The sequence below is a fragment of the Nelumbo nucifera genome, chromosome 1 (assembly GCF_055504915.1).
Source record: "Nelumbo nucifera cultivar China Antique chromosome 1, China Antique-T2T, whole genome shotgun sequence".
Taxonomy (NCBI): domain Eukaryota; kingdom Viridiplantae; phylum Streptophyta; class Magnoliopsida; order Proteales; family Nelumbonaceae; genus Nelumbo; species Nelumbo nucifera.
This window is the reverse complement of record NC_142649.1, coordinates 13,799,583-13,860,530: the sequence shown is the minus strand read 5'-3', so window position 1 is coordinate 13,860,530 and position 60,948 is coordinate 13,799,583. Positions and strand designations below refer to the sequence as shown.

Sequence of the window (60,948 nt, the reverse complement as noted above, 5' to 3'; positions counted from 1 at the left end):
CATACTCTTAGCCCTTGCACATTTCACGTTTCTCAATAAGTACAATTGTACAAATTTCACATGCTCTAATTTATGAAACAGCAATATAAAGCAACTTATTCTTGTCAATATTTTCATAATACTTATTATACTTCCTTTACTCTCTACCTTCTTTAAAACTTAACAACCAAACAAATTTAACCGTGTGGTTACCCAATACCATGAACCACTCCAACAAGTGCGAGGAAATTATATTGAACAGAAACTAAATAACACACAACCTATCCCAGTTTAGAGATAAGAGACCCTTTGAATGAAACATTCATTTTAAAACTTTAAATAGAATGAACGGAAGTAATATATATATATAGAGAGAGAGAGAGAGAGATAGATAGATAGAGAGAGAGAGAGATGGATGTTAGTAATAACAAATAACGAAGGATAAAGAATAACTTAGTTCTTCCTATTTACCCAAAAGTGCAAACAACTTAGAGATTCCAAACTGACGGGATGAATACAATCAAACCCAGCTTCCCAAATTCTTTATTTTCTACTTCCTATCTAAATATTGAATAAGATTAATTATCATGTAAAGCGAGTTACCAATTGGAACTTCAAGTCTTGATAACTTCAAAATCAGCACCAATGGGCAAATGATCACTTGGATGCTGGTAGTTGGGCAATCCACCAACTACATCAGCAGAGTCCAATCCCGGAAGTTGAAGTAAACTGACTGGCTTCAGACACCCTGAAGGGGAAAAGAATATGTAATCAAGAGTATTCGTAAAATCAGGTGTGCAATTCGTGAATGGTGGTTCTCCTCCAGCATATGCATAAACACTACAAAGGGGAATTGGAAGCTCTTCCAAATTATCCAGAGGTCGCATGGCCGAATTGTTCCCAGAGATGAGATATTGGTATACCTGAAAACGCAAATGTAGCAATAATCAGAGGATTAAACCAAGTACCTTTGTTAATTTTGCAAAAAGATGTCTTCTGAAGGTCTACAAATTAAAAAAGAAGGAAAAAAAAAGCAAAAAAAAAAGAGAGAAACTAACTCGAGCTAGAATCAGAATTCCATAAAATCATTTTGTTGATCTCTACAAGATACAGACAAATGGCATTGGTTATCCAACTCTCTTCACTTTTTTTTTTCATTTGGAGTAATTATTTCAAAAACAAAGTTTGGCCTTTTGTTTTTTTTTTCAAGTATCAAAAGTTAAATATATCACTTTATATAAAATATGACAATAAAATAAAGCTGTAGTATCCCCAATATGGAAAGGTTGCATTCTGTTTGGTTTTGGTCAATAAGCCAGCATCTCAAAGCATATGCCCTAATGCCCCTTGAAAGTCACCAATGTTCACCAAAGGGGGCTGAGAAAGGAATAACCTAATACATCTATACGTCTAGCTTTCCATCAGAAAACATCTTTTAGACAGTTTCGTTAAGAAGAGTCATGAGTAGAGACTTTTAATACAACTCTCTTGAGCAATTAGTTTCGATGGTTTTCTACAGAAGCAAATGAACTTTTGGGGATTGTGATTGAGGAGAAATATGGGAATGCTGGATTGGTGAGAAATGGGCAGGATGCAGAAGGCCCTAAGCCACCATATGGTTGTGGAGTGTGGAGGGGTATTTAAGGCTTCCCTCCCTTCAGTTTATGATGGGAATCACATACCAGCTAGGTGAAGGCAGGAGAATAAGTTTTGGAAAGACCTGTGGTGTGAAGAGAGGGCTTCGAAGGACAGTTTCCCATAGCTGTATAGAATAGCCAGCAATGAGGAAGCATTACTTGATGACTCGTATAGTTGCAGGGGCATCTCCATCATGGGCTCCCTCTTTTAGAAGAAATATCAATAATTGGGAGATGCAGCTGGTATCTAACCTGATAGCTTTGCTCCATGGTCAGCAAATTAATACACAAGCTCAGGATTCAAGGTGGAAATGTATCAAAACAGGGCAGTTCACTGTAAAGTCTTTCTACCATGGTCTGATAGGTCAATTGGATCAGTCCTTCCCATCCAAGTCAATTTGGTGTACAGAAGCTCCATCAAAAGTTAGTTCTTTATGTCGATGGCAGTTTGGGAGAAGTGTATAACGAAAGAAATGCTGACAAAGGAGCAATCCTACCTGACCGTCTATGCCAACTCTGTAATATGGAGATTGAATCCTAGAGTCATCTATTCCTTTTTTGCAATTTCTCCTCCAGAATTTGGTTTCATTTTTACAAGGCCATTCCTGTATCCTGGTGCTGTCCAACTACAGTCAAGGATCTTTTAGCTGGTTGGCAAATTCAAGATCCATCCAAGAAAGGGAAAGCTTTCTGGGAAGTTGTGCCTTTAGCAGTCCTGTGGACCATTTGGCTAGAGAGGAATGAAAGATTATTTGATCACAAGGAAAATTCAGAGGGGATAATCAATACAGTAGTAGATATGTTTGAAAGCTGGATATCAAATCTCAAATGTTTTAGAGGAGAAAATTTGTCCTCATCTGTTTTGAGAATAGAGTTTTTCGGGGGGGGGGGGGGTCCTTAAGGGGTGTGAATATTGTACAAAAAGTCATTGTACAGAGGACCATGTATACTTTTTCGTTTTAATATTAATACAACGATGCTTCAGCTTTTCAAAGAAAAAAAAGGTCCAGTCTCCAGTTCAACAATCTTCCTCTAAGTGTCTATGGACCTTAAGAGGTTTCAAACATTCATCTGTAATGATTCCTCCAGTACAGGTTGGACTGCATTACAAAACTATTGTTGAGCACTGAACTTTGCTTGGAAACTACCCTACCTGATAAATTTCCAATTTTGATGCACGATACCCATGGGTTAGGTGTCTCATGTCTCATTCCAAAACAATATCAATGTGGATATCATTGATTCCATGAGAGGGAAATGGAAACAGGGCTCTATCTGAGGGACAGGTTTCAAAGATGGAAAATTGATTCTATAAAGGAATAGGGGAGGAGGTTCTGATCTTAGACTGAACCTACACTCTCTTGCTTGTCAAGCCAAGTTTTTATCATATTTCTTTTTCCTTTTCTTGATTTTTTTTTGATAAATTTTCCTTTTTTTGATTGTTAAGAGATTTTTATTGCATATAAAAAAGAATGAGTACTTACCTTTGTACCAAAATGGCTTTTTATTAATACAATATCTTTTCCAAAATAAATAAAATGGCTTCTCTCCATGCACATAGAAACATGATATCCTGATCCATAAGAAATAATAATGACAACATACAAAATATAAATTGACACCAATCAGAAACATGTCTTATTATTGTCAAATTTACTCTTCATGCACCAACAATCATATAATACAAGAATAATGCCAATTGGAAACATTGATAAAGGGACCCCTCTGTCAAAACATCTACAGGTTTTTCATTGCAAAGAAAGTACACTATCAAATAGTGGGTTCAATGGGTAGAGGGCAAGATAATAACATAATTGAAAATTGGGACAAAAGAAACTCCTTGGAACAAGATTTAATTCTGGCCCGTATAGCAGCACTTTTTGAAAGTACTTTAGTACTTTTCAAAGTACTAAAGTACAAAAGGCAAAAGTGTGTCTTTGCTTGAGGTGTTTTTACTTCCAAAAAACAAAGTAAAAGTACGAGAAGCATGAAGTTAGATTTTGACACTTCGTGCTTTTTAGCCTTTTCATGTACTTAATACTTTTTAAAATGTTACTAAAGTACAAAAAGCAGAAGTGTGTTTGCTTTATGAAAAGCATGAAGTTAGATTTCGATGCTTCGTGCTTTTTAGCCTTTTCATGTACTTAATACTTTTTAAAATTTGTACACCAACCACACATATAGTACTTATACACTCCACCATATGCCAACATATATGGATGTCACGTGGAAGCATGGATACATTAATGTATTCAATGATATGTGTGCCACGTGGTAGCTTATATTAATGTCACGCGGCATTTCAACATATTCAATGGCATGTCTATGCCATGTGATGGCATGTTGAACGCCATGTAATATCATATATGGATTTCATATGGCATTTGAAGGTAGTTAGTGACAAATGTATGCCACATAGTAACATATATAGATGTCAAGTGGTATTTGAATATAATCAATGAAATGTGTCTGCCATGTAGAATCATATATAGCTGCCATGTGGCATTTGTAGAGAGACTGGGCCAAATGAGCCCTAGTATCTATTCTTTTATGTATGTAGGGTGTTGTTTATTTTATTTGTTAGTGGGCCTGTTACTTCTTTTTATAAGTTTACTTTAAGTTCTTGCTTAGTTGGCCGCCCACTTAAGGGCATACTTTGTAATTAACTTAGAAAATGAAGATTAACAAAGGATTAGTAAGGGGAGAGACGAGATCACTGGACTCTTCTTCTTCTTCCTCTTCTTTTCTCCATCTTCTTCTTCTGTTCTGCTATCTTCTACCTTTCTTCAACTTTCTTCTCTATTTTTTAATCAAGTTTATATCAGATTTAGAGGACTGATTTACTTCTTGGTATTAGAGCAGGTTTCTCCCTTCTCTTTTCTTTTCTCTTTTCCCATACACCCTTCGATTATGAAAGTGTATGGAGAGATAAGTTCCCTATAGATCAGAGGATCTTTTGCCTAGTTGGTAGAGGGTTTGGAGTGTTGAAGAAAGTGTATGGAGAGATAAGTTCCCTATATTTTTTTCTGCCAAAACCCTAGCCGACTAGAGAGCTTTGAAAGTTACAAGTCAAGGAGAAGCTTTTGGTGTGTCGCTTAGTGCGGTTAAGACTTGAAGAAGATTGGGAAGCTCTGGTAGGAGCGGCTGCCTCTTTTCTCTCCCTCCCCGACAGCTGGGTGTAGTGAAATCCTAGTTGTCAAGTATCTGGGTACTGTTTTGACCTTGGTTAAGTTTATAAGGTCTGAAAATCTAGTTTTTTTTTTTTTTTTTTCGTTTGATCAATGGAGCAATCTGGAAGTGAGTCCAAGCAAATGCCAATATCCAGGCTTGGCCCAGTAGATTCCTTTTTTACTGGAGTGACCAAGTTAGATGAAACCAATTACCTAGCTTGGGCACAGCCTATGCAGATTTATGTCTGTAGCAAAGGTAAATTAGGGTATCTCATAGGCAATAAGGTGAAATCCGCAGAGACCCTACATATGAGAAATGGATGCAGGATAACTGCACAGTAATCGGATGGTTGGTCAACACTATGCAGCCCCATATAAGTCAGCATTATCTTTGGATGTCTTCAGCCAAGGAGATCTGGGACAATGTTACGGAAACCTATTGGTCATGTCAGCCTCTATGCTTTGACCATAGAAGTTGAATGTAGCAAGAGCCTATAAGCTGAAGAGTGTTGTGAAAAATCTGAGATAGAGGGAGAAGAGTGTAGAAATCTACTACTCTATGCTGAAATCACTATGGCAGGAAATTGATGTTATGGAGACAATTGTATGGGAGAGTACTAAGGATGCAAAGACTTTTAGGAAACTAGTGGAATGAAACAGGGTGTTTGAATTTCTTACAGGACTCAACCCTGAGTTCGACATTACTAGGCTGAATATTCTGGCCAAGGATGAGGTCACTCTTGCCCAAGCATATGCTATGGTAAGCAATGAAGAGAGTAGGCGGCAGGTTCAGTTACAGAGTCCACCTACAGAACACATTACACATGCTAGAATAAAGCCGAAGGGTCTGACTAATACTATAAGAAATCGGGGCATACTAAAGACACTTGTTGGAAGCTTCATCCAGATCTTCTCTTGGATAGGTTTAGGAATAACAACAATTTTAAGAAGAATAATCAGACAAGAAAGCCTAAGAATGCTAATGTTGCCACAGTGCCTGAAGGAGGGAATAAGGAGAGTGAAGAAAAGTCAGCCATGGAGCAATTGGCAGCAGTGGAGGCAAATTTTGAGAAGTATGGAAGGTTATTGAATCACTTGGAAACCACTATCTCAACATCCCACTCTTCAAGCAACACATCATCATCCGCATTTTCTCACTCAGGTATTCGTGCTTCTGCAAATCATGCTTATGTTTTAGGTACTCATAAAATCCCTTGGATTATTGATTTTGGTGCATCAAACCATATGACCAGTTTGTCTAACCTTTTTTTGTTCATCTCATCTCCTCTCTGGTAAAGAGAAGATATCTTTTGCTGATGGGCCTCTTGCTCCCATCTCTAGCAAGGGGGATATCAAGACCTCTGACACCCTTATTTTATCATTTGTCCTTCACGTCCCCAAACTTAATACCAATCTTTTATCTATTAGCAACTTGACTAAATCCATGAATTGTAGCATAACCTTTTTTCTTACCCATTGTGTTTTTCAAGACCTAAAATCTCAGAGACGATTGGGAGTGACCATGAGGCAAATGGAATATACTTGTTAGACACACCTGATAGGAGTCTTTCACCACCTCATGGAGTAGCTTTAGAGTCTGTTTTGCAAGAGTCTATTGATAGAGTCATGTTATGTCATTTCTAATTAGGTCATTTACCTTTTTCTGCTTTGAGTCATTTGCTTCCCAATATGTTTAAGGGAGTGTCTTTATCGATTCTTCATTGTGAGTCTTGTGAACCTGCAAAGCATTGTAGATATTCTTATTCAGTAAGCAATTAAAGTCTTGTGAACTTGCCTACTATGGGGGGTTACAAGTACTTTATCATTTTTATTGATGATTATTCTCGTTGCATTTGGATTTATTGATGATTATTCCCGCGTCAGAAACTCCGTTGGTCATGTCAACCTCTATGCTTTGACCCACGTCAGAAATTCCATTGGTCATGTTAGCCTCTATGCTTTGACCCGCGTTTGTCTTCCATTGGTCATGTCAGCCTCTATGCTTTGACCCGCGTCAGAAATTCCGTTGGTCACGTCAGCCTCTATGCTTTGACTTGCATCAGAAATTCCGTTGGTCATGTCAGTCTATGCTTTGGCCTACGTCAGAAATTTCGTTGGTCATGTCAGCCTCTATGCTTTAACCTGTGTTAGAAATTCCGTTGGTCATATCAGCCTCTATGCTTTGACCCGCGTTAGAAATTCTGTTGGTCATGCCAGCATCTATGCTTTGACCCACATCTGCCTTCCATTGGTCATGTCAGCCTCTATGCTTTGGCCCACGCTAGAAATTCCTTTGGTCATATCAGGCTCTATGCTTTAACCTGCGTTAGAAACTCCATTTGTCATATCATCCTCTATGCTTTAACCTGCGTCAAAAAATTCTATTGGTCATGTCAACCTCTATGCTTTGACTCATGCCAGAAAATTCCGTTGGTCATGTCAGCCTCTATGCTTTGACCCATGTTAGAAAATTCTATTCGTCATGTCAACCTCTCTATGCTTTGGCCCACGTCAGAAATTTTGTTGGTCATGTCAGCCTTTATGCTTTGACCCACGTTAGAAAATTCCACTGGTCATGTCAGCCTCTATGCTTTGGCCCACGTTAGAAATTCCGTTGGTCATGTCAGCCTCTATGCTTTGACCCGCATCAAAAATTCTGTTGGTTATGTCCTCTATGCTTTGACCCGCATAAGAAAATTTCGTTTGTCATGTCAACCTCTATGCTTTAGCCCACGTCAGAAATTCCGTTGGTCATGTCAGCCTTTGTGTTTTAGTCCACGTCAGAAATCCCATTGATCGTGTTAGCCTCTATGCTTTGGTCCGCGTCAGAAAATCTCGTTGGTCATGTCAACCTCTATGCCTTGACCCGCGTTAAAAATCCCGTTTGTAAATCTCCTTTCTTTGACTAACACTAGTTTTAATTGAATAAATAGAGATGGTATACAATTGGAGAAAATAGAAAGAAAAAAAAAGATATAAAAAAATAGAAAAAAAATGAAATCAATGATAAATAATATCTGAAACTCTTATTTTACATTGTGTTATGTAAAAAAGTAGTTACTAAAAAACTTTCAAAATGTTCTAAAAAAAACTAAAGAATATTTGCTGGTGTTTTGTGATAGTGCTTTGCAAGAATTTTGAACCTTTGTCTTAATGAATGATTTGTTTGTCTCTAACATGATTTTCTTGGTAATAGATTTACTTTGGTCCAGTTTTTCACAGTTTTATCCCAGATTCAGTTTTAGCAGTTTTATCCTAGAACCAGTTTTTGTTGACCCACATCAGAAAATTCCATTGGTCATGTCAATCTCTATGCTTTGACCCACATCAGAAAATTCCGTTGGTCATGTCAACCTCTATGTTTTAACCCGCATCAGAAATTTTCGCAATTTTACCCTGATTTACCCTGATTCCGCAAGGTTTTTGATACCTAGGAGGGGTCCTTTTTCAAAATAAACAGTTTTCTTATTATCAGTTGTTTTGATTGTTTTCTTTTACGGCAAATGTACCCTGATTCCGAAGGTTCTTGATACCTAGGGATGGTTACTTTGCCAAGAATAAAATGACCCGAACATAATGAAACAATGTTGCACGGGAACTCCTACTTTTCCTTCCGTCACAGTAATCCTCCTGCATCGTCTCACCCTTCTTTCAAGCCTACCCTTCGCAAAAATCTCTACGTGCTGCTTTTTAGTCTTTGTCGTTTCGTAGTTTCCTACCTCACAACAAAGAGTAGCTATCAACACCCGATTTTTGCTTGGTCCGCCACCTAAGCCTCCAATTCACCCCAAACACCCGATCAGACCCTTCTGACCTCTCCAAAACACCCAAAAACCTAGAAAACCCAAATTTCACCCCGAGAGACCTCAGATCCACCGTTAAACATGCTCGATATCTATTCGATGGCCCCGATCAACCCTCACACCTCAACCATTAGATCAAACACAACCATCAAACCCAAGACATCCCTAAACACCTACCCATGAAATTTGAACTCAAGATTCCTTCGTTCACCCGTCCATCAAACAAAGATTCCATTTCTACCCTTCTCACATCCACAACCCATATCCACTTGATACAAACACATCTAAACCAATCAAACATTTCCAATCACCCCAGAATACCAAAAAACCCCTACATATGAAATTTCAGCGCAAAACACCTTTGCTTACCCCTCTATTGCACCAAGATTCCATTTCAAGGTCTCAGATTAACCGGATTACAAATCTGCCCGATCCAGGCCCAATTGCCTCAATCTGATTTTACCAATCATCTTAGACTACCCAAAAACCCTACCCTGAGAAGTTTCATCCAAAACAGACCCTGTTTGCCGCTTGATCATACCTAGATTCTGTTCCGAACCCCTAGATTAGCTGAATCAAACCATTTCCAAATCTGTTCAATATGGGCCTATTTGGCCCGATCCAACCCCACCAAACAACTCAGCACCTTCAAAAACCCTACCCCGTCAAATTTCAGTCAAAAATCCCCCCATTTACCCTTTCATCTAAAAAGATTTTGTTTTGGCCAATCTCGCTAGCCCACACTTGCACAACCCCATTCCACGGTAAGACCCATCTCAACCCTCCATTTTTTACCCAAAATCTGAGCCATTCATCCAAAACCCCGGTTTGACCACCTGTTGACTCGATTTGACCAAACTTATCTTAAATTACAAAAATACCCCCCAAATTCCCCAAAATTACGAAAATGCCCCTAATACTTATTATAAATTTAGCCAAAACTTTGTTTCGCACTAATGGGAACAATCTGAAAAATTGGAAGGAATACACTATTCCCCTTCCTCCTCTCAATCGAAACAAAACGGCAGCACCCCTCCCGATAGTTCTCTACTCCTCCAACCTCTTACTCCCTTTTTCTCTCTTAGTCTTCTCATTCTTCTTCTTCTTCTTCTCCTTCTCCTTCTCCTTCATCTTCTTCTTCTCGGATCTGCTAGAATCCACTATTCATTCTCTTCCTTCGACATAGAGTAGCGACGGTAGATCTACCTGTCCCCTCTCTAATCTCTCTCTCTCTCTCTCTCTCTCTCTCTCTCTCTCTCTCTCTTCTTCTTCTTTTCTTGCTTCTCCTTCTTCTATTTTTGTCTCTGCTCCTCTATCACCACTGAACTAGAAATGACGAGAGCAGCGGTGGCATACCAGTGGTAGTCTTCTCCATTCCCGTCCATTCTCTCCTTTTTTCCTCGCATTCTCTCTCTTTTCTTCACCCCAACTGTCCCCTATCTTCTACCAAACTGCAACCGAAAAACCTCTGCTCGTCTTCTTCTTTCTTGACACAACGGTAGGCAGTGGTTATTAGTGGCAACGACAGCTCTCCCTTCCCTATTTCTCACCGCCAGCGAACCTTTGTTTTTCTCTTCACGAAATCACATCTTCATCAGCATATCTATTTCACTCGCACTCAAGTTTGAAGTCGGAGCTACTGCTCATTGTCTTCTTGATGGGAACAAAAAATCTACTTCCCCGGTTACGCCAGAAACAAATATCAATTCAGTTTTCTCTCCTCAGATCTAGTGAAGCTCACTCGAGATCCAGTCGGGCATCCTTTGCAGCAATCGATTTCGGTCCCAGGCGACGTCCCACTCAGGTAAGGCCATTCCTTGGCTTCTGTGTTTTTATCTTATTTGTTTCTTTATTTGTTATTATTTTCTTCTCTATCTGAGGAGAGGAAAAGCTGAGAGAGTCGATGATAAAATTCCACTGAACCAGCTCCAGTAGGTTTGTACTCTCACCTAGTTTTATCGGTAGATTTTCTTTTATGCTGTTATTAAACTACTAGCCATTAGGGATTTGAAGCATTGTTGTCTCTTGGTTTATTTTTATTTTTATTTTTTATTTTATTTCTTCTTTTGATCACTTTCGGTAGATCACATTCTAGTTGGGTTAAATTTAACTGATTTGAATTTTAGTTTGTCATTTGTGCCACCTCTCGAGCATCCCTCATGTCTATGTGTTAATCACTTAATCAAATAGTTTCATTGTGATTTCAATGAGGTAGATTATATTCTTATTTGTTGTTAACATGCTTTTGTTAATTAAACAATTGTTTATATGCCTTTTTTAGGATCCCATGTGAGCCCCACCTATTGGACTCAGGAGAGGGGTGCCTACCTCATCCCTCTCCCATCCGAGACCTACCCGGATTGGTTTAGCCAGTGCTTTGGGCTTTGGAGTCGCTACAAAAAAATAAAAATGCTTTTCGAAAATTATTCCTAGAGGTCCCATCACCTCCAGTTCCTAAACTGATGGGTGACAACTCTATTTCCAGCCCAAGTGGCAAAGTGAGCCCGTTTTCCGATGCTCACAATGGAGGGATGCTATGATGATTGAACTGGATGCTTTGCATAAGAACCATACCTACTCTTTTCTTGCCTCTATCTCTTCCCATGCGATTCCTAGGTTTGTACTAGAAGCCCTATCTAAACCTGAATGGAGGGATGCTATGATGATTGAACCGGATGCTTTGCATAAGAACCATACCTACTCTTTTCTTGCCTCTATCTCTTCCCATGTGATTCCTAGGTCTGTATTAGAAGCCCTATCTAAACCTGAATGGAGGGATGCTATGATGATTGAACTGGATGCTTTGCATAAGAACCATACCTAGGATATTGTGGATTTTCGTAAAGGAATGGAACCAGTAGGTTGTAAATGGGTATTCACCATTAAGTATCATTCTGATGGCACTACTGAGAGGTTTAAGGCCCTATTGGTTGGTAAAGGCTATACTCAGATGTATAGTATTTATTACCTTAAGACTTTTGCTCCTGTGGCCAAGATGACTTCAGTTCGGGTTTTGTTGTCTCTAATTGCTACTTTCGATTGGCCTCTCCACCAATTTGATGTTAAAAATACCTTTTTGAATGGAGACCTACATGAAGCGGTCTATATGTCTTTACCTCTGGGGGTGTATGGAAAGGAAATGCAAGGGAAGGTGTGTAAACTGCATAAATCCATTTATGGTCTCAAACAATCTCCTTGGGCCTAATTTAAGAGATTTAGGGCTGCTCTTTTCTCCTTTGGTTGCACACAAACTCAATCTAACCATTACTTTGTTTCTGAAAAGAAGTAGCTCTTTGGTGACTTTTTTGATTGTTTATGTTGATGACATTGTGGTCACACGTAATGACGCCCAAGAGGTGGGTAAACTCAAAAGATTTCTTACCTCTGAATTTCAGATCAAGGATTTAGGGGATCTTAGGTATTTCCTATGAATTGAAGTTTCTAGATCTAGGATGGTATCTTCATTTCTCAATGCAAGTATGTTCTCGACCTCCTTGCAATGACTGATAAACTTGATGCTAAACTGGCTTCCACCCCTATAGATCCCAATCATAAGCTTTTTACTACTGATGGTGAACTTTTGCCTGATAGGGAAGTGTTTCAGAGTGCTTGGGAAGTTGTTATATCTTTGCATGACTTGGCCGAATACTTCCTATGCAGTGAGTGTTATTAGTCAGTTTATGCATTATCCCAGAGATACACATTTAGCTGTTGTAGAAAGAGTTTTGTGTTACTTGAAAGGTACTCCAGGGAAAGGTATTCTATTTGCTAAGCATGAACACGCGAAGCTAGAGGCATACACTGATGCTGGTTGGGCTGGATGTATTGAAGATAGGAGATCCACCTTGGGATATTGTGATTTGGTGGCAGGGAACATTGTCTCGTGGAGGAGTAAGAAACTGTAGTTGCCAAATCCTCTATCGAAGCAGAATACAGGGCAATGGCACATGAAGTGTCAAAGTACTATGACTGAGATCACTTTTAAAAGAGTTAGGAGTTGACTATGAAAAGCCAATGATGCTCTACTATGACAATGTTGGTGTGAAAATTTTAATAAATTCTCATGCAACATAATTCACTCAATCAAGTGATTGAGTTTTTATTATTTTGGGTAAGGCCCATTTAAAGAATCATACAGATTGTTCCCCTTAATTACATCCCCACAAGAAAGTAGAGAACACCTTTTGATTCTGACTTAGAGAAATGAACGCATAGAACAAAAGAAAAGAACAATAGGGTACTTAAAAAGAACTTTTCATTTGCTTTTCTTTTACATCAAGTGTACAAGAATGAGAAGAAAGAAAAAGAAAATACAATTGAGAAACTATACAGCAATACATTTTCTTTTTTTTTTAATACAAAGAAAATTTCCTTCTCACTCCTTTCTTCACAATAAGTTGTAGTCAATCAGATGAAATTCTGATTGTAGACAGCCTTAATATTTGGAATTTTGCATACAAAAAGGGAACTGTAGTCAATCAAATTGAATATTTGATTGTAAACAATTTTCATCCCTCTGCTCTTCATTTTCATTTCAAGGGAACCATAATCAGCCTTTGAAATTTAGATTGTAGATGGTTTACTCCCTAACTTTGTCTTGAAAGAGGGACCATAACCAACCAAGGAGAGGCACCTAGTTGTAGATGGTTTATTCCCCTCTACTCTTCATTTTCATTTGAAGGGAACCATAATCAGTCTTCGAGAATTAGACTATAGATGGTTTAATCCCTAACATTGTCTTGAAAGAGGGACCATAATCAACTAAGTAAAGGCACCTGATTGTAGATGGTTTATTTCCCTCTATTTCCTTTCTCAAAAGTGAAAATAAAAGAGGAAGAAGGATGCATAGCAAAAGACATATATATAGAAAGTATTTACAGAGAGGACTTTCTTTTTTCTACCTGTATTAGTGAGACTTTTCCTTCCTTGCCTTCCCTTGAGCACTTCTCTTTTCTTCTCTCCTTATCTTTGCTTTTCTTAAGAATCTCTTGTGAAAATTTTCTCCGAAGAGTCTCTCTATGTGTTTCTAGCTTCCCCTTAAGGAGCTTAAATAGGGAGTGGGGTAGTTATGTAACTACCTCCTTCTAGGTGAAGGACACCTGTCCCTCCCACTTAAAGAGAGGGAACTCCCATATGGGATACTTTTTTATAGTTTTAATGATTTGGCTAGCAGACTAGCCAACCCACTTATTTGAGTTCTAATTTATTTAAATATTATTTAAGTTAAAAAAAATGCCTTCAATAGACAACCAAGCAGCTATCAACATTGCATATAATCCTGTTCAACATGACAGAACTAAGCACATAGAGGTTTATAGACATTTTATATAGGAAAGAGTTGCTTCAGGGGGGTTTGCTTGCCATTTATCTCTTCAGAAGAGCATTTGGCTAATGTTTTGACCAAGGGTGTTTCAAGAGGGAAGCTGACACATTATATAAGCAAGCTGGGCATGATTGACATCTATGCTCAGCTTGAGGGGGAGTGTAGAGAGACTGGGCCAAATGGGCCCTGGTATCTATTCTTTTATTTATGTAGTTTGTTATTTATTTTATTTGTTAATGAGTATGTTACTTCTTTTTATAAGTTTATTTTAAGTTCTTGCTTAGCTGGCCGCCCACTTAAGGACATACTTGTAATTAACTTAGAAAATGAAGATTAACAAAAGGATTAGTGAGCGGAGAGAGGAGATCATTGGACTCTTCTTCTTCCTCTTCTTTTCTCCACTTTCTTCTCTTTTTTTTTTTAATCAAGTTTACATCAGATTTAGAGGACTGATTTACTTCTTGGTATCAACGACATGTATCTACTATGTGGCAGCATATATGGATGTCACGTGGCATTTGAGTGTAATATTAGTGACATGTTTCTTGATCAGTGCACTTGACTGTTAACATTAGTGACATGTTTTGTGCCATGTGGAATCTGAATATATTTAGTAACATGTATATGTTTGATCAAAAAACATGTATATGCCACATGGTGGCATATGTGGATGTCATGTGGCATGCACATGTGCACAACATCCTAATATATCTTCTTTACTTTTTACTTTGAAAACTATGTTTTTTTTTTAATTTTTATCAAAACGGTTTTTTAAGTAAAAGTACAAAAATACAAGTATGTACTTCGTACTTACATACTATCAGAAGTACAAAGCACAAAGTATTGCCAAACAAGGCCAGTAAGCCTAACTTTATTATTATGGAAAACCACTTGAAAAATAAGATCATATACAACATAAATAGAAACTCAATAGCAGAAATGAACTAAAGACACCTCAACAACATTGCATTCACAAACAAACCTTATCTCCAGGTATAGAATTGAAGTCACCAGCCAAAATAACAGACAGTCTGCAGTTATATTTGATTGAAACAATTTCCTTAAACTGAGCCAAGCGCTTTAAAAGGTACTTTGCCTGTGCAAGCTTGACATCAGCCCATTCTGGATCCCTGTTTTTCAGAAACTCCGATAATGTTAGTTCAAGAAGCCAGTAGAATACGGGTAGAGAACAATCAGAATTCTTAGAAGGGCTGAAAGGAAATATTGCAAGAAGTGCATAAACCCTGCACCCACGAGTATTCGACTATTCACATAAAAGAGAAGGAGGAGCCATGACTTTAAGGAGAGAATATTTATCGAAGACATGGGGATGGAAGCACTAGACCAAAAACAAGGATCTTAACTACACAAAATAAACCAAAGCTGCATCCATCTTACCAATAAAGATGTGTATTGGCCAAAATAACAAGATGATTAGAAGGATCCCTAAGCTTAAATGCTGCCATTATTCCCACACAATCACGTTTCAATCTTACACGAGGATCATTAGGATCTCCACGGTCATTTGGACCATTCTTTGGCAGTGAATCTGATCATAGTTCATTGCAAAAGTAAGCTAACAGTTTGTCATGCACAATGATCGGAAATTAGTAAGAAAGGGATGAGAAATTGCTAAGTCAATGCCATTAAAATCTATAAAAATAATATCATCATACACCTTATCAAAAATGGGGTATTATATTAACAAAATGTCCAATGACTTTGAGTCGAAAAGAAGCATAGGTAGCATATTTTGTATAGAAACCAAGTACATATATGTACTACTTATCACTTGTTAAAGTTGGAAATTTAGACTTGTTTTCAGAAAGAGCAATATGCAGATGGGTTTCAGAACCTGGAAACTGGAAATTGAAGAAAAACCAAGATTAGGTATTTGCAAATGCAAAATATACCATCAGTTGAATTAGCCTCTTTATCCTCAAGGGTCAGTGCATTAGTTTGCAAGCTAATAGATGAAATAGTTCCATCTTCAACAGTATCTACAAGATCATTGTATTCTATTTTCTCCTCTAAGACCAATTCTGCACTGAACAAAACAGAAGATTGAAGTCAGATACAACAAATTACAAATTAAACAATTCAAAATTCATTTCTGTAGAACATACAATAATTTACCAACTCCAATGAAAATTCTTTTGCAAAATTGAATATACATCCTTTCTTTAATTGCTGAAGTCTACAGAAGCACTCCTAATTTTAATTTTTATAACAAATGAAAAATCTTTCATCATTTTGAAGCTTTCCAAGGGAGATTTCCAGTTCCATTGCATCATCAGAGAAAAGTTCCCGAGGTTGACAGCCTCCAAGTTTAGCCAAAAACCTTTATGTCTTTAGAAAAAATTGGAGTCTTTTTTGTTATTCAGAGTTCTGAAGATTCCATTTAGAAGAAATTACTAACAAAATAACTAGGAAAATTCTCCACTTTGACCAGTTCAACCCTTAAGCAATTAAGGGTTATAGAAAATTTTAATCTTTAATTCCTGTTGAAGAGTCCAGCTATGGTAGTATACAGAGTAAATGTCGTTCAAGGTTTGGGGAGGAAGATGACCCAGGATTGAAGTTACTGTTCGAAGAAGAGGCTTGTACACTTCCAGGAGAGTTGGTTCAGCCTAGAAAGGAGTTGGAAAGAAAGAAAACAGGCTCAGGTGGGGAGAAAACCAAAACAGGGAGAAAAGGGGACTCAATCCTTTGTAAAGACCAGGGAATGGGTGCTTGTACGGTGTGTGTTGGCAATCTGGTTCCTCCAAGCAGAGCTATAAACTGCCCGCTTCCCACTGCAATCAATCCAGATCTTGATTTCAAGGGTCCTATTCCCAGCAAAAGTCAAACAAAAGGGGTTCAGGCTATTCCAGCAACTCATATTGCGTCTTCTTCCTCCCAAGGTTTGGATTGTTTTCAGGTTCAGTTTTTGGTTACTAACTCTGTTTCCCCAAGTCCTGTGTGTGACTGGCCTACAGGTGATTCCAGCCCAGCTTTAAAGTCTGCCAATTCGTTTGATTCAGGACAAGTGACAGAGGTAGTGGGGGAGATAAATTCAGAAGCAGAAGAGAGAGAACTAGGGGACAAAATTTGGGAGTTGATCTTGGAATTATTTAGAATCAGAATGGAAGAGGAGCTGAATGTGAAAGAGGGTAGGGTTGAGGAGGAGATTATTCAATTTCCCAATACAGCGGAGAAAAGTGGATACAGTGGAAAATCAAAAGGACAACGGAAAAAGAAGAAGAAGGGGTCAGGTAAGAAACTAGAAGGAAATGAGAAGGTGGAAGAGTCTAGTAAGAAGGTAGGAGAGCTTTCTAAGAAGAGGAAGAAAAAGCCAAGTGAGGTGGAGAGGTTGAAGAGTGGGCTGGTTTATGATAAAGCGAGTGGGGGTAGGAAGGATAGAAAAAAGGAGTAAAGAGGGTGGTATGGTTGGGGCTACATGAAATGTTTGTCCATGAAGTTAATAGACTGGAATGTAAGAGGTTTGGGGAGTTCAAAGAAAAGGCGAGTGATCAAAGACTTCTTGAGAAGAGAAAAGCCAAATGTGGACAAGAAATGGGTGAGGAGCATTTGGTCAACAAGAAATTTGAATTGGGCCTTTGCACAATCGTGGGGAGCTTCAAGGGAAATTATTACCTTAAGGAGAAATGAAGACCGGGAGTGTGAAGAAGAATTAATTGGGAACTTCTCGGTGTCAATAAAATTGAAGAGAAAGGAAGATGGGTGGGCTTGGGTGCTAACTAATGTCTATGGTCCCACCTCTTACAGGGAAAGGGAAGGTTTCTGGGAAGAACTAGCAGCTGTTAGGGGTTTGTGGGATGGCCCTTGGTGTTTGGGTGGGGATTTCAACGTAATAAGATTCTTAAACGAGTCCAATAACCGCAGTCATAGGATTACATCTAGCATGAGGAAGTTTAATCTCTTTGTGGAGAATTTTGCATTGTGGGATCTCCCTCTTCAACAAGCAAATTTTACCTAGTCAAACTTCCAAGAAAACCCTACCTGTTGTCGATTGGATAGGTTCCTCTTTACAGTGGATTGGGAAGATGAATTGGGGATTTTAGGTGTTATAGCATTGCCGAGACCTATTTCAGATCATTGCCCAATCAGGTTGTCTCAAGAAAGACTAGATGGAGGCCCGTGCCCTTTTAGGTTTGAAAACATGTGGTTACTTCATCCAAAGTTTCTAGCTAAGGTAAAAGAATTGTGGGAAGTGGACCAAGTGGAATTCCGATGGAAGGGGTATAGATTTTATAAGAAACTACAACTCTTGAAAGCTAGACTCAAGATTTGGAATAAAGAGGTTTTTGGTAGATTAGAGCAAAGGAAAGTGGAAATCAGTCAGAGAGTGCAGGAGCTAGATGGACTAGAAGCTGAAAGAAGGCTGGGGAAGAGGGTAGGGTGGAAAGATGGAATTTGAAACAGGAACTGGAAGATCTTCTTAGGAAGGAGAAGATAAGTTGGAGGCAAAAATCCAGGTGCAAATGGCTAAAGGAAGGGGACATCAATACAAGGTTTTTTCATTCGTTGGCAAATGGGAGGAGAAGGAAGAATTCTGTTTCAAAATTGAAGTGGGATGGGCAATTGCTGACAAGGGAAGATGATATAGCTCAAGCTTTGGTTAATCACTTCAAATTAGTGTATGACAACCCAGGGAGACCTAGTGAGAGCTTAGAGCACTTGGAGTGGAGGGTGGAAGATAGTGTCTTATTGGAATCTTTGGAAAGAAGATTTGAGGCCCAACAAATGAGAAATGCAATCTTCTCCACGGATCGAGCTAAAGCTCCTGGGCCTGATGGTTTTTCGATGGCCTTCTATCAAGATTGTTGGGAGATAATTAGAGAGGATTTGTTGGAGGTTTTTGAAGAATTCTATGAGAGAGGCAAATTTAACTCGGGAGCAAATGCAACTTTTATTGCCTTGGTTCCTAAGAAGGACACTCTCCAACCAAAGGATTTCAGACCTATAAGCCTAGTGGGAAGCATGTATAAGATCATCTCTAAGGTCCTAGCGCTAAGATTAAAAAAATTCCTCCCATCTCTAATCTCACCGTATCAAGGGGCCTTTGTAGAAGGAAGACAAATTGTAGATCAAATACTTATTGCCATTGAATGTGTTGAGGTGAAGAGGAGGAGAAAGGAAAAGGGGTTAGTTTGCAAATTGGATCTTGAAAAGGCATATGACATGGTTGACTAGGATTTTTTACTAGACGTTCTCAAGCGGAGAGGGTTTGGGGAGAGATGGTGCAGTTGGGTAAAGGGATGCATTTCTTCATGTCATTTCTCAATATTGGTGAATGGTGTAGCTAGGGGTTTCTTTCCTGCAAAGAGGGGTATTAGGCAAGGAGATCCATTGTCCCCATTCCTCTTTACCCTAGTAGCTGATGTGTTGAGTGCCATGATTTCGAGGGCAGATGCTAACAATTTGATAAGAGGTTGGAGGATTGGTAGGGACGAGGTGGTGGTCACACACTTGCAATTTGCAAATGACATCATCTTGTTTTGTGACGGGGAGGAAGGGGAATTACAGAACTTAAAGAATCTAGTGCTTCAATTTGAAAGGAAGTCCAATCTTAAAGTGAACTGGGGAAAAAGTTGTGTGGCAGGGCTCAATCTAGGGGAAGAGGAGGTGGATTCCCTAGCTAGGATTTTGGGGTGTGAAATGGGGGGCTGGCCTTTACAATATTTGGGGCTACCACTGAGAGGGATCCCAATGGTTGAGAGTTTTTGGTACCCTGTAATTGAAAGATTCTCCAAGAGGTTAGTAAATTGGAAGAGGAATTACATCTCTTTAGGGAGTAGGATAACCTTAATCAAGTCAACCTTAGCCAACCTACCAGTTTATTTCCTATCTACCTTTAGAGTACCAATAAAAGTAGCTAACCAATTAGAGAAGATAATAAGGGATTTCTTGTGGAAACCAGGGATACTAAGAAGGATCACTTAGTGAAGTGGGAGGTGGTTTCTAGGAGTAGGGATGTTGAAGGCCTTGGGTTAGGAAATATAAGATTAACATGGCTTTGCTGGGGAAATGGATTTGGAGACTACCGATGGAACAGGACAGACTTTGGTCTAGAGTGATTGTTAGTATTCATGGATTGGCAGATAACGGCTGGGATTCAGGACTCGACCCTGAGGCTTCTCAGTTTTCTCCTTGGAAAGCTATTCAAGGTATTTTGCCTCTTATGCTTCCTTATTTCAAATATGATGTCTGCGCTAAAAATAAAGTCTTGTTTTGGGAAGATGTTTGGGTTGGTGAAAACTCCCTTAGAGATAGATTTCCTTCTATTTACTCCTTGTCTGAAAACAAAAGAAAAGTGATCTCTTCAGTGTTTGTTGATAACTCCTGGGATTTGGGCTTGAAAAGAGGTCTAAGGGATTCTGAAATGGGGATGGTTGATGATTTGATCACTCAGTTAGGGGAAGTCTTTCTTGATCAGTCCTGTAGAGATAGCAGAATTTGGAAACCTTCCCCTTTTGGTTTTTTCAATTGCTCTTCTTTCTATAACATTTTGCTTCAGACCTCTAACCTTGTAGGGAAATTTCCTTCAAAGGAGGTGTGGGATAGCCCTGTACCCCCTAAAATTCAGGCCTTTTGTTGGGAAGTAGTACTCCAAAAAATCAACACCTTGAATTTATTGCAGAAAAAGAGGCCAAATATGTGCCTCTCCCCCCATGTTTGTTGCCTCTGTTTGGGTTCTGGTTAGACAATTTCACATTTACTAATCTCATGTCCCTTTGTGTTCTTTATTTGGTCTTAGTTCTCTTCTCTCTTTGGCTGCAGGTGGACTCCCTCCTCAAGCGTGGTAAACCTCTTTGATCCAACTTTTTACAGGCAACCAACGGTTCGTGGAAGGATTATGTGGAGAACCACTAGAGCTGCTGTATTGTGGTCAGTGTGGGAGGAAAGAAACAATAGGATCTTTAAAGGCAGATGTAGATCCAAGGAAGAGGTTGTGGAAGGAATAACTACTAAGGTTATCCATTGGTTGAAATCCTGTGATCTTTTTAAGGATTTCTTAGTTGAAGACATTTATAGAAGTTGGGGTATTATGGCATCTACTACTACTTCCAAAGATATGATACAGGAAGTTTGGTCACCACTAGCACAACAAAGGGTGAAACTGAACTTTGATGGAAGCTCTATAGGTAATCCAGGCCCATCTGGTATAGGAGGTGTTTTCAAAGATAATGAAGGCAAGATAATGGCTTTGTTTTCATGTCCAATAGGAGTTGGAGATTCCTTAAGAGCGGAAATCTTGGCACTACATCAAGGTGTAAAACTGGCCAAACAGTTGGGGCTACAGTAGATTGAGATAGAGGGAGACTCCAAGTTGGTAATTGGGTGGATGCAATCAGGACAGCTGGGAATTTGGCAATATAGACAGCTGATAAGGGAAATTCTTAGCATAACAAGGGAGGTGGGTGTTTGTTTCAACTGGGTAAGGAGATCAGCAAATGGTTTTGCTGACGCCCTAGCAAAACAAGGGACTGTAAGGGAGAGTCTTTTTTGGGCAGTGCTGTAACGTTTGATGTTTATTGGATCAACCTTTTCTAATAAGGGTTGAATTCTGTATTTCAGGTTAATTTATCTCTAATGAAAGTTATCGTTTCTGATCAAAAATAATAATAATAATTAACACATCAGCCATGAGAAGTGTAAAGATGTAGAAAAAGACAATCCAGACTCAAAGCACTGATACAATAAAATAATAATTTAAATACATAATCACAAGAAAAGGTATTGCTTGTCTATTTTAAATCAAAGTAGAAAACATACATGCTGTGCCTGTAGAAGATCCCACATCCATCACGCTTCTGTCCACTTCTCTGAATGTAAATACTTGAATACCCATGGTTCTCCACATTCCCCTTGTAGAAGGCATCATACTCGTCTAACTCCTAATTGACTATCTTCTTAATTAAGTGAAGACCAATAAGGTGTATATTATGGTATAAAGGAGCAAAAGTTCATACAAGCAATTAAATTATAACAAAAAATGAAGTAAAACATATTAACTGACATAAGAAATACACAACTTCATCATTTATTATATTAAAGAAAATTATGGACAAAATAGAAAGCAATACACACCTGTATACAGAAGAAGTCAGCCTCAAGGCTTTTAAGAACTGTTAAAATTGCTTGAGAACGAGTTTTCCACCTACACAAACATAGATATATTCAAATAATTGATTCAATTATTATGTGTGTGTGGAGAGAGAGAGAGAGAGAGAGAGAGAGAGCATTGGGGATTCGTCCATGATTTAAACTTAGGGTCCATGTCACAAACTTGGAGAGAAGCCCCATATCATGGCTCAAACAAGGTTTAAAATGTACTTGTCAGTTTGAAAATGTTAATTATCCAAATAAAGGAAAGAGTCAGAAATATCATATGGAAATATTGGAAAAATTAGACATGGTGAAAACATTGTAAAATATGTAGCAATATTACAATGATATTTTATGAAATCATAAATGAAACATAGAGACAAGCTTTTAGATGTTTTTTCTTTTTTATCAGCACTTTTAGATTATTATCTTGTTCCAAACCATCAGAAAAGGCCAAAAAAATTAAGGTTAATAGACAACATAATAAGCTGCAAAATTGTTCTGCAGACTTTAAGAATTAAAACTACATAATAGAGTAAGTTCAAGCAAAAACTCACAGCAAGTGTAAACAATTCTTATAGATCAGCCAAATAATCTATTACTCACACAAAAACTAAGATTTAATGGCACATTCAAAACAGAATTTTTGAGTTGTTTCTAAGTGCCATCATCTTCATTAAGCAGGTAGTAATACTTCTGCTCCATAAATCTGCAATGTATTGCCAACTTATCATGTTATAGTACCACCTTCTGTACTCCATATAGCACTGGTAGTTTTCACTAGGGAATATGTTGATTCCAGTAATATATCATTATGGTACCCATGGAAATGGAAATACATCATGAATTGTTGGGAGATATGTCAACATTTTAAGCCTTCAAAATAGTTATTGTATTTTATAATATTTTCAACAAAAAAGTCCATGATTATATTCTATTTCTTACTAATGTTATTTTAAGTATCTGATTTATAATGAAGCAAAGAGGGAAACATGTCTGAAGACATGAGAACATGGGTTCGAGTCTGAGAGTAGCCACTTTGTGCAAAAATGACAAGGTTAGGTTGGGTAATGGCCCCTTTATATGAGATGTCAATATGGATATTTAAGATGGTAGAATGACAGTTAACATCTCCCACCACAGTCATTACTAATTTGATAAGCTAATAAAGTCTAAGAAGAGCATTTATATCTGAGAAAAATATCTTCCCCTCCAGTTCTTCAAAGAAACTCTGTTTAGATATCCTGCCTGAGGAAAACATCTCCCACCATTTCTTATGGTTCAAAAGAGCATAGTCAAAAGAATGAGAAAAGGGGGGGTCAAGTTATACACTTGCCACCTAGTGAGAATCTCAGTCCAATTGAATATACACATTGGTTAGATCTAGAAAAGTAAGTTTAGATTACAGGCAATTCATTTAAAAATGTAGATTATCAGAACTCAATATAAAAAAAAAAAAAAGCAATATTACTGCAGGGTTGTGAAAATAGATTGGGCATTCAAGATTATAATATTGAGGGAACCAGAAAATTCAGGCATTTTGTCCAAAATTTGTTCTAAGAAACATCAATCTGCTAAGGTCTATGTAATTTCTAGTTTTGGTACAACATTTCACTGCTGATAGTGTTGAATCAGCAAAATCCAAGGCAGATATTTGTTTGTCAAGCAAAGACAGGCCTAATCAGAAATTTTTCTGAAGCAAAATATATCAACAGTATTTCAAACTTTTGTATTCCTCAATATTCATATCCTCTCAACAAAATATTTGTATATCAGCAGACTAGAGCATACTTTGAACCATGCTCATCTCCTGGGCAAGGATTAAAATATCAATACACCCAATACCCAAAGTTGGTATTGGTGTGTGTCGATATTACCAATACTCCATTTTGTTTTTCCTACCCTTTTATTTTATTTTATTAGAGCATTGGAGGGATGCTGTTTGTCATCCCAAACTTTTTAAAGCTTTTAAAACTCTTGTGTATCAGTGTATCCATGTGTATCTAGATACACTGATGATATTTTAATCCTTGCTCCTGGGTATGTTTCTTGTTGACATCTTTCTATCTTTGATACAATTTTACAAGAATAACCTTGCACAACTAAAAATGAAAAGTGTAAGCATTGCACCCTTTAGGTTGACTGAACATGAAAAACTTAGAAGACTTACTTGAGACAAGGTGATGGAGAGTGCGGAAAGTAAGAACTCTTCACATACACCTATATATGGAAGATTAAAATGTTAAAGACAACCTAGGTAGAATAAGTTCCAAATCACAAACGAAAAATTTATGAATTTATGATATTCTGAGTTGTGAACAGAATAGAATGGCGAAACAGGATTCATGTAGCTGACTCGTATAGTTGGGACAAGGCTTAGATGATGTCATGATGATGATGATAATATTCTTAGTTGCAGAAGATATTGAGACCTTTCAAGTGATTGATAAGATTAAGTACTATAGTCATGAATTGTACCAAGAACACAAGAATCTCACATGTGCAATGGAGTTGACACCCCTAACTGGGGTTCCGCATGTTCTGTCTTGTCATTTCTATTCATAGAAAGTTTCAGTAAGCAGCCCCTACCAAGTACAAACTACAAGATAAGCCCTTCTTTTTTGGGCATTTTTTAGGTCATGAGATTGAAGCTTGCAATGGCCAAGATCACTTGTGAAAAAGTCCGAGTAGAGAAATATAAAGCTGTCATAGACTATGGAGACAAATAAACAAGCAATCTGGAGGGGATCCACCATCCAAAGGAGAGTTCAGATTGGCCATGTCCCACATGGCTGAACTAGAATAGTGCATCTAGGAATAATCATAAGGTACCCATTTAGGAAAGTTTTAATCATAGTTTTCAAGGCGCCAAGGCGAGGCTAGGTGACAGGTGGGCGCCTTGTCACCTAGTTGCCTAGGCGATGGATTTATTATGGAGAAAACATAGATCCTAGAGTAGTTCCCTAGGTACCATAACCATATTTTTTTTATGAATGCAAATAATTTATTAAATCAGAATATAAGGCAATACAAGAAACCCATGAAGAGGCACGAGCTGTTACCTCTTCTAACAAAGTATTACATCAATTAAGAACCGGATAAGCAGAAATAAACAGAAATAAAACTACATAGCAGCCCAAAACAAATGATCCCTTGAAACCCCTTGCTTAGCTAGTCCATCCGCTAAGGAATTTGCTGATCTTTCTACCCAAAGAGAGGTAACTGTCATATTTCTTGTGAGTCAATTGACTTTCCTCGATAAATCTCTACATCGCCACATAGCTGAAGCTGGATTTGTCAGCCATCCCACAACAATTTTAGAGTCTCCTTCAACTATCAAGTGTTGAACTCCTAACTGTTCAGCAATCTGGATGCCTTGTACAGCCGCTAAGATCTCTGCTCTATTTGAGTCTCCTATTCCCACAGGGCCTGAAAACAAAGCTAGGATGTTGCTCTCTCTATCTCTCAGCACCCCTTCTATCCCCAAAGGACCTGGGTTTCCTTGGCTACTACCATCAAAATTCAGCTTTTCCCAACCTTCAGGCGGAGGCTTCCACACTGCAGCTGCCTTGTCCCTCCTCGTATGACTAGTGGCTACCGCCTTCCAGTTACTCCAAATGTCATCAAAGGAAAACATATGAAAGAAGTCCAAAGTTCTTAGCCAATGAATGTCTCTAGTCAATATACAATCCTCAACAGTTTGTAAGCTTCTTTCCTTTTCTTTGAACACCCTAGCATTCCTTTCTTCCCAAATTGTCCACAAGGCTGCTGCTCTAATACATCTCCACGTCGTTTTTCCTTTTTTTGTAGGCCACACAAAACAAGAAGGATCGAACAGTTGACTTAATTTTGAGGACAGATTCCACCTGCATCCAAAGAAAGAAAAGATCCAACTCCAAATAGCACTAGAAAAGGAACAAGATACAAATAAGTGGGAGCAATCCTCACCACTAGCCCTGCAAAGTACACACCAGTTAGGGGACAAGCACATGAAAGGCCTTTTATTCTGCAAGCAATCCAGAGTATTGATCTTTCTTTAAAACACCTCCCAGCAGAATATTATAATTTTAGGAGGAACAAGTCTGAACCAAATTTCCTTAGCAGGGAAACCCAACTGTCCCATGGAAGGGAAAAGGGACTTAAAAAGGAAGCACAAGTGAAAAAACCTTTTGGATGAGGGGACCAAAGTCTCACATCCGAGTGAAGAGGGTCCAGAAAGACACTGCCAAGAAGAGACAATTCTGAAGCACTACTAAGTTCAACATCCCTCAAACCTCTCCTAAAACCAAAGTCCCAGCTTAAGGAAGAGGGTGAAGTAATAGAAGGAAGAAAATGAGAAACAGTTTTTTCCTTGTAAGGGGAAAGAGAATAGAGAGCCGGAAATTTGTCCTTAACGGCAACAGTACCCACCCAAGTATCTTCCCAAAATAAAAGTCACCAGAGTTGACATCATACCTAACCAAGTTGAGAAACTGAGGGAGGACACTCTGAATTGCTTTCCAAGGAGATGCCAATGTAGCTTGATGTGATACACCCGCATCCCAACCATTTTCCCGTCTGCCATGTATACTAGCTATCACTTCATGCCACAATCTCTCCCTTTATCTAGGCCACCTCCATAACCACTTCCCTAAGAGAGCTTTATTCCTTTGAGCTAACCTTCCTACTCCCAGTCCACCCTCCTCTTTACTCCTACAAACTATTTCCCAATTGATTAGATGATCTTTCTTATCCTCCCCAGGCTTCCATAGAAAATATCTCATTATCCTCTCCAACTTCTTAGCTTCCCTAATAGGAATCCTAAAGATAGAGAGAAAATAAACCGATAAATTTGCTAGGGTAGATCTCAATAAAGTCACTCGACCCCCTATGGAAATGTAGTTCTTTTTCCAAGAAGCTAATCTTCTCTCAAACTTTTCCAGAATTGGGGTCCAAAATCTACTCTCCTTTGGGTTAACCCCTAGAGGGAGACCTAGATACTGTAAGGGCCAAGAAGAAATGGGACAACCTAAACAAAATCTGCCACAAACTGCAAAGTCCTCTCATTCAGATTAACCCCTACCACACAACTCTTATCCAGGTTTATCTTCAAATTGGAGACATTCTTAAAGTGTTGTAACAATGCTTTGAGATTTCTCACTTCCCGCCTGTCACCCCCTTCATAAAAAATCATGATATCATCGGCAAACTACAGGTGGGTTACCCGGACATTGTTCCTTCCAGTCCTCCAGCCTCTAACTTCCTCTTCCCTATCTGCTTTAGAGATCAATCTACTGAAGACATCTACAACTAGGGTAAAAAGAAAAGGGGAGAGAGGGTCACCTTGTCTAAGGCCTCTACAAATTAGGAAAAAATCTTTCACCACCCCATTAACCAAAACGGAGTAATGGCAGGAACTAATACAGCCCTTTACCTAATTGCACCATCTATCTCCAAACCCACAGCATCCTAGGACCTCTAGTAAAAAGCTCCAATCCACAAGATCATAAGCCTTCTCCAAATCTAGTTTACAAACAAAACCTTGGGTTCCTGACTTTCTCATGTCCTCCACGCACTCATTTGCTATTAGGATCTGATCCGTTATTTGCCTTCCCTGCACGAAAGCACCTTGTTCTTGACTGGTGATGGAGAGTAGTACTACTCAGATTCTCAATTACAACACTTTAGCCAGGATTTTATAGATGCTTGTCACTAGACTGATTGGCCTATAGTCCTTAGGGTTCTTTGCACCTACCTTCTTTGGGATTAAGGCTAGGAAAGTAGCATTGACTCCAGGGCTCACTGTTTTTTTATTTGCAAATTCCTAAAACACCCCAACAAGGTCTTCTTTAACCACATCCCAACAATCCTGATAGAATGTCATTGTAAAGCCATCTAGACCATGTGCTTTGGATCTATCCATTGAAAACACCACCTATCTGATCTCTTCTTCACTAAAGTCCCTTTCTAACCAATTTGCTTGTTCTTCAGACAATCTAGTCCACTCCAAGTCTTCCAAGGTTGGCCTATTATTCAACGGTTTCCTGTAGATTGATTTGAAATGATCCACAAAACATCTAGCTATCTCATCTTGATTTGTGAGTTCCTCCCCATTCACCTCTAACTTAGCCACGAAATTTTTTCTTCTCCTCCCATTAGCCAATGCATAGAAAAATTTAGTATTCCCATCCCCTTCCTTAATCCATTTATGTCGCGACTTTTGCCTCCACGAGATTTCCTCTCTCAAAAGGACCTCTTCCAGGTCCTTCTTTAGGTTTTCTCTCAAAACTCATTCTTGCTCACTCATCATCCTTTGAGCTTCCTTGGAATCAAGTTCCTTAGTCCTGGACATCAAGTCAATTTTTTGCTCCTCTATCCTTCCAAAGTGTTCCCTATTCCACTCCTTAATTTGGGATCTCAACCTTTTCAATTTTTTGTGGAATCTTACTCCCTTCTAATTCACTCCTCTTAATTCTTCTCTCCACCATTCCCCAATCAAGTGCACAAAATCCGGATGAGTTAACCACATATTCTCAAATCTAAAAGGCCGAGGACCAGAAGTTAAGGTTTCAGGACTTAGCCATCAAGTTCGTCCAATGGTTCTCTCACTCTTCAATAAAGAGGAATCTGTCTAATTTTGAGCAAAGGGGGTTTTCTTGGAAATTCGACCATGTAAAATTGGCTTGTAAGAGGGGTAACTCCTTTAGACCATAGTTATTAATGAAATCATTGAACTTCCTCATGCTGGTTGTAATTGTCCTTTGGGGGTTATTAGATTCGGTACAAAACCTAAATACATTAAAGTCCCCCTCAAGACACCAAGGACTCTCCCACAGACCTCGTATGGCATACAACTCTTCCCACATCTCATTCCTCTCTCTATACGAGTTTGGCCCATAGACATTGGTTAAGACCCAGGTGAAGCCATCCCCCACATTCCTAACCTTTAAGGGCACAGAAAACCTATAATAGTCCTTTTCTTGAAAAGTTGTTACTCTCTCCCTTTGATCTAATTTCTCCTCCCTCTCTTTATACTCCTCCAACAACGCGCAGATTCTCTTCCAAATTCTCTCTAGTTCCTCCTTTTGTCCCTCTTCCACTGCCATCTCACCTTCTCTCAGTTCGCATTCAGAGCTTCCAGTCTCTCTTCTCATCCCCCACACTAGAACTTCCGCTCGGGATGCTGGTGTATCTGTTTCAAGCACAGAAGGCACATTAGTAACCAAAACCGAATGGACAACAGTACCTGTAATGTTTGGGACTGAGGGGACGACTTTCCAAGGGAGAGGGATTCTCGTAAAGAGATGGGCCTAAAGCTGTTCCCTGTGACTAAGCTTGCGTGAGAGAGAGTTTACACTGTGAATCAAAACCCTGTCTGCTTTAATAGGTGAAAGACTCTTCCATTTCTGTCCTTCTTCTAGTGTTACGTTGCAGGTTGGAGCGTGAGAAGAGTTTCCTACCAGCATCATATCTTGCTCTTCCTGCACTAATGGACCGACTTCCTTTGCAAGTACAAGCAGCACCTGAACCGTAGCCTTAGGCAACTGATCTTTAACCTTCACGACGTCTTCCTCGAACTTTGGTGCCTCGTCTTCATCCTTGTTCTCTTGAAAAAGTAACTCTCTTGAATAATTATTAAGGAAATATGGTTATGGTACCAAGCTCAAGGAATGTGTTTGGTATCATAACCATATTTCCTTAATAATTATTCATAATTTTTTTGATAAATAATAATTATTCATAATTTTCATAAGAAAAGTATAGAGTTCATGTTAAAGTATAGAAAATCAACATATTAATGAGAAGAAAAGGAAGGAAAAGAAAATTCAAAAAATATAGGGGTTGGACCCTTATTTTTGTTATAGTAGTAGTAGAAAATGTGTTGATTAGACAAAATTTTATGTTCTTCCTTAGTTATTGGTTCAGGTTTTAAAGTCTTTGAGGGTTCAATACAGCATTTAGCAATGTTTGTATTGATTAAACCTTAACAAATAAGAAAATAATAAAAAGAAATTAGTATATAAACACACAAAATGAATATTTTAGTTTAATAGTGCCTATTTTATAATTATAACATCAAAAAATAGAGAATAAAAAAGTATTTTATAATTCATAGTACAAAACTGGTTGGCGATAGGCGAGCCTCAAAGGGCGCCTTGTCGCCTAGGCGTCCCCTTGACAACTATGGTTTTAGTGTGTATTTTTGTGTATGAATCTGAATTTGCAATTCATGGAGCATTGTAAATAATCCTCAACTAAAACATTAAGCATATTATAGTCCAAGGTTCAAAAACCATTGTCTCAATTCTAAAGATAATGACAAGATTTGGCTCTCAGTAATAACTGAAATAGATTTTGATGTGTATACCTCAAAGTAATGACAAGATTTGTCTCTCAGTAAGACTAATCTACTTCACCTTTTCCAACTTCATTTTATAAGTAATTTTTAATAAAAACAATGGTATCATGTGTCATGAAACTATAAAACTTTGAAAAGAAAAAAAAAGGAAAAAAAAGTGCTGATTCAGGGAGAATCTCTTTTTGATAAACTGGGCATATAACTAGTAACGAGACTGAAGATACCCTATTAAAAACTGCAGAGACAGATGTATATGATGTACATGTTCTTAAAAGCTTATATTTGTAGTTTCAAATGTAGCTTTATAGGGAGTGCACCCCCTTCATATTTTTTACTATTAATACAACTCAAGCTTACCTATCGAAAAACCCCTATTTATAATGACAGGAATGGTGTTCGTAAAACAACTCCATTTTGCAGCACACATCAGAAATTTTGTATCAGTTTAGAAAAAAAGGCAGGTTCCCTGTATGTGGGTCCCATAGACAAACATGTCAAATAGTACTTTTGTTTCAAGAGCCATCTTGTTAAACTGACTATAATTGATTATAATTTGTTTAATGGTAGAAAAAGTATTTTTAAGTTTTAAGGACAATTACATCTCTGTTATTTTTCGATGAGTATGTTATACACGGTACAGGTATAGCTCTTCATAAATGTTTCTAAGGGCACCTCGCCCTCTTTACCACTTGCAGTGATTAATGCATTTATATTTAATCCGACTTTCCATCATTTGGATTCATCATATAAAAACAAAAATATATTATAAAAATTAAAATTGGAAGATAAAATAAACCTGCTACATACTTAAGTCCTGTTCTTTTGGGTGCTAAACCCAAAACCTCTTGCTAGTATCAGATTCCATAGGATGTTGGAGTAAGGATCATTTATAAAAAAGGGTGCAATTAAGATTTATGATAAAAAGATACCCCAAGCTAACCACTTCCAGTACCCTAGATACAATCCATAATGAAGGAGAAAATGAAGATGATATTGCTAATAAAATTAGAGCAAGGTAGTTAATAGTGGAGAGGTGCATCTGGTGTACTTGTGACTGGTGTGTAATTATGACATGTTGACACTATAAGGAGAATATTGTAAGATGGCGATAAAAACAACAATGTTATATGGAATAGTGAATTTGGTAACAAAAAAAAATAACATGTCTAAAAAAGGAGTGTGACTAAGATGAAGATATTGAGCAAAGATGAAATCAGTTACTCTTTTTCTCAAAAAAAAAAGTGATGAAGATGTTGAAATGGATAAGTGGCAACACTGGAAAGGATAAAATTTGAAACAAGTGCATGCAAGACAACTTAAGAGCAGCCGCGATTGGTAACAAAATAAGTAAAATTTATCTGAGGTGGTCTGGTCATGTGCATAGCCAATGACTGCACCAATGAGAAGTACAAGTATCTAAAAGAGCAATAGTAAGATTAAAAAATGTGAGTTGAAGTGCTAACAAATAATGCTGAGTTGTGTAGCTGATTCAAAATAGTTGCAATTAATGCTGAGTTGAGTTGAGTAACTTTGCTCTAATTATATATCCCCATATCATAAACATAATCAGTTGAGAAATAGTCTACTAGATGTATAGAAAATTAAAAGGAAGTAAAAAGTTTGGTAGTGTAAAATTCATTTCCCTTGCATGCCCATCTTCGTAATAATGAATGATATATTATTTTTTCTAGCATATCAGTTTTGGATCCCTTATTCAGTTTTTTAATAGATAAAATAAATGAATCTACGTCTTGCTTGGATATGAGATCACTAAATTGCACAACCTGATGTTTAACAAATACCATAGTTTGCCAAGACACTAAGGTGAGGCTAGGCAAAAAGGGAGTGCCTTGACATCTAAGCAACTAAGTACTGATTGGTTTAAATTGTTTTTTTTCTTTTTTCTTTTGGATAGCTTATTTTCCTAGAGGGTGGATATCTTATTCTGTTAGTACAAGGAGATATAAAAAGAATATCTACATGTTTATGCATGAGATAATGATAAATCAAATAATGAAGCAAAGGCAAAGAAACAAATAGACAAGGTCCCTGCTAGGTTGAATTTGGCAAAGATATAAATGGGAGAGTAAGTTTTTATATGTATTAATTGCAGAGGAAAATAATAGTAGAAGGTTTCCCAATTAGAAAATGGAGAAAAGTGATTAGAGAGAAAGAGGAGAAAAACATATGAGAGGGTAGAGCCCTAATTTGACATAGAGAGAGAAAAATGATGATGATGACGGTGATGATGATGATGCCTCTTTTTGTTTACATAAATTCAGAGAGAAGTAGAAAAAGAGGCTTGCTATGGCAAATACCATAAAGTTATTATTTAAAGTCTTACCAAAATGAATACTTTCCATTTCTATGGTGGATTTTTTCCATGACCATTTTACGGATCTCTAAATTGAAATTTACTTCATAATAATGCCCTCATACACTGTTTTACCCTTATTTATAAAACATTTGTTTACCAGTACTACATAGACAAGGTACAAATTTGGAAGTAATAAGATATTCCTACAAGTATAATGTAAAGTTACCAACTTATTATGACACAATTTCAAAAAGGATTTATTAAGTAACATCTAATTCAACATTGTACCAAAAAAAAAACATGATATAACAATATGAATATATGATTCTGGAAAGATGGCATACCTGAGCCAAAATATTATACGAGACAATACGGAATCTGCAGCCTGAAACATAAAGTTTAAAACCCAAAATGCTTAGATTGTGCATAATAGACCATTCCAGCTTTTCTTCTTTCATTCAATATTAAACATCACAAGGAGATCCAAACAACCTCAAATTTCTTCCCCAAGTTAGGACTACCATGTCAAATAGATGACTACATCAGATGGTGCGAATATTTTCATAATAGATCATATGCATTAAGGTGAAGAGGACCTTTTGGTTAAGAGAACAAATGCTTAAATCTTGGGCTAGACATTCTATTTAAATGTATCTATGCTATTTAAGAAATGTAAAAGAGAAATAAAAGAAAGCTACTGAAAGAAAAAAGTCAAAACAATTAAATAAACTGGTTACTTGGTCTTGGGGTTTTAAAATAAACAAATAAAAGTCACTCACTGCCAAGGTTCATTTGGTGGGTTATGCCTCATTTTAACTCTAAGTGTTTCTTATCTGGCTTCTTGTTATATTATGATGAGCTAAGCATGAATTTGATGATATAATAGTAATTCCTTATATCATAGGTTGTAAATATGATGTTTAAAGTTCAAACAATTTAGCCAATGTAGGACTTAAACCTACAATGCTAGAACCATTGTGTTAATAACATGATGCTCTAACTAACTGAAAATATTTTATCTTCAAAAAACAACGTGATGCTCTAACTAATTAGACCAATAGCCTTTTGAAAATATTCTATTTCTTTCAGAACTGTGTTTTTCTTTTTTTTTTTTATGATCAGTTCTTTCAGAACTTTGATTCGCTTATACGTTTTTCAATTTTCCATTTCCTTCAGCCCCTTTTTGAGAAGTATTTTATTCTCAATAACACAGCTGCTTTGGTTGGCCTTTTTTCTTTATGGATAACATGAAAATATTTTAGAAATGTTCATTTTTGTAATCTGTTTTCAAAGAATCTGTTAATGGGCTGAAAGATGTATTCAGGCTGTTTTTTTTTCTATGTATTTTGTGGGTTTTTATGGTGGATGTACAATCTACCACTGTAAAGTTTCTCGGGTTCCTATTTGGATCCCCTTAGTTAAAGAAATATACTTTACCCTTTTCTCAAACAGTATCATTTTTTTAATTCCTATTTTATCCAAAGCGATCACTGCAGGTGATCCACCACACCTGGCCCTGAGTTGGAAAGTCTCTTTAAACCCTACTTTCTTCTCTCCAACAAGAAACAGATGGAGAGTTCTGTGGAAGTGCACTAGAGACACTACTCTTTGATCTATTCTGTGGTTAGTCTTCTTATGACATACTATCATTTAGCAACTTGAAGTTGGGAAAGGCTTTTTTCTTTGTTTGGTTGCAGGTAATCCACTACCCCTGGAAAGTCTCTTTAAATCCTACTTTCTTCTCTCCAATAAGAAATAGATGGAGAATTCTATGGAGGTGCACTAGAGAGGCTATTTTTGGTCTATTTGGAAGTAAAAGAATGGAAGAATATTCTGGAATAAATCAAGCATAAAGAAGAGTTCTTGACTTGGAGAAAAATCTTGGTAAAAAGTATGTCATTAGGTAAAGACCTTAAAGCTTTTTGACCCTTTCTATATGGAGGATATCTTCAGAAGATGGCAATAGGTGGCTGACTCTTCAATATTAAAGCCGAATAGATCCTTACAATGGTACCCACCTCAATCCTGACCCTCTGGTATGGGGAGAGCCGGGGGGAGGCAGTTATAAGAGATTGTTATGGCCACATCGAAGCTATTTCCTTGGGTCCAATTGCTATGGAAATTCAACCCGAAGACATTAAATGTAGAAATATTTAAGAAATTTGCAGCACTCAATTATCTGTAACAGAATTAGAGAGCTTTTTTTTTTTGAAAGATTATATGGTATGAATTATAAAGCAAAAAGAAAAATCAAGGAAAGAGCATACCATCATAGTTACTTCCACAATTGGTTTTATCATCCTCCACAGAAATGAATTTTGGAGATAATGGTATTTTTGATGTGCCCATTTTGCTCATACAAATCCTGTTGCATGATTAAACAATCAACATTTACTCCAGAAGCATAGACATAGTGTTGCAGTTGAACTTTGTCAGAGTTTAATCTTCATGACTTCTAGGTAGATCAATGTCAACAAAGTTTCATATAAAAGGGATTTAGTTATAAGTTAAACTTTTAATGTGTTACAAAAGATAATTAGCACACCATCAACAGCATCAGAAGATCTTGAACGAAGCCTCATTCAAAATGATTAACCTGAATTCTTATAAAAACAATTCAAATTTGATTTTCAGGAAATTTCCATAATACCGTATTTTAATTATTGGTCGGGAGATGAGATTTCCTAGGAAAAAAGAAAAAGATTTGCCTCAGTGTCATGTAGTGTTTTAAAAGCACAAGGCAGAAAAAACGCAAAGGGGAAATTTGCCCCTGAGATGCAAGGCAAGGTGTGCACCTTTTTGGAACAAGGCGCAAAAATACAAAAAATGCAAAAATTAAAGAAAATAAAAATATTAAATATAATATTAGTTATATTAATTAAAAATGTTTTAAAAAAAACCTATTATCTAAAATTAAAATACATAAACATAACATGTAAAACATATTCAAATGAAAAATTAAAAGTAAAATCAAACACATAAAACATATTCAAGCTGTCCCTCTAAATGTGCAGGGGTAAGGCTGCCTACATCTGTCCCCCCCCCCCCCCCCCGATTGCATTGGCAAGAGCCTTGTGCACTATGCTGCCCTATATAAAAAACATATTCAAGCATGTAAAACCCTCAACCTCTTTTATTTCCCAGTTGCATTACTTTGAATAGCTAATGTGATGTAAAACATCTTTGATTCTACAAGCTGCCTTTGTACCGAAAGCCCAAACAAGTCCATGTTATGGTCTTAAATTCTTAATGCCTACACATCAAAATGATTATATAATTTTAATTGCCTTTTAAAAGGATATTTTATTAGGATGAATGAATTAACAACATTAGAAAATAAGGTGTTCTACTCCACTACAATGAGTGGCGCAGTCTCCAGGCAAACAGAAAGAGCAAAAAAAAAAAAAAATGGCACACACCTGGGCAGAAGCGCAAGGCACACCAGGCACACACCTTTTGAAAGTGATGTGCACCTGGAGCATAGGCGATGCACATACCTTAAAATGCACCTCACCTGTGCAACTAGGCACACCTTTTAAATCACTGGTGCCATTCCCCACAAAAATGAGAACATTGTCGTTCTTGTTCAAGTAATTCAAAAAGAAGCAGAAGGCCAAAAGTCAAGAGATCAGTAGGAGAATGAACATGAAGTGTTAACTACTTAGTACAAGCTCCATCTAATTCCATTAACCCAAAAAAGAAAAAATTTGAAAAAGAAATAGAAACCAGCGTGTCATCTGTGTGTGTGAGAGTGTGTGTAGAATACAAGTTGAGTCACCCAAACAAGCTGTTTCAGTTTCCAAATGGACCGATTTAAGACACTAAATTAAATGAATCACCAAGTCCTATAAACTCTATAAAAATGTGGTTAGAGTGAAGCACAAGCAACTGCCGTACGCAACTGATAGTGATTATGGTAATAGATCAATTCACAAACGCACTATTTGTAAATGGAAACGGCTACATCAAAAAACTGCTTCTTGCCCACTCAACTTGACAAGGCAGACCAATACAAAACTAATCGAGCCTCGCACTTTACTCATGGGCCAGCTGTGTTAAATACTGATAACACAATTCAGCTAAAGAGAATTTCGTTGAATTGAAAAAAAAAAAAAAAGAAAGAAAGAAAGAAAACAAACTGCATGCAACACTAAATCAGATAACGCGATTAGCCTCAAACATTATAGTACTAGATGCAAAAGAAAACCCTAGAAAGTTGAAAAAATGGAAAGATGGAAAGAATCAAAATTTCTATCTCTCACGACGGAAAAAAAGAGAAGAAAAGAAAAGAAAGTAACTCGCGTTGAGGAAAAAACATTCATCTCATACCTTCGGAATGGGGAGATGGTGTTGCGGGGGAGAAACGTGAATGCCTTGAGCATTGGTTCGGCTGCTCCCGAGTTTTTGAAGCTGAGGACCCAACTCGGCAGTCGCTAAGTGCTTCGCTATTTCCGTTTTCTGTTTTAACTATTAGAAAGTGTTACCGTTTATTTTGACTTTTGAGTCACTCTCACCTCACTCACTCAAAGGAGTCTGGAGCGGGAAGCCGAACTGATTAGGGCTGCAAGTCAGGCGGGATGGGCCGGAATAAAGCTCAACTCACGTCTAAACCTAATGATTGGGATTTGGGCAGAAGGTTTCCAGCCCGAATTCTGAATAAAACTCAGGTAGCCTCCACTAAAGTTTAACTTAAATGGTTGTTATATGTTTGTATATATAAATATATATGTGGACAGGACTCGGGTTAGAAAAAGATAGAGTCGAGATTGGGTCAGGTTTAAACTACATAAGGGCTAGACCTAGATTTGGCCCGAAAATAAAAAAGCCTGAATTTTTGAATTAAGGCCTAGTCCAAGATTAAAAATCTAAATCTAGCCCATGTAAAAGTCTAAATCAATCCAGACTTAGGTTAGGCCCACTGAATTGCACCCCTAGAACTGATCTGGGCGCCAATGAAGGAGTGTTGGAGCGCCAAATTTTGAAGGGACCTTACCTGGGATATGACTAGCATCCCATAGGCCCCTACTTATATTCACTAAAAAGTAAAACATCTAAAATACAAACAAATAATTCATATATGTATGTATATATTCATGGGGAAATATTCTCAAGAAACAGCTGCAAGGAGCTGTGAGGACTGAATCCAAATTCCAAAGTATTGTGCTTGGGTATTAAAATTTGATGCATCAAGAGTTAGATTCAATCTATATACATATATATAGTTAAAATTACCAAATTGTTATTATAACTTAATATATCGGTGATCCCAAAAGCCAATGTGTATAGTATGATGTGATATAATATGTATTGAAGATTAGCTGACTTTACATTCCCTGGTTAGTGAGCACTGATTTTTACATAGAGATTTAAGGGTTTATTTCAAGCTATTTTTTCTGTATTTTTTGAATTTTTGTGTTTTTTCTGTATTTTTTAGATTTTTTCTGTATTTTATTTTTATATTTTTTATGTGTTTTGTACTGTATTATTTTTTATTTAGATAATTTTATTTTCTTTATTTTCTATATTTTTGTATTTTATTTAATTTTATGCTATTTTTATTATTTATACATATATTTTCAATTTTTAATTTAATATAAATAAATATATAATATATATAATACAAATGTTATAAATACATATAATGTATTATATTATAAATGATAAATTATATATATATATATATATATATAGGTTGGTTCCGTTGGGATTTTCAGCTTTTGATGAACACCCTTACTTGTGAGAATAATATTAATATAAAGAAGAAAATGTGCTTCTAAACTTTATATTTTCATTGTACATATTTGTATTTGTATTCTTCCCAAACTAAGCCTAAGTTTAAGGAGGGATTATTGTTTGGTAGGATGATAGATTTTCAAGTCAACATATTGCTCAAGTCCAAAAACTAAATATATGTTTGGCATCGGTGTTGCATATACAGCTGTATATGTGTGGGTTGGAGGCACCACTTTCTCACTTATTTGTTTCCTAGGGCAACAGCAACACCATCTATTTGGTACCAATGCTCCATATCTGTTTTCAGCACTGGTACTCATTATAGGAAGTCCACATCATTGCTACATCATGTCCTTGTTGGCAGCAATGAACTCCAAATTGAGAAAATGTTGAATTTGGTGTTTCCCCAAACTATGCCTTCTCGATTTTCAATGTGTGGTTTGGAGCACTATTTTTTATGGAAAAACGGTTCCAAACATGTTACCTTTTTCTGGAACACTGACTTTTTCAACATGGCACTGATGTGTCACTGTTTTTTAGAGCAATGACATCAATGCCAAACACTGCCTAAAAGTATAAACATAATGACTTCAAATCAAATCAAGAGATATTCAAATTCAAATTTGATTAAATAAATGGATTTCAATTTGATTGATTAGTTATTTTAAATAAATAATATAAATATATAATATTTAAATATTTTATTTATATGATATATAAATGTATAAATTGTTAATATAATTTATATATTAATTACTTAAAATAATATATCTATCTATATATATATAAAGCAAAGCAATCGATGTCAGCGTGTCTCTCCTTTCTCCAAAGTCCAAACCCCCTTTCTTTCTTCCTCCTTAACTTTGTCTCCTTTCTCCTCTCTAACCCTCCCATTAAACCAAGTCAGCACTCTTCTCTCTTCCCAAAACCTTTCCCCTTTCTAAGAAAATGCCTACTAATTTCTCTCCCTTCCATTTTCATTCTACATTAAGTCATTAATATCCTAAACTGTTATTGGCTCACTAATTTCTCTCTATTATGTTTTCATATAACACTAATTTCCTTAATTGTTATTGGCTCACTAATTTTTCTCCATTGTATTTCCTAATTAGGTTTTATTTGTGATGAGGGGTAATTTGACACGACCTAGTAGATAAAAGTCACGTGGATGCGATCTGCTTGTAGGATGACAAATCAGCAAGAGGAGACTAGTCAGCGGTATGCGGAGCTCGGCATAAAGTCACCTCGGCATAAAGTCACTTCGACATAAAGTCACTTCGGCATAAGGTCACCTCAGCGGCTAATCGAATTCGTGACCCGAGAACCGAAGTAACACGTAATAAATCCCAATAGCTTCCCAACAGACTTTGAATATTACGGGATCATACCGTATAACGGCAAGCCTTTTCTTCTCCCCGTCCAAATCGGGCGGCGATAATGAGGTTCATTGACTGATACGTTACTCCCTAATTAAAGCGGAAAAGAATCTCATCCATTCAGGCCGTAGATTTCAGAACTGTTTTGGGAAAGCCACAATAACTCAGCTATATAAAGGCATCAACCCCTCCATGACCCAGGTATGCGCGATTACTTGCATCCAAGCTCTCTAGCACTCAGATTCTAACTCGCAATCACGACACAGTACTGACTAAAGCATCAAAGCGACCTCGCCGGATTAACTGCCCCGGGTGCTATAATCCTATGTCTTGTAGTTTGTCCAACTCGCTACACGACTAAGGTCTAGGTCATCCTCTAGTTAGGAGCTTCCAGATCATGCATAATCAATTGGCGCCATCTGTGGGAATACGATCGAAAGGTCATCCCAATTCCTTTACAGTTTCAAACTCAGTCTCAACTTCAATGGCATCTTACAGCCACAACGGTAAGGGTAACACGAACTTCGTTGGGCAGCAAGAGCAACATATAGTCGCTCCCCAAAGACTCTTGGTGACAATCGGCTAGTTCACCATTCCTTTGACCATATCTGCAGTCCCATCACTGTCTGCACCCCACACTACCCACCAGGTGAGTGTCCCACTCCCCCAAGTGAGCGCCATGTTCTCAGAGCCTTCAGTGATTCCCCCTGGGATTGGACACTTCCAGTTCAACGACCTCGTCCAGAGTGTCCGACCAATGCAGATTCAGATGCAGCAGTTTCATCAGTTCTAGCTGTATTATATTAATCAACAGTATCAACAACAGTTCCCACCACTGCAACCAAACCAGACGGCGAACAACCAGCGCCAGTCCCCACCCTGCAGGGAAAGAACTTCGCAGGTACTGGCCCCCCATTCCAGGCGAACCCCGCCCCGGGGTGTTGTAGGTGACCGACATACTCCCCTTGCTTCTCGAAGAGAAAGCCCGAGGAATAGACCCAAACCCAGTCAGTCTAAGAGGCGCAACCGACAAATTTCCCATGTGGAGCACTGATTCAAGGTCTGAGGTGCGGGCTCCAAGAGAGACCCCTCGTTCCTCGCAATAGCCAGCATCGAATGCATGACGAAGAGGAGGCGGCAAGAAGAATCTCTGAACTATCTCGCCCTATTATTCGAAGTAAGATCGAAGTGCTTAACAACACAGAGGCTGACAATACAAATGTCGTTCCACCAGAAAAGCAGTAGCGACGATGTCGCAAGACTCGCCGTTCATCAACAAGAAATGATCCAACAGCAAGGCCCAACCATCTAGTTGACCAAGGTCGAGAAAGAGAGGAGGTGAGCTCAGTGGCCAAAGGAACAACGCCTACTCTTTTGAGCCAGCCTTCTCCCTTAACACCTGAGCTCCTAGTAGCCCCAATGCCAAAAGATTTCAAGGTCCTACCACTAGACAAGTACGATGGGTCCTTTGATCCCAATGATCATGTGGACACATTCCAGTCCCAAATGCACCTCTCCATAAAGCTTGTATGTGCGTAGCTTTCTCCACCACGTTCAAAGGAGTAGCTCGGACTTGGTACACAAACCTAGCACCGGGTTCCATCGGAAGTTGGGTGTAGTTCGCAGACATGTTCATGGCCCACTTCATCACTATTAAGAAGTGCCTGAAGTCATAGGAGAGCCTTTTAAACGTGGTGCAGAGGGAGGGAGAGTCAATCCGCAACTATATCAAGCGCTTCAACAAGACATTCCTGTAAATACCGAACCTTGACCCAACAATACGTCTCACCGCGGCACGCAAAGGCATCAACCATAAAGAGTTCAAGTGGCACGTTGTAGCCAACAAACCAAAAAACATCACCGAGTTCCTCCAGTTAGCATATCAGTTTTATCAACACTAAAGAGGAAATAAAATAGAAAACTGACAACCAGCGAGGAGAAAAAAGGAAGAGGGAGGAAGAGGGGATGAGCAACAAGAAAAGAAAGAAAAGTAAGTCCCCCAAGCGGAGAAGCAAATCCCCCTCCCCCACGAAGCTACAGGTCAGGTCGGCATTCCAGGACCCCTCCAGTGGAGAGGACAAACTATACCCCCTTCAATGCGAAGTGAGGAGAGATCTTAATGGCAATAAAGGATTCCCCTATCATCAGATGGCCACCCAAACTCCACGGAGACCCAACGACCAGGAACTCAAATGTCTATAGTCACTTTCATCGAGACTGTGGTCACAACACAGAAAACTGTAGAAACCTCCGCAACGAGATTGAAGAATTAATCCATCGTGGGTACTTGAAAAAGTACATTCTACATGAAGAAAATGAATAGGGAAACCAATAGGGAGATCGGAAAAAAGACGGCCCAGAGAGTAGTAGACAAAACGAACAACCACCTCGCCCACTACCAAAAGAGAGACCAATCTGCAGAGTGATTAATATGATCACCGGGGGATCTATTGTAGTGGGGTGCACAATAGCGGCTGGGAGAACATCATTCTGAGAACTATAGCACGAAGCAGAGAACCCACCCAAATGACCTCGGATCGAAGAACCGATCTACTTTACCAAGGACTACGCCCATGGGATCTAGTGTCCTAATGACGATGCCCTGGTCGTGAAGATGATCATCAATGACTTTGAAGTAAGGCAGATCTTGGTGGACTCGGGTAGTTCGGCCGATATCCTCTTCAAGGAAACCTTTGACAAGTTACAATTACAATAGAGCGACCAAACGCCAGCAGACGCTCCACTAGTAGGGTTCAACGGAGAAGAAGTTAGGCTTATAGGTCGTGTCACAGTACCAATGGAAGCGGGCATGTGGCCAAATATCGTCCAGTTTGAGCACACATTCCTAGTGGTCACTACCCCATCCCCGTACAACACAATCATAGGTCAGCCAATTTATACATGTTTTACGCGTAGTTGTGTCGACCTACTACCTCGCGGTGAAATTCCCAACGGATTTCTCTCAAAGGAAAAGCTCGAGTCTCAAAGGTGTTATGTGGCTGCTCTCAAAGGAAAAGCAAAGATAGCAGAGGATGTCGAACTGGAGAGACCGAAGGCTACAGCAAGGAGAGAGCTGCCACGATGGAAGAGATGATCCACATACCAGTGTCCGAGACCAAACCGACTAAGACTCTCTAGATTGGAGCACTCGTAAGTGAACCGCTTCAAAATCAACTAGTAAGCTTTCTACTTAACAATTTAGACGTTTTTCCCTAGTCTGCGGCATAAATGCCCGGAATTGACCCTTGTGTCATAACTCACAAACTGAATGTGGACCCTTTAGTTAGGCTAGTCCAACAAAGAAAATGAAACCTCGCCTTGGAACGGTGGAGGGTAGTCGATGAGAGGTCGGGAAGCTCCTCGCTACAGACTTCATCAGGGAGGTCCATTACCCGAGCTGGGTCGCAAACCCGATGCTCGTAAAGAAAGCCATTGGCAAGTGGTGCATGTGCGTCGACTCCCATATTGCAAGCGGAACCGAGCTAGATTGACCCGCTCATGGACTATCTGCTCCACGGGACCCTGCCTGCAGAACGCAATGCAGCTCGGAGGGTAGAGCGGCAATCGGCCAAGTACATCCTCATAGATGGAGGGTTATACAGGAGGTCATTCACACTCTCCTACCTACGTTGCCTGTGACCCACAGAAGTTGAGCTTGTACTTCGTGAAATCCATGAAGGTCTATGCGGAGATATTAAAGGCACTCGAACTCGTCAAGAAATGCGACAGATATAAGAGGCATGCCAACATCCTCCATCAACCTGCTACCGATTTAAAGTATCTTACTATCCCGTGGCCCTTTGCGCAGTGGGGAATAGACATCCTCAATCCATTTCCACCGATCACCGGATAGAGGAAGTTTTTAGTCGTGGCAGTAGACTACTTCACGAAGTGGGTGGAAGCCGAAGCGCAAGTAAGCATTACAATCCAAAACGTGCAAAATTTCTTCTAGAAAAACATCGTATGCCGTTTTGGACTTCCCAAAATCTTGATTTCAGATAATGGGAAGCAATTTGAGGATATTAAATTCCAGAATTGGTGCATTGAAATGGGGATTCATCAGAACTTCACTTCGGTACCACATCCACAAACAAACGGGCAGGCCGTAGTAACAAACAGGGCTATCCTCCGCGGACTGAAAGCTCATCTCACATGAGCTAAAGGTTTGTGGGTGGACGAGCTACCCAGCATTCTTTGGGCCTACCTGACTACCATCAAGACAGCGATGGGTGAGACCCCCTTTAACCTCACATATGGTACAAAGGCGGTGATCCCGGTAGAAATCGAAGTGCCCACATTGCGACTTGAGGCTTATGATGAGGAAGTAAATAATGACGACCTCCGTACCAACCTAGAGCTCGTAGAGGAGGTACGAGACTTAGCCTATATCTAGGCTATGACATACTAGCAGAAAGTAGCCCGGTACTATAACACCCGGGTCAAGAAGCAACAGTTTCGTGTTAGCGATCTAGTCCTACGGAAAGTTATGGTACCTGAGTCCGGCATGGGTAAGGTTGGACCGAACTGGGAAGGTTCATACCGTATAAGACGGGTGTACGGGGAAGGCACGTACGAGCTCGAGACATTAGAAGGGAAGCTAGTACATTGAGCATGGAACATCGACAATTTAAGAAGGTACTATGTATGAGTCCACAACTCCAAGTATAAGTCACTCATGAAATCACCAAACTGGTCAAATAGATGATGAGCTGGAAAGAGGACCATAAGTCACTCCCAGAAGCTTAAGGGCTATGGTGTCGAGCTGATAACAAAACTCAGCACGATAAAAGTCCTAATCACCTCTTCGACATAGGCAGCTTAAAACCCAGTCGCTTTGGCATGGGAAAAGCAAAGTGACCCAGGCACAAATAGGTCAGGTATGTATCCTATAGTGTCTGCTTGCCCTGACATACAGTGACGATTAGATTATTCCTACTAGTGTCGGGCTCGCCAGCTTGAAAGTGATCTATACCTAGAAAAAAAAATTCACTCCTATTTGATTTAGATCACTAGCTCAAGAATAATCTATAGATATTTGTACACGAAGATTGCAAAACATTTGTATTTCATTGATGAAGAACTTCAAGTACAAAAAAAGAAAGAAAAAGATTACAATTAACCGAGCTTGAAGGCTCGAAACATTGAGCATTACAAAAGGGGGGATCCAAAAAAAGAGGCTTCAATCTCTTTGGGGCTCTTCATCCTTAGTGGAGGCTTCGGCAGGAGGATCTGTCTTCATATGGTCCTCGGCAGCACCGGTCTCCTCTTCCTCGTCATCAAGCAGGTCGTCATCACTCTCCGCTTCGGAGTCTGGATCCTTGGCAGCTTCAATGGCCATCTCCTTGGTGATCTTCAACGTGGTGATGACGCTGAGATCGAGGTGGGAAAATTCACACCGGGTCAACCACCTACAGAGCTTGAACCCCCTGCAGTAGCCCGCTATCCCTGCCTCGACCAACCTTTCCCGAAGCTCCAGTGAAGACTTGTACTCCTCAACTACCTTAACCTTGGCCTCTTCCATCGCCTGAAGCAGGAGTTTAGTTCGTTCCTTCATGTGGGCCTCGAGGTTCTCAATCTCCCTCTTCAATGTCATTTCACGCTCTTCGAGCTCCTTATTCTCTGACATTAGCAGAGTTAGCAGCTCCTTCTTAGTTCGCGCGTCATTCTTCAGTTGGCTGATTTCGTTGCGAGCTAAGTTTAGTTCGGTGTGGGTGTTTCGGGAAGATTCCTCGGCTTTGAGAGCCTGCTTTAGATTTACCTCGGACCGGTAAGCCAAGGCATGGATGGAGGAGTTTACCTGCCAAGAGAAGAAAACGAGTATCAGAATATGGAAAATCTAAGTACAAGACAAGTTGAAAGATAAGTTCGAGAACTCACCACCATATAGTGTGTGGCCGCTCTGGCCCCGAGCTGAGAAACCGACAATTTAGCCCAACGAGCAACCTCCTCAGTAAACACCATGTCTTTGCTCTTGAGAAGGCCGAATTTCAGAGTCAAAATGCTTTGAACTGGAGTATCGCTCTGAAGACGTGGTGGCCGCTGGAACAGGCTATGAAAACGTAGTCTCCTCGGGTATGCATGGTGGGGTGGCCTTGCTTGAGTCCTCCTCGACCAGATCGATTACAGGAGGCTGCTTGGCAACAGGTGGGTGCTCGGGCTCAGGGATGGCAGCCTCAGTTGTGGGTGCTTCAGTCTCGGCGCAAGCCTTTTTGGTGGCTCTCTTCTTCTTCTTCCCCTTTTTCATGCTCCCGAAAAGCTCATCGGCAGGGATGTTGTCCATGGCATCTGTGATAAGAAACGAGCTAAGTCAGATACAATATCGAGGTAAAATGAATAGAAAAAGTACAACAAGTAGCAACTACTAGGAGGACTTAGGCCGACTTGCACGACCTTTTCCTCGGTTATGAAGTTTTCAAACTTCAGGCCGAGCTCTGCCCAAGATCGGACCTCCTCCCTTGTCTTCTGGTCCAGTTTAACGCCAGGGTCCTGGATGGTGGCCCTCCGGTGAGTTGGGAAGGGCCACCCCTCGGTGTTGCGGACCACGAAGTAATGCCTCTTCCAAGTCGGGACCTTATTAGGGAGCTCGTGCAACAGTTTGTACCCGGGACGAGGAGACTAGTAGAAAGTTCGCCTATGCTCGGGCAGAATGCAGGACGAGTTTTTCTTAATAGAAAGGACCGAAGAGAAGATATCGAGGTCAAGGGGATGGTTGTAATCATGGAAAAGAGAAATAGTCCCTACAATATTATGGATAGAGTTTGGGTGTAGCTGGTCTATGGTAATGTTAAAGAATTTAACGATCTTGATTATAAGGGGGTGAAGTGGGAAACACAAACCGACTACGAGCTGCTCCTCCAAGACCACGATCTCATTGTGATCATGATCCCAAGGAAAGTTGCCTAAGGGGATGCTATACACAAGGTCGCTAGGGAGTCTGTATCGGGCTACTAAGGTTAAGAGCTTGTCAGCCATCATTGTCGACGGGTGTTTGGCAGCCGACCTCGGTGGGAGGTGGAAACCGATTTACCAGAAACTTCTCACTCCCGCCGAGGTGAGTCCACCTCGGGTGGACCGATGACCACATCCTGTCCCAAAGTGACCACCTCGGTAGGATGAGGATCCACGGTCTGAGCCGAGGTACCCACCTCGGCCCCAGCGGACTCGCCGCTCCCGTCTAGAAGACTATCTAAGCTAAAGTTAGACATATTAAAGGAAAGGACAACAGAATCAAAAGGAAAATGCAAAGGAATGTGGACTCACCAAAAGGAAAACCGAAGAAAAGGAGGCGACCTCGGACCCAGAAAAGGCTAATACCGAACTAGAAGGCTTGAGCGCGACTTAAAAAATTGTAGATTTACAAACTTGTGGCAAAGAAAATGGACCCTTTATCCCCTATTTATAGCCAGTATATTCAGGAATCAACGATCAAGATCAACATGATCTGACGGCTCCTAGGAAAACTGGATGTCAGCTTGACATCCACGCATACCGGGTATGCGATCTGGGCCACTTCCTGGTTGAGCCAAATGGTCGAACAGGTCCGACCAACGGCTCCCCCTCTATGTCACCTACATTTTATGCCAAATCCACCTAAGCTCGTTGTGAACTCCCCGCACCGGGTTAGGACCCCTGCCACGAGGAGTGGGGGGCAATTGATGAGGGGTAATCTAGCATGACCTAGTAGATAAAAGTCACGTGGATGCGATCTGCCTGTAGGATGACAACTCAGCAAGAAGAGCCTAGTTAGCGGTATGCGGAGCTCGGCATAAAGTCACTTCGACATAAAGCCACTTCGGCATAAGGTCACCTCGGTGTAACACCACCTTGGCAGCTAATCGAGTTCGGGACTCAGGAACCGAAGTAACACGTAATAAATCCCAATATTTTCCAGTAGACTTCGAATATTATGGGATCATACCGTATAATGGCAAGCCTTATCTTCTCCCCATCCGAATTGGGCGGCGATAATGAGGTTCATTGACTGATACGTTACTTCTCAATTAAAGCGGAAACGGATCTCGTCCATTCAGGCCGCAGATCTCGGAACTGTTCCAGGAAACCCGCAATAACTCAATTATATAAAGGCAACAACCCTTCCATGGTCCAGGTATGCGCAATTACTTGCATCCAAGCTCTCTAGCACTCAGATTTTAGCTCGCAATCACGACACAGTACTAACTTAAGCATTGGAGCGACCTCACCGGGTTAACCGCCCCAGGTGGTCTAATCCTCTGTCTTGCAGTTTTTCCAGCTCGCTACACGACTAAGGTCCAGATCATCCTCTAGCTAGGAGCTTCCATATCGTGCACAATCAATTTGCATTCAATAATTTGGAATGAGAGGTTTCTTTTGCACTCAATATTTTGCAGTTTCTCTCCAAGCTTTTGCTCTAAGTTTAAGCTTCTTTTCACATTCTTGTCCATAAGTTCATGGTTGAATTAGGTATGCTTCTATTCACATTCCTTCAACTTCTTTTCTCTTATTGCAAGAGAACATGCCAAGGAATGGTGATTCTCAATATAATTGCGGAATGGTGATTCTCTTACCTCAACACTTGCTCCCTTTGTTGAATATAATTGCGGAATGTGGGAATGCCAAGATTTCTTCCCAATTTCAATTACCAGTAAAAAGGGTCTCAATACTTCAGTCATTAATCCGAGTGTTAGGCATGTGCTTAATGTGATCGTAGATCATAATGCCAAATAGAAGTATTACATAGTTGACCAAGGATAAATACATTTTAGACCCTAGTTCTATTGACAATGATTTTGACCTGAGATACGACTATAGAAATTTTTACACTTCAAAAATATTTTTCGATGACTTGAAAGAACAGAAAGAACAGGAGGATATTGTGGGGTTGGATAAATGAATCCGCTTGTGTACTGGATGATGTCAAGAAGGGATTGTCTGGACTTTAGAAAATTAATCAGAACAAACCAATACAATCATAAACATATCTGCTTCTTCATCTCTAGGACACAGATATCAATTTGATAACCTTCAAAAGGCCAACAACACCTCTAATATTGCATCTAATATCTGAATTAAGCTACCTAATTTGTTCTTCATCATAGCTTATTTTTCACTAATTAATGCCTTCCAATTTAGAAAGTCCCTTAGCGTTTCGCTTCATTTAACTACTTTCCTCTATGCAGATAACTTTTGGATGAAGTTGGACAATTTAATGAAAAGAAAGAGAATATGAACAAAATTTTATTACAAGCAATTCCAAGATATATTTGGCCAACACAAGTGGGAAACAATCAATGCAATGGCAAATTGTGGAGATTGTACAATTATGTGGGGACCAAGTTAATTTGGCAAATAAAGAGATTAAGGGAGCATCAGTACTTTAAGTTTCAGGAATAACAGCCTCGTTTGTAAGTTTCTTTCTCAATCTATATGCAAAACAAAGCAAGATTTCATGACCCACCATCAATTAATTTCCACATTAGAGATTTTTTGCTTCAACTCATGTATCTATAATTAATTAATTAATTAATTAATTAATTAATTAATTTGTCATTGTAAACAAGCTGGTGTTGAGGTTTCATTTGAACTAAGGTGATGGACCCAAGTTGGGTTAACCCATAACTGCTCATGCTCTATAGCAAAAAAGGTGCTTAAGTAAAAGGTGGCGTAGGGCCATTTGGTTGTTAATTTGGCCTGATGTGGATATTAAGGCTGCATTTGGTTGGAGTACGAATATAAATTTGTAGAGTGCAAAACAAAAACGTTTAGTTCATGTGAGTGCAAAGTAGTTCAAGATTTACACACCCAATTTGCACTCAACTCATTTGTTTTGAAAGATACAAATAAGAATACACTTTTTGTGGATGTTTGGCATTTCCATCAATGCAAATACAACTATTTCTTGCTACTAAATGGTGTTCCAGCTACTCCCACCATCAATGCAATTACAACGTCTCTTCAACCAAGTAAGCCAGTTTCTCTCTCCTCTTCACACCAACAGCGACTGTTCTTTTTGAATAGGAAAACATAGTGACATAAACCATCTAATAAATAGGTCTAACAAGCTCCGACATTGGAAACAGACCCGCTTACATCTGAAGCACCTATTCGGCTTAACACATGGATGTCTCTCCCTAATTATCTGGAAATGTACATAAGACACTAGAATTTAGGGTTTCATTAATTACAGTCATACAGAACAGGGGAAATTCAAAATTATCTTGAATTTCCCCTGTTATTTAATGAAACCCTAAATTCTAGTGTCTTTCATTTTAAATTGAAACAAATTCAATCTACTATATTCAAATACTCACATAGTCAAATGTCCATTTATACATTATCTGTATGACACGAGTGAAAATGCTCATTAACCCTCTTATAGGGTTGCAGCACCTGGTTCTTGTTTGATCCATTTGAGAGAGAGAGAGAAAGAGAGATTGGCAAAAACTCTGGAGTGGAAACAACACTCACAATTTGAATCCCATCCCCTAAATTTTTGTTACAGATTGAGTGGAAATTGAATCAAGTTTAGGAGAATATACATGTCAACACTTGATCCTGGGGGCCACCATATAGACCTTCAAATCAGATGCCTGTACGAGTGTTTAACCTTTTTTGCCATGCCAGTTGCCACGTAAGCCTTCCTGGCTTGGCTTTATTCTTTCCTTAGTATGTGCACCAACCTTTTCTTTCTATAGGAGCCCTATTCTTGCTCAGCTTCCACACCGTTCTAGTTCTTCTTTTTTAATTTTTGTTTGCTTGTGGAGTATAATCAAAATGTACCACCAGAGTGGAATATACATGTAAAGACCATGCCAGCTTCCACACCATTCGAAGTTATAGGCAAGTTACTTGGTTCAAACTTAACTCAAGGCTGGTAAATGCCAGAAGTCACCCAAGGGAAAAGAAAAAACCACTTCCAAACAAACTCCAGTACCAAACCAAATGCCCCTTTTACCCCTGGTGTAAACTCTCTGTTCTTGTCTCTGCCTAGCTCCAAGTTTCTGTTAAGAATCTGGATTTGGTAGATGTCTTCAGTTCTGCTTCTCTAGTTTCTGTTCTAGACATAAACTAGTGAATGACCCGTTCTAGACATAAACTAGTTTCTGTTCTAGACATAAAAAAATCAGTATATTTATGTATTTTAATAATTTTGTTTCACACCCATTTTTTCTTTTGTATAATTAGGTTATTATTTTATTTGGTTTTTATGTATAAATTTGTTATTTAATTTCAAAGATTAAATCAAGTTAAGCTCTCTAGTCTGAGGGCGATAGCTCTAGCTCAGTTTTCCAGATAGTTTTCCCACTGGGTACCCAAATAACCATTGCGAGTTTTCCTTCTAGAATTGAGGTTGAGAGAAACTTGTTTGGAAGGGGGGATTCGAACCCCATTACAAGGGCAATACTAACAATATCATTCGTCACACATCTCCACAGCGTGACACTCAATGTATTACAGACTTCTAAGAAATGCATATAGAAACTACACTATATTTCCTCCAACAAAGAAGATAACTAAAACTGAAAGTTATTGACCAATTGGCATGTTTGAAAATATATCATACAGCTTTTACATGGTTCAAGCAAGACTACCCGCAAGAAGAATGCAATCCTTTGGTGAAGATCCAGGGGGACCAGAAGAATTACTTTCTAGCTAACGAGAGGTAATAGATAATATTAGAACAGACAGAATAACAATGTTGCAACACCACTTCATAAATATGCTAGTTAAGACAACCTATTTAGTGAGTGAATTAAAGAGAAAGTGTTGCTAACCTCTGAAGGCATTAACAACCATGCCTGCGGCAGAGCAATTATAGAGGGTGTTTTGAGCCAAGAATCAAGGTCATTGATTGCCAGAGGAATGTACTACGTGTAACTCTACACAAGGTGCACTGTAGTTGTTAGACAATATATGCCCTTAGCTCCAATTAGAATGATGTACATTATGATATTTGATGTAATGAATAAAGTATATATTTGATTCATGTTATTATGGTGTGTTTCTGTGTAATACCCTTAAATTAGACACATATGAGACTCGTGTTAGTTTAGAATTTTCACAGCTGTTGGATAGATCTGAGGAGATTTATCCTACTAAGGCTGACACTGGTGTACCACCAAGTTGGTTGGGGTGGCTTGTCTCAACTATCATGGTGAGACCCGAGGTGCATGCAGTGTGGGTTTTCTTGAAACCTTAAATCAGACCAGAATTCTAGTATTGCCCTGAACCTTGGAAATAGATGGGCAAAACTGGAATGTTACACCTGACCCCTATACTCGATTATGATACTACACTACGTGTCGGATTGGGTTGTTTTTGATATGCCAATCAGTGAGATCTTTAGAAGGGGTCAAAACCTAGGTATGTTGGGACATTCCGAGAATTCACCTGAGTAGGTGATCATAGTGACAGGATCAACCCCTTTGTCGGACAAAGTGAATGATCGGGGATGCACTCTCTCTGATGGAAACCTAAATTGTCAGCAGTCGATTTCAACCGTTGAAATTTGTTTTGAAAAATATATTTATATATAGATATACATATATATATATATATTATGGTTTCAAAATGTATGCAAAATGTTTTAATTCCTGGGATCCATGTGAGAAGAGAGTGTAGCACTGTACCTTACAGTCAAGGGAGAGGTCCTCTCTTGTTGGGCAGTGTTTGATCATTATGGGTTGAGAGGTTAAGTGTAAAAACATTGAGGGTAATACTTGATGGGCTAATCTTGCATCTACCCACAGTCCTTAGGTTGTTATAAGGTGGTTGACCCAAGGACCATTTAGTGTACATGTTGGGCCCATTAAGAGCCCATGGTGATGGACTCAGGGGTTCACTATCTCCTACAGTGAATTCGGCCAGGCCTTGTAACAAAGGCTGGGCTGAACCCATGTGGTTGATGTGTAGATCAATGTTTAGGTCCCACGTCATACAAGGATAGACAACTGGGCAACAGATTAGGAGGTTAAGTGAACACATAGACTTAATGGGCCTAAAGTCCAATTCGAACTGGCTTAATGAGATTAATTAAATATGAGTGGTTTTTGGATTTAGATCAGCAGATAGGATAAGAGATTATCCCTATCCACTCAAAGAGTCTAGATCCAAATAAACATTTGGATCAGGAAACTCCTAATTTGATTAGGAAAGTTGATCTTTATCTGCAAATAAGATAAGTGATTATCCTTATCTCTTAAAGAGAGTCCAGATCTAAATACAAGATTTGGATTAGGAAACTCCTAATGGGATTAGGAGATCCTCTCTTTAAAGGCTATAAATAGAGGAACAAGGAGAACTTCCAAAAAACTAGAACAAGAAATCAGATCAAGAATTCTTGGTTCGCAAATCACAGATAGAAGGATCTGCATTTTGACTACTCCTGCCTTCTGCTCTTACCTGTTCTTTCCGCCCCTACCAGTTCGATCTTCACCTGTGGGAGTGATCAAGAAAGGTTCTTGACATTGCCTTTTGGTAGAAAATGCAATCTGAAGTCGTGCTCACCAGCCCTCCATCACATTTTTGCTGAAGAATTCGGTTCTTGCTGAAGAACCTTCCTGTTAATTCTACTTCATCCTGCACCGTGTCATCTTCAGTGGAAGCAGTCTTTGGACTTCTCCTTGGGCTTGAACACCTTCATTGGGGGTTTACCATTACTCTGTATCAGGTATATCCCTCTCATTCTTTTTAGTTTCAGATCTGGTCCGGTTTGGTTTCAAGATTGATCTTTGAAAATGCAGTTTTCTAAAATAGGGAATGCGATTCCCTCATGGGAAAGAGAGAAATTTTTGAAATTTCGTCCAACCTTCCTGTAGGGTTTGGCCATCCATATGATGGATTTCTCATCTCTTCAGTAGTTATAACAAGAAAAAAACAACACCGTAGCAAGTGCAAGAAAATAGTATGGAAGGAAACCAATAAGATTTTTACCTTGTTAAACAACCAAATTTCACCATTAGCAGTTGGTTTTGGCACTCCATGCCCATTGTAATGAAAAAGCACTCTCTCATATTTGGCATTTTTGCAACGGGTATTACAAAGTTTCTTCACTTTATCCACAGTTGGATCAAGTTGAAGCTTGTAGCGAGCCTAATCACAACACAGGAGTTCATTTAATAAATTATAAAAGCACCACTATGAACTAAAATCTCAAACTAGTACAAAATGCAAATACTCTCTTATGCACCATTATAAAAGCTCGATTATTTGGCACTCTAAACAAACAACAAAGTAAATTGAAGGTAATCAGAAAATGAAGGTAGATCGGATTATTACCTCTGTGAAAACAAAGGTAGTTTAGAGTCACTCGCAGTTTCTACACAGTTGAGAGTCGCTCGCTGTTCTCCTCTATCTCAAAAAAATTTCTACACTGTTGCTTGTAATTGAGAGTCGCTCACCATTCTCCTCTATCTATCTTTTTTTTAGGGTTTTGGAAAAACTCAACCTATTTACTTCGACCCATCATAGGAGCAAATTTTTCTTTCCTTTTTAGAAAGCAATATTTTCTCCTATTTTCAGTACAAACCTAAGAAAGTGTACAAATTTGCATCTACAATCGATGCATTTTTTAAATCTAACCAAACGAATGCAAATCTGAACCGGACTGCAAATTTGCAACTGTTTAGATTTGCACTCCAACCAAATGCAGCCTAAAGGGCAAAAAATTCTTTTGGGTATTCAAAAATCAAAGGAGGTATTTGGTGCTCATGTGTAGTGAGGTCAGTTTTCATTAATTTTGGATTTTTTTTTGATAAAACCATGATTTTTGGATTTGTTAGTTCAAATTCTTGGCCTATCAACAACTTTGGTGTAGGCAATGTAGTTTAATTAAAGTCATAATCTAGCCTAAATAAATTAATTTAGTTTTACTAATCAACTTAATTAATTCAAGTGAAAATTTCTGATAAATACCCTGTATTTTGGACCTAGTGCCACTTTGGCCCCCAAACTTTAAAACGTGATAATTCAGTACCTGGTCTTTGAAAATGTACCAATCCAGTACCTACCATTAACAAACCATTAGTTATGTTATTACATGACATCATGTTCGACACAAGACTTTTGAAAATGTAAAAATTATCCTTCGAAATAAAACACTGTCCATCATCTGAAAAATGTCTGACCAATCAACTAGAATCATAAACATGGTAGCCAATAAGGTATTATTTATCAAAATTCATTGGTGGATTTTGATTGGTCAAAACTCTTTCAATACCATGTCTTTTCCACATCATAGATTTTCCCCAATGAATATTGTTGAGGGATGTATTATCTTTGCTTGACTTGAATACTGGGAGAGGTGAGATGGTTACAACAAAGATCACCAAAATGCATCAATTTCTTCTTGAATGATTCACATATGTTTAGGGTTTTGAATCCTACGAGGGTTTGTGATAGAGAGCTTGGACATTTGGAGGGTTGGTAAAGAAAATTAGATGACACTTGAAGGGCATTTGTGTCTTTTTGAATGCCACTTAATGGCTGGTTAATGACAGGTACTAAATTGGCACAATTTTAAATTGTTGCATTTTAAAGTTCAAGGACAAAAGTGGCACTATGCCCAAAGTACATGGTACTAATTGGGATTTTTCCCTTAAATCAATTAATTGATAAGAGAGAGAGAGAGAGAGAGAGAGAGAGAGAGAGAGAGAGAGAGAGAGAGAGAGAGTTAGTAGCAATTTAATTAATGACTTTTTTAAAAAAAATGACCAAGTTTGGTCAATTGACAATTTCAATTATGTTTTAGAAATAATAGCAAATTGAGTGAGTGGGAGAAAACATGAAGTTGTTAGGACAAAATTACCCTTTTGTTAAAAATAGAAAACATTCATGTTTTGTTCGTCTTCTCCAAGTTTGAATTCGACTCCATCCATTCAATTGAAGCATCTCCAAGTTCAAATTCGACTCCATCCATTCAAACTGTGGCTGGTTGGAGGCATTGACTCTAGCCATTCAAATGACTTCAGATTAGGAAGCATCAACTTTATCGATTCAAACTGCGTCTGGATGGGAAGCATCAACTCCATCCATTCAAATGACTGCAGATTGGAAAGTGTCGACTCCATCTAGCTGGGAAGCATCAATTCCAACGATTCAAACTACAATTGGCTGGGAAGCTTCAATTCCATACTCAAAGCAAATGTACTAGAGGAAGGTGGTGAATGATAATGCTAGATTGGCTAAACAACTAAATAGTCAAATAAAATTCATAATGCTTATCTTTGTAATTAATACCCAAACTACATATTTACTTATATGATCAACAACAAGAACTGATTTTATGCCTAGACTATCTCATATGGTGCAACTTGGGTGGTGTTTAACAGATTTAGGCACCATCCGACATGGGGATGACTGGATGGTTTATTATAGAGTTGGAAACCATCCAACATTACACAGACTAGATGATTTATTACAGAGTTGGAAGCCATTCGGCATTACACAAACCGGATAGTGTTTTACATATTTGGAAACCATCTGATATTCCATAGACCAAATAGTGTTTTACAGAGTTGGAAATCATTCGGCATTACATAGATCAAATGGTTTATTGCAGTTCTAAATTTCAGCCCCCAAGTGATAAAATAGTATTTAGACCCTCAAAATCATTTATAGCCCACCATTCCATAAGGTAGTATATGATTCTCACAAGTGTATAAACCATTTAACATGGAAAAGACCGAATGGTTTATTACAGAGTTGGAAACCATCCAACACTACATAGACCAAATGGTTCATTATAGTTTTGAATCTTCAATTGCAGTTGTAAATTACAACCCATCAGGTGATAAAATAGTATTTACACCCTCAAAATCATCTAAATCCCAACATTCCATAAGGTAGTATATGATTCTCACAAGTGTATACACCACCTGGCATGGAGAAGACGGATGGTTTATTATAGAGTTGGAAACCATCTAGCATTATACAAACCAGATAGTTTTTTATAGACTTGGATACCATCCGACATTACACAGATTGGATTATTGTTTGCAATTTTGAACTATAATTTTTTTGAATGCTTTTGAAACATAAATTATAGTTGCAAACATCTATCCCTCCCCCATTATAGTTACACCATCAAAATCATTTAGAACCCACTAAACCTCTTTGTTTTGTATGATTCTTATATGCTTATAGACTTAGAAACCATCCAGCACTAAACAGACCACATAACCACATAGTTGTTTGTAATTTTGATACATAAATTATGGTTTTGAACCTCTTGGTTTTGTATGATTCTCATATTTATAGACTTAGAAAATTAAATTGCATCATGCATCTATTGGGCAGGTGCCATTCCACGATGTTAAAGCACACAAGTCATGTTTGTGCACAACCATAAATCTCTACCTCTAGTGCCTCTACTAGGACTTATTCAGCATTCAAATCATCATATGGTTGCCATTTATATAATTCAGGTTCTGGAGTACTATATATATTAATTCATTATATGAGCTATTATACACTAATATTTTGGTCAAAAGACATTGTAGCTTCTTCAGCATTCAAATCATCATATGTTTGCCATTTATATAATTCTGGCAATCATTCACTTCCAACTTTCTATTGACTTCTAAGTTTTATTTCTTTTACTTACATTTTGCAAATACTCAACTAAATCATCATTTACTTACATTTTGAGAGGAAGGGGTTTCTTTCATTCTTTAAACAAAAGAATACACAATCATAATCTGACGAATGAATCACATCAATTACTTAAACTATGAAATACAAATACCAAGAAACAACAAACAAAAAATAAAATATGTAAAATCTACCTAAGATAGTTAAAAGGAATTGGAGAAACAAGAAAAAAATAAAGGGAATGGAACCCTAAACTGAGGTTAGAAGAAGAAACCCCTTCCTGCTAACTCTGAATTTTGTGAGAAAACAAACAATAAAATAGTAATTTCGAACTCAAACTTAGAGAATGGGACCCCAAATCACTCGAACTTGGACTTAGACAAAGAATGGGATCCCAAGTCGCTTGAACTCGAACTTGGATGAAGAATGGGACCCCAAATCACTCGAACTCAAACTGGGAGGGACATTGCTTTGAAGATGGAGTCTTCCTAGCCAGCCGCTGTTTGAATTGGTCGAGTTGATGCTTCCCAGCTAGATAGAATCGATGCTTCCCAATTAGACCTGTTCATGGGCCGGGCTTTGACTCTTTATTAACAGAAAACTGTTAGGCCCGAGCCCGACCAACGGGCCTATAACTTGGGCCCGAGCCTAAAGCCCGACCTAATAAAAGAAATTCAAAATTTTCCCTATTCAAATGGACATTTTTTATTTTAATTTAGATGTTTTTTCCCCCTATTTAAATAAACAAGGAGCCTACAAGTGAATCAATGACCTTCTCAAATAAAAAAATTTATTCAAATAGACATCACATAGGGTTTTTACTTAGGTTTAACTATAGGTCGGGCCGGGCCGGGCTCGGGCTGGGCTATTTTGGCAAAGCCCGAGCCCGGCTTGGATTTTATGCGGGCCGGGCTTTTTGGCCCGAGGTTAAGCCCGTGGGCCAAAAAGCCTGTTCAAGCCCATCCGGGGGTCGGGCCGGGCCGTTGGGCCACCCGGCCCATGAACAGGTCTATTCCCAATATGAAGTCGTTTAAATGGATGGAGTCGATGCTTCCAGCCAATCATAGTTTGAAAGGATGGAATCGAATGGATGAAACATGAATGCTCTTTGGATTTGGTGGATTCTGTTTTTAACAAAAGGGTAATTTTTTCCTAAAAACTTCATGTTTGCTCCCGCTCACTCAAATTGCTATTATTTTTAAAACATAACTGAAATTGTCAATTGACCAATTTAATTAAACTCATTGAACTTAATTAATTAATATATTGACTTAATTAAATTAATTAAATAAAAATAACTAAATTTAATTAAATTATTAAATTAATTAACAAAAATTAACATAGATAAATATGTTTGGGTGCACTCAGGCCAATGTGATCCATAAATAATGAAAAATAATAATTACTAAAAATATTTGTAAATAGTAAAAAAATAAAGAATAAACATCATAAATAACAAAAAACAATATGAAATTGAAATGCATTATATTTTTTCGTATAGAAATATATTCTAACTCGCATTAATTTGAAATTCGAAATATACAATTATTGTTGACTTGTATCAATGTATGGCTTGTTCCATTATTTTTCCCATGACAAATGTTATAGGGTTTATATTTGCTTTTAATCTTTCTTTCATCACATTGGACATCATCGGATTTTCTCGTGTGTATATTATTGGTTTAGATATTTAGATTTGATACGATTATATTTAATATTTTGAGCTCAGATTTTCGAATATCATTTGCACCCAACCAAGAATAGTTACTTTATAGAAGTATCCAGGGTTATGTGTGTGCCCCAAACGTGTAGAAAAATGGAACCAACACTGGTTTATGATCTTTTAGAAAATGTATTCATGAATTGATTATTCTAATCGAATCGCGATAGGAAGGATATGCGTTATTCTTATAAAAAATGTAAAACATGTTAATGCCACGTCTTTGGATAGCGTTTTTTCTTTTTCTTTTTTTTTGATTATTAGTCAACAATAATCAAATTGCATGAGTTAATGTCCCATTATATCAATCAATTGAATTTGTAAAGATGATAATGAGAACACCACACAAAGAGATCCCACCATTAGTTCAAAGGTTGCTGTCAACCAATTGACAAGCCTTTCATTTCTTTGTATAGATGCTATCATATGCATGACAGTGACATAGTTGTCACTGCCCAAGCTTCTTCAATCATGATCAAAAAGCAAAATTTTTCTTTCTGATTTTCTTTTTCCTTTCTATATTAAAACTACTAGGAGACCTGTGCGATGTACTGAAAAATTCAATGTCTAATTTACTAGTAAAAAGGATCAAAAGGATATATTGAATGTCGACTGCTGGTAAATTTTTAAAAGTATATATATTAGATTATTGAATTTTTAAATATATTAAATAATTTATTTTCTTTTTAAATATATTATTTTCAAAATTATACTAATTTATCTTTTATTTTTCAATATAAGTTAATTAATACTTTCCTTTTCTAAAATTTTCCAATATTATAATAATTTATATAAATAACAGAAATAATTTGTGTAATTATTGGTTCAAATTACCATTTTCCTTTACCAATACTAATTTATCTTTAATAATTTAAAATGAAAATCACACAATTTTTAAATAATTTTCCAAAATCTATCAAATGCAATAAATTTCCCAAATTTCCAAAATATTCCAATAACTTTCAATAATTATTTACTACATTTTAAAGAAATTTTCCAAAATTACATTAATATGTTTTTTATTTTCTTCTCCAAAATTTTTCAAAAATATGATATTTTGTTTGCCAATTTGCAAACTCCACCAACTCTTTCTGGAGCTATAATTGTTGACTTTATTTTTCAATTTATAATTTATAATTAAATTTAAATGACATTTATAAAAAATTATTGGTTGAAAATTTTGTATATTCATTTATTTCTATTAATTTTTCTGGAAAATAACACAATTTAGTTGTTAGTGTAATAAAATTAATTTTAAGAAATTGTAACTATAGTAAAATATTTATTATAATGATTACTCTATTTAATTAGTACACCAAAATTCCAATAACAATTATTAGTGTAATAATTATTTTGAAAAAAATAAATAATTTAACTACGGTAATAATTATTATTGGAATTACAGTTATTATAAAATTACTGTAATTACAGTATTTTGAAAATAACCAATTTTACTATAATAATTAATGTAAATTGATAGTTATTATTACAGTAATAATAAATTTACATTAATAAATTTCTGAAAATGTAAATTCCAATGATAATTGTTACTGTAATTATTATCAGCAATAAAATTCCAATAATAATTATTGTTATAAATTTCCGTAAAATAATAATTTACACTAAAATTTCAAAGATAATTATTTCTGTAATAAAGTTAATATGAATTATTACAATAAAACTCCAATAAGGTTTATTAGTGTAATAAAACTATTTTGAAACGAACTGTAATTAGTACACTAATAATTATTATTGGAATTTCTGTATTTCAAAATTACTGTAATTACAGTTATTTCAAATGACATATTTTATTGTAATTTATAATTCTGTAGTAAGTATTATTTTTAAATAATGGAAATTTGTGTAACTTAA

General features: G+C 38.0%; 1 protein-coding gene across 2 annotated transcripts; it reads right to left on the bottom strand.

Annotated features, from left to right (window-relative positions):
* Positions 1-419: 419 nt before the first annotated feature.
* Positions 420-37,360, bottom strand: LOC104588062 (DNAse I-like superfamily protein). Of its 2 annotated transcripts, none has more exons than XM_010245869.3 (10): positions 37,009-37,360; positions 34,947-35,044; positions 33,024-33,064; positions 24,195-24,244; positions 22,007-22,076; positions 21,692-21,813; positions 15,826-15,959; positions 15,311-15,461; positions 14,895-15,042; positions 420-902 (listed from the first exon to the last, which is right to left on the bottom strand). In XM_010245869.3, exons 1-10 carry the CDS (start codon positions 37,059-37,061, stop codon positions 594-596), a joined length of 1,176 nt encoding a protein of 391 aa, XP_010244171.1. In that variant the 5' UTR covers positions 37,062-37,360; the 3' UTR covers positions 420-593. The 2 variants fall into 2 exon arrangements, with proteins under 2 accessions (XP_010244171.1, XP_088751995.1); XM_088895869.1 differs by lacking the exon at positions 37,009-37,360 and adding an exon at positions 36,099-36,916.
* Positions 37,361-60,948: the final 23,588 nt, after the last annotated feature.

Coding starts and splice junctions, on each gene's coding strand:
- LOC104588062 (XM_010245869.3), bottom strand. CDS start 37,061: ATGCTCAAGGCATTCACGTTTCTCCCCCGCAACACCATCTCCCCATTC. Junction 15,960..21,691: donor ATCTTCTACAGGCACAGCAT/GTATGTTTTCTA, acceptor TGTTTTGTTCAG/TGCAGAATTGGTCTTAGAGG. Junction 15,043..15,310: donor GCCAATACACATCTTTATTG/GTAAGATGGATG, acceptor TCTGAAAAACAG/GGATCCAGAATGGGCTGATG.